Source organism: Panulirus ornatus, chromosome 37 (genome assembly GCF_036320965.1).
Source record: "Panulirus ornatus isolate Po-2019 chromosome 37, ASM3632096v1, whole genome shotgun sequence".
NCBI classification, from domain to species: domain Eukaryota; kingdom Metazoa; phylum Arthropoda; class Malacostraca; order Decapoda; family Palinuridae; genus Panulirus; species Panulirus ornatus.
Window position 1 is genome coordinate 15906669 of NC_092260.1, and position 72089 is coordinate 15978757.

The window sequence follows — 72089 nt, forward strand, 5'->3', positions numbered from 1 at the left end:
TGTCTGTCGCCACTATCATTGTGCAAGTTGGGGGCTGTGGGGATTGAAACCTTCTAGGATAAGTTATATGAAGTTTGTCTATAGTGTAATTGGGTCTAAAGCCATGTCGAGTGGGTGAGTGAAATATTTTACTTGATTCTGTTGATGATTTTCAATGAGTTTGGATGTTGACAAATTTGATGTAGGAGAGTAAGTGGAAGAGGTAGTCAATTGGTTTGGAGGGTCTTAGGGTTGGTACCCTGTGCTACACTGGCAAGGTTCCGTATGTTAGAGATTATTTTGTGAAGCAAGGAGTGGTTATCTAGTCCTTGTACTCCGTGACTTTGATATGCTCTCGGGGCTTGTTGTCAGAGAGCTGTTAACATTTTAATGGTATTGCTTATATAAGCAGAAGGGAAGGACAGGTAAGCAGTTGTTTCTGGTTAGATTTTGAGTGGGTATTTCATAACTTCTGTTTCGGGGTGTAGTTGGTTTGTGGCTGATTTTTGAGTAGTTTCTTGAACATTTTTGTGTGGTCCTTGGGAGAAGGGATGCCCTTGGGTTACAAGTGCTAAACATGTTAGTGCAAGAGGTATAGATCTCCAGTGTGAACCAGAGTTGGCTGCTGTAGGTTTTGTGGTTCAGTGAGTTGAGGATGGAGTTCTATATGTGTTCATGACTAGATTAGCAATAGTGTTTAGAGTCTGAATTTGTTCTTTGGTTTCTATTGATGATATTTGGTTAAGTTTAAGTTGGAACTTACATAAATATATACTGGTCATTAATCAGTTTATTCATATATCAATAATTGCCCAACCTCTTTCTGAGAGAGGGTTCTAGTATTACTCATGACCTTTTCTGAGGCTCCTGCAGTCCAAAACTGCACTACTTCAAGAAGCAGTGAAACGATGGACTTCTATGGAGTAAGAAGTTCTTTGATGAGAGTGTGATTCCAGTTATATAGCCTCACTAAAGATGACTTTACTCACAATGTAACGTTAAGTAGGCAGAGTCCGATAAAATTAGTATATATGGGTGAATGAGGGTCTTAGCGAGTGAGTATTATTGAATTATGTACTAATTGAAAAGCATAGTAAGGAAAGACTCTTGGTTTCAAATGTGCTGAGGACAGCTGGTGGCATGTCTGATTACTTTTTGGTGGAGATGAGGGTGAAAGTTTGTAGTCTATAGAAAATGAGGAAATGATATGGATGGAAAGAGGGTGGTGAAAGTCAGAGAAGGGATACCATGAGAGACTGGCAAAAGGTAACAATAAACAAAACTAGGAGAGTTTGTGAGGGATAAAAGGTATTTAGGGAAGCAGCGCTTACATGAGCAGAAGGGGTAGCACATAGGTGGGATGTGCTTACACGAGAAAGGGTAGCAAGTGGTAGGACGAAGAGGTTAAAGTTACTAGCGAAAGAGAAGGAAGCTGCAGGGCATCAAAATGAAGGTGCTTGGGCTGAAAAAGAGGGCAAATGAGAGATGAAAAATGATGGGGTATTGGCAAACTTTAGTGAGAACAAGAAAGTGATTTGGAAGGAAAATTGTGTGCGGAGAATAAGAGAACAAAATGAAGCAATAGTGTGAGGAACAGAAGTTGATGTGGTAACAAGCAGAGAAGAAATGGAGAGACGTAGTGAGTATTTTGAAGGACTATTGTATGTGTTAGGGATAGGGTGGAAGATGTAGAGTTTGAGATGTGGAGGTATGCAGTGCAAGAGTTTTTGTTTTGGTGAAAAGAGAAGAGGCAATGAAAGCCTTGTGTAATTCAAAGTGTGACAAAGCAGCTGAATAGTAATATAGTAGGTGCTTGTGACATACATAATTATAGATGAGAACATGTTGGCTTAACACCAATGAACTTGTAACAAACTGTAAGTACATGCTCTATAATTAGCTGGTAATTAGGATAAGATAAAGTGTGACAAAATAGCTAAAGAGTAATTTAGGTACTTGTGTAATTAGCTGGTAATTAGGATAAGATAAAGTGTGACAAAATAGCTAAAGAGTAATTTAGGTACTTGTGATGTACAAGATTACAGGTGAGAGAGTATTGGCTTGCAACAAACTTGGGTTACACTGTAAGTGTATGCTCTATGACTAATTGGCATATAGAATAAGAGATGTATTTAAGGCTATGACTGTCTGAAATGGAAACCACTGTGCTGTAAAGATAATCCTCATGGTAAGTATAGACAATACCCACGAGATCACATCCCACAAAGGTGGTGACAAGATGGAGTCCACTAGTTATGGCTTGACATTGATACTCTATGCCTCATCATCAGGGTAGTGCCACATTTTGTCCCTCATCTTCCACACCCTTATTGAAAATTTTAACACCATGGATAAAACAATCAAATTTAATACAAATTCAAAGCCTCTTCTCACTCATTCTCTATTACCAAACTATTTTAACACACCCTCCTCAGATCTCTCTTCTTATTTCCATACCTTTCTCTTACTCTATCCTTACTTACATGATCAACCCTTGTCACACCACATATTATCCTCAAATAGTGAATATGGAAATGGGGGAAAAACATACATGAAATATGTTCATTAAAAGTTACGAGTATTGGATGTGCATATTCCAACACGAAGTTGCTCACAAACATATGTGATACTGGTCCCAAGAAGATATGAAAACAAGAATAAGACAAATTTTAGATGCACGTGATACAGGATTTGACGAGAAGGTTGGTACAGGTTTCCTCTGATCACATGATAAACCATATGTAGATTAGCCTTTCATTTTTGATGTTTTATGGACACAACTAAATGACTGAGGGAAGGCAAGTGGTGATTGTTTAAGGAAGGAATAAATTCTATCTTTCCAGAGAAGTTAAAGATCAAGATACCAGTGCTAGAGTTGACCTCTGCCAGTGGCCTGTTAAGGTTGAGGCATGACACATTAAGAAGTGACACTGGAGTTCACTAGTTATATTGACTCTATTGCCATGGTCACCACCTTACCACCTTGAAGGACTTCCAGGTGGGAACAGGTATAAATATACAGATATAATAAATAGAAGTTAAAAACATATTAATGAAATAGTATTAAGAGAAGGTGAAATGATGTGGAGGGACTTCAGTAAAATCACTACAATGCTACACACTTGTGCAGGAGGGTAAAGGATGAAATTTTAGGAAAGATAATTTGTGTTGTATCATTAGAAAGAAATACAATGAAAACTCTTTCAATATGGTATTGTTATGTATGATGGATAGCAGCTGATAGCTTAGTGAGAGACCAATGGTGGTATGGTATAAGCTAAAAAAGAGTAGAGCATAAAATATATGGATAGATGGAGTGAATAAACTGTTCATTGCTAAAGATGTCATAGAAGAGATTGTCAGGAAAATGAATTTTTGATTACACGCACTTGGGTGTGTCACATGTGAGAATGGGCATGCGAGTAGAAGTCAATTTCACATAATATATCAACTTAGTGTTCAAAGAATCAACAAAGCACTTAATGTAGAAGCCCTTGTAAACTTTTGTACTCTGGACTTTGTTCGAGATGTGTTAGTAAACAGTTAGGCAAAAGCATTAGGTAGAAGTAGTCCGTATGAACATTAGGTAGAAGCCTCTGTAAACACTGCACAAGAGTTGCCCTCTGCTAATGGCCTATTAAGGGTGAGGAACTAAAGGCTAAGGAGTGGCACTGGAAGTCTCTATTTATGGAGGCTCTATTGCTGTGGCCACCCCCTTGAGGGAGTTCCAGGTGGAGCAAACATCAGATATATAGATAGTTAAGAGTGATTATAGATTTATACCTAGATCCAACTTGGGTATATATGAAATGGATTATAAACGAGACAGATAGTTTGCTATGTTCACAGCTGAGGCATCCTTTTCTGCAAATGTATGTTGTTATGATTTCAGATTCATCCTATATCTTACTTAAAAAAACCATATCCACTTCAAAGAACAAAATATTGAGAAAACCTAAAATTTTAAGTAACATGAAAAAATTTGATGCATTTCAACTTTCTGCACGAGTAACTTACTATTCCTGTCTGTTACCCTATCTATGGAGCTCCTGAATATCTACAATTAAACATACACACAACATCTATGGGTTAACCCTTTGGTGGTATGGGCATAAATTACACTTATGTAGCAGGGTGCTATTGGCATCAATCTACACAAATCACTTCCTGTTACATGGTGAATCCCATATACATTGTAGGCTCTGTTGGCTCGCTACAGATGGCAACTCAAACAAAGGATGAGTCATATGAGTTGCCTGGAGGCCTCATTTAGTAACTATATAAGACATTTGTGCACCTTCTCTTAGAACTTGCTGAGCTTGTGAGAACCACTGTATGGCCCCTTCTGCTTGTAAATGAGAATTAATGAATTCAGTAAGCAATCTGCTTTCGCAATTCATAGGAAAAAGTAACAAGTTTAATATTTGTTTGAGTACCTAAACATATACATAAAAAAGTATAAATATTTTGAGTGTATGTAGGATTGGTTATTCTGGTATATAATATTTTCCCACACCATGAATAGTTAAGTCTTCAGTCATTGAAAAAAAAAAAAAGATGGTTTTTTTTATATTCCTCAAGCATCTTTTCATAAATAAAGAAATCTATTCTGCAGTTTATGTACACTCAGCCACAGGATTTCTTGAGTATGTTCCTAATATGTTTATGTAAACTGAGTTAGTAATGCTGCATGTGGGAGGAGTAAGGGTATGTGGAACATGGTAGAGTGACATGAATGGTTAAATGTCCTCAGGTGCAAATGGTGGTTTGCACAAATATTATCAGGGTAAGCAATAATGACTTTTATTATCAGATTAGAGGAAATTACAATCATGTTAAGACAGTAATATCAATGACTAGAGAAGGGTGGATGAAAATGTTTGGGGATGTCAAGGAGAGTGGGAGGGGAGGAAGAGGGAGAAAGTGAATGTGTAGAGGTCACAAGACAAGTCTATTTGCCCATTCATGTTGCATGATCCTGTTTGACACAGTTGCTTTGTTTATACGTAACTACATGGTATACAGAGTCCTACATGGACTTTCACAGCAGACACTTGCTGATAAAGTGTCCTCTAACATAATTATTACGTGATGATTGACAGATGCAGTATGAAAACAGCACTTCTTAGCAACACCAGGAAACATAACATTCATAAACATTCATGGGAGTTTTTAAATGCCTAATCATTATCAGTTATACAAAACAAACAGACTTATCTGCAAGAACAATTTGACTGTTCTATTAGTGGCTGTCTATTTAACTGGTCATGTCACTTTACTGTGTTCCACATACCCTTACTCCTCCCTCCATACACTGTTACCAAATCAATTGACATAAATATACAAAGCACGTTGTAGAGAACTCCTGTGGCAGGGTGTACCATGGAGAGAGAAAATAAACTGCATACCAGATAGGTGTTATATCCTATGCTCCATAGTTTACATTTCTTGTATGCCCACTTTTGTAATGTATCATTTAATGATTCATTCATATAAAAAAATATCTTAACTGATGGAAATCATTATTCTTTAAAAAATATTTAAGATGGAGTATTCAAATATATGAGAATTACTTACATATATTATCCAAGCACATGGGAACACTCTATGGGCAAACTCTGTATGACCCATTTCTTGCTAAAAAAGCTCATACTAGATCTGAGGTCCACCTGCTGCTTAGATCATTATGCTGCTACAAACACTAGTGTATCTATGAACCTTTCCACTCCAAACCATTTGTGTAAAATTTCAAGTCTTACTATGTGAATGACTGCCACTACTATCTAATTCCTAAGTTAAGATTACAAGAGGGTTAGACTACTGTATCTAGCAATAAAATAAAATGAAAAAAGAATAATAAGTAGAAGGGGATGAAAGGAGCTACCTAGAAACTTCACCACGAGTAGAAAGCAAGACTGCAAAACATCCTAAAAGCCTATAGCACTAGTAGCCCCCTCAAAACACAGCTGCACAAACAATAATTACCTGATGGATCTAGGTCACAGATAAATCATCCTGATAGCACACTGCACTTTCAAAGATTTAAGATTTAGACTGCAAGACTGAGTATCTCATATTTTCCTCAGAGAGCTGAACCAACTAAATCCTGCATTAAAAGATATCATGATTAAAATCATTCAAGGTTCTTGTACTAAGATTCATATTTTTGAGATAAAGATGTTCATTAAATGTACACCCTGTTTAAATAATGCACCCTAAAAGTTAACAGATACAAGACAATATGCGTAAGATCTCCAAAACTGTGCCAAAGAACTCCCAAAACTCTTTTGCATCTTAGCCCTCATGTCGAGCCAGGAATGCTAAACAGAAATTAAACATATCAAAGGTGACAAGCCTGGACTTAACGTTGATATGCATGGTATGCATACTGACATACTGTTGTAATGGCAGTTTAAAATTTAGATGTTAAAGTTCATCTTCCTGTTTTTTGCTTTTTTTTTTTGTTTCAACTAACCAATTAAAGTCACCATGTTGGAGTCCCGTAAGAAGGCACAGTGGCAACTGCAAAATAACACTGAACTCACAGTGGCTTCATTCACAATATGAATTTGGTCATACTCTAACATGGATGAGCAGATGACAGCCATCAAACCCTTAAAACAAAGAATCCATTTCTTACAGTGAGAGTGCTGTACCTCAGCATCAATTAATACATAGATAAAATATATAAATATACTGCAATAAAGTCACAATGATGCATGTGATCTAATCATTTACTGATAAACATGCAAAAGAATGAAATATGATGTCCCAAGTGCACTTTTGTTTAAGATGTAAAACACAAAAGTGTGCTCAGGACTTATCATGTTTCATTTTTCCTTATAATTGTCAGCACTTTATACATTTATAAAATTATCAAGTAAACCTTTGACTCCCATATACTAACATGACAAAACTCACCGTAGAATAAATTAACTTTAACATAAATTTTGGTAAAAATTTCATAATTCACCTATCCCTGGAGTTCTTTGGTGTAGAGGAGACAATAAAATGCTATACATCCAAATAAAATGTACATTTATTCAGCAATGTTCAGTCATAAATAAAAATACTTCTCCCTGCGTGGCACTTGCCCCGGGATAGCGACAGATCGACAATTACTCGCCAACAGACACTTCTGGAGGAGACAGTTATGGATATTTACTCCTCTTCTTAAAATGTAAATATATCATTAATATAATTAATATTAAATTACTAACTAGAGAAGCAAATACACTGTACAAAAGTGAGCAGTCAATCTTATACCATACATGAGAGGATGGGTCTTTTAATACCATATACATTACAATATCAATAATAATCAGACAATATTACACATGGATATGCACTCTACTCTAGACATCTTCGGAACCTTCTCTGCATTACAATCTTTAGTTCATGAGGGATTTTTCAATCTTTGTCTCTTTGTGCATAATATATTTCTATCAAATACTGGTACCACAATCTTAAACAGTAAGAACAAAGATAAAAGAGGGATATACCTGACTTAATAATTAAGAGAGTGACAAGAGTTGGTAACTTTCTCCACTCCCATGAACAAGCCTAACACCACACATACATTTTTTTATATCAATAATTTTATAAATACTTTACTCATGGGGAAGTTATCAAGTCTATCAATAAGTTACCATAAAATTGAAGGACTTTCACAACAACGAACATTATCTTTATTATCAGACTGATTGTTATCAGGTGATTAGGGGAAAAGTAATGCATTTGCCAAAAAGAGCCTTGAACAGTTTCAATATATATCTTATTTTTTTCATAAATTATTAACAATATCTATGGCTCAAAATAGCAAATGGCATTACATGGATTTGAGGCTAACTTATCCTGCAAGAAAATAATACAAACCAACAGTAATGACTTTATGCACAACAAAATCTATTACTCTAATTTACAAAAGAAGTTAGGAAACTCCAAAAAATGGATACATGAAGAAAAAATGTGAATATTCAATAAAAGTAGTTTTGAATGTAAATTAACATGCATTAATGCTGTGACAACCAATTTACCAAAACTAATAATTGAGTTACAACAAACCATAAGGCAAAGCCCCCTGGTGCGGCTGAAACTTTTTTTTTTTGGCAGTGGGGCAAGCTCAGCACGCAAGTAATTAACCTCTTCTACAACACCACCAGGAAGGTTAGCCTTGGTTAGCTGTCTCCTACCAATCCTCTTAGGACATCACATCCAGATCTTGAAGTGTCTTGGTGGGTTTTAGCTTTCTAAGGCTTGGCTGACTACCAGAGCTTAGTATAGTTCTATTAAAACTTGTTTTCCTTTTCACAAGACAAGGACAAATTACTTTCACAGAACTATACTTCACTTTCTCTGATGAGGCTTATGAGGGTTGTAATGTATCTGTGGTGATGTCTCCTGAAAATATCCAATTATATCTACCTCCTACTTCATCACTAGGCAAGCATAACTCTCTAGTTAACCAATAAAATTATGTCTTAGAAGTTGGGAGTCCTTCTAAGTACTTAAATATGCAGAACAGTGGTCCCAATTCCAAATAGTTTTGCAAGATTTATTTCTTCTCATTTATACAAGGAAATTTTTCAAAGAAGGAAAGATATATTTCTCAAATATGTCTTAATATGGGGGATGATGACGTTTTCACAGCACAGGAGATAAACAGTCTGAGGAATGCATACAAGCATAGGCCATGCTAAAGGCTCACTGATGTTTTCTTTTCATCTTTCACCTTAATTGACTGAATCCATCATTAAGAGACCACTGAATGTTCATTAGGTAATCTCTCCTTAAAAAGTATTCATTAATGTTAATGTACAAATGTGAAGATGATAACACATCTTGCACCAACAGGGGTGCAATGACCCTACTGAAGAACTGCAATCCCCATTTCTTTTCAGTTTTCCTGAACTTCTAATGTCACTTGAGAATGAATATAACTAGACATGTTGACCAAGCCAAACCAAATAGTTGGCTATAACAGATCGACTCTAATAGATTAAGAACTTTTCATACAAATTCTCATGTATAGGATAGGTTTCACATGTGAATTAATCACACTCATATGTGCTATGAAGCTGATGTGAACATCTCAGCTTGGCTCATGAATGCTAAAAGTATATTTCTTAGTCATAACACAAACAAACACAATTACTACAATTCTGTACATACCATCAATGATAGATAATTAGGAATTTCTTGGAGTCTTTTTCTTTAATCATCAAAGTATCATAAAGAAAAAAAATGATACCATAACTTGGGCATATGGTGGGCATTGTTAATAACACCACATTTTTACTTGCAGAAATTTGTTTTACTCCTCTGATAAGTTCTTTGTAGCTAATGTAGATTTCTTCAAAGGTTCTATTCCCACAAAATTTTCAAATGCAATAGGCCCACTTCTTAACTAGCTATTAAAGCTTTAGACCTTCATGTCACCTGAAACTGATTACATCAATCATGGAGCAAGTGCATTAGAGGGACCAATTTAATATCCTCAAGTAATAGTCTAAATATAGTATAATGGCATTTCAATGTGCCAACTCCTGTTGTGTTACATTCACTGACTTTTGTGACAAATGACTAAGAATACAGACATGACTAGAAAGAATGACACTCACTGCTCTGAGCCACCAATATCAGTCTTATGACCATACTTCTATTCAAAACAATGTTAGGTTAGAACTGGCCTTACTAAGACCCAAAGGGCTATCTTCAACAAACCCTGTGCTCAGTAAATACCATGTGAATTCTGCTGATGTCAGGCTATCAGGTTATTAATGAAAAATGAGACAACAGATTTAAAACATGATGCTTTGGTCAGCCACAATGTATAGACAAAATTAAGATCTACATTAATTATGCTACTTTGCTTACTTGTGCCTGTGTATTTTGTGATTATACAATTAATTTTACATTTCAGTCAACCACTTCATAGCAAACAGCTTGAAGTGTAAGGCTTCATTTGGCAATAAAAATTATATGGTTGGAAATATACAAGAAAGGAGAGGATTCCTATAATTTTCACGTACCACTGACAGTTTTGTTGTTTTCACAATTTTGCAGTAACTGGTCATAAAACCCATAACAATCTCATCCTGCATTATTTTCAAATACTGTATCTTTAAATCACTTTGAATAGCATCACTGATTTTTTTTATGACTTAAAACCACACCATTAACAAGCCTGACTTGTCAGGTTGATCTCCAACTCTGCCAACAACCCAGTATGAGGGACAGAGGAGGTCGGTGGGTACGGTACAACTAGCAAGTTCTCCTGGTAAATGCCTTGCTAAGCAAGGCAAGAACATTTCCTGGAGCTGGGGGCTAGACCACGACTGTACCAAAATTTCCCTACATTGAACACATCTAGGTGGAGAGGCACAGCTTAATAGAGGCCACACCCACGAAGGTTGTTTGCTATAATCACATCCGTAACAGCATCAAATACAAACTGAATGTTGTTAGTGTCAGTAGCGCAAGTCATGTGGCAATATATCTCTTTGGAAGTTGATTTATTCTTAGCTTCAAACTGGGCTTGGATATAAGCAGCTGCTTCCCCATATTCTTGTGCTCCTGAAATGAGATAACAATAAGCATTTCTGGCTACAGTGATTCTATTCTAGGTACATTTTAACTTGTGTGTGTTACATAATATATACATACATACACAAAGTAAAAAAGTATCATACCACTTTTTGTGTGAAACAGTATGACACCATGGAGAATGAATTTTGTGAAATGCCCATTGCTCTGGCCTCAAATTGGTAGTTCTGCATTCATGATATTGTAACATACCAGCCGCTAATGATGTCTTCTAACATTTCCCTAAACAAATTGATTTCATTCTTCGATGAAGTTAATTATAAAGTGGGGCTGCTGTAATCATTTGAAAATTTGTCTCAAATTCTTGCTTAACAAGATAACATGAGTCATACAGAACACTACAAAATTCCTCAGACCCATAGAGAAACATACTTTATTTGCTGTGAGTATATAGATATCTATCAATCTTTCAGGGCCTGAACATGCAAGAGGGTGGAGGTGTGCAAGGAATAGAGTGTATTAGAATGATATAGTATACCAGGGTTGACATGCTGTCAATGGATTGAACCAGAGCATGTGAAATGTCTGGGGTAAACCTTGGAAATGTGTGGGGCCTGGATGTGGTTTCAGTGGGATCTGTTTCATTGCATGGTGATGACTGTTTGTGGTTGCTAGGGAGCTTGTAATTATGAGTGCACTATTTTGCACAGTTTACAACTTTGTTATATATGCTTCTGAGAAGATTAATGATGGATAAATTGTTTGTAAAAGATGTTAAGGGAATCATCCTAGAGAGGAGGGATTTCACTAGAATGGGTCAGGCATTTTTAATGAGTAGGAGGCTGGATTGGTGTGGTAAATCTGGATCATCTTTAACTTGTGACAGAGTTGGATGGTATGGGTCTTGTTCGCTGTGTTGAGGAAGGTGTATCAGCATTCAGTTTGTATTTCAGTAACTAGTGATTAGGTTAGTGATAGTCTTAATTAGAGTTTGGATTAGTTGTCTAATTTCTGTTGATGAATGGTCTTGTTCGAGGTGGTTTCTTTATCGATGGTATACATTTATGTGAAATCATGCTTGCAAAAAACAATTACTGTATCATACACTGGCTGCCCACTCCCCTAAACACAATCCATTCAAACCCCTACCACACGAATAGAGAATAAAGTATACCTCTTTTTGGAGCTTTTTTTTTTTTTTTTACCTATGGATAACATACACATTTTCTGGAAGGGAAAATTATCATTCTGATTTTTCCTTAATTTCTTCAGTAAAGGAGATAGTCCCTTGAAGGTTAAGGGATGGCTTCAATGAGTAACTTTTCCAAGACAGTAGCATTTGACCAGAAAAAATTTACAGGAAGGAAATAACACAGGAATTAAAAGATTTGAGGAAATAGCCAGTGCAAACAAAGAAAATATTCATAAATAAAAGAAACATGATCACAAAAACAGAATAAGTGAAGGACAAATGAGAAGTATTATTTATGACATGTATTAGAAGACTGAATGTTTGACAATGCAAAATACATCTTATGAAAAATACGATGCATTACCTGAATACTCTGGAAAACATATGGTGAGTGGACTTTTCTTGATCTTCTCCTCAAACAAATCCTTCTTATTAAGGAACAGAATAATAGAAGTGTCGGTGAACCATTTATTGTTGCAGATGGAGTCAAATAACTTTAGTGACTCTTGCATGCGATTCTGAAAATAGTAAAAGTACATAGATAGGTTATAAATAATTGCAAATATTCAAGGTCTTTAGTAAGAAAAACTCTCTCTCCAGGACAATGTCCCATGACGCTTTACAAAATTTCTAGAATCATCTGGAGTAAGCAGCCTTGTGTCTCCCTGCCTTTAGGTGAGGTAATTGTCTCTCAACCCTTGCCAACCACTATTCAACAACAATGGCCTATGGCTTGGCCCGAGTCTGCTCATCAACAAAAAGGCAAATTCAACTGAGAAATAGTGCTGTAGCTCCTGGCTATTGGTACCAACCTGCCTAAAAATTCTCAGAACATGAACATCAACCCAATGGTGGTCACTGGTGATTACAAGACAGGTTCTTGAAAGAGATGAAAAGAAACAAATAAATCAAGAAAACTACTTGCAAGACATCGCTCTGGAAAGTTTTCATAATTCAAAACTTAAATTTCTTGTTCAGTTTCTCCAGTGAACCTTGAGAGCATACAATATGGAGTACCTACCTATAATTCCTACTACTTAGGTTAAAGAGCCGAAGAAATAACTTAAAAGGAGATTAAAGTATGAGGAAAATAGTACTTTTAGGCCAGTCTGCCCTACCAGTGGCAACCCCAAGGTCATGTCAAGTCAATCCTCAATGTCTCCCCAAAGATAATGCTCCTCAAAAAGATCGAAAGTGGAGGTTATCTTCACAACATTATGGGCTCTGACTGCAAGTCAGACTAAGTCAACAAAACAACTCTCTGTCAAGGAAGATGTTCTGCTTAACAATGTCTGATAAACTATATCAGTTCTTTCAAAGATTTAAGAGGGCACGAGGTAAGAAGTTCTTCAGTTGTTGTCTTCCAACAAAAAATCAAAATAGGTGTATCTATTAAATCTACTCCCTTTAATGTTATCTATCTTTCGTCTAATAAGAAACAAAGGTTTTGGATTTATCTCAACCCTAGAACACATCATTATAAAACAGTGACTTGCTGACTAGACATTGCATATACCTCTAACTCTTTTCCCAGCACCAAAACCCAAGGAGAAAGTATGCGAGATTGGGAAAAAAATCTCTGATTCTAATAAGACTAGGAATTTTGAAAATTCCCACTTTGATTGCAGCAAGGATGTAACTAGACTCCTTAAGAAACAGACCGAAGATTCTTAAGTCAAGAGATGTTAATATCAAAACCCAACACAAGTGGTCTCTGTTGGGTACTCTTGAAGTATCTCTTGCTTTGTTTATACTAAGAAACAGACTAAAAGAAATCTAAACAAAGAGCTTCTTAAACCTCAGAAGGATAAGAATAAAAAAAGTGTAAAGGTTCCAGACTGACTGATTACATAATGTGAAAAGAAAATTGTGATCATCCATTTAACACTCCAAATCTCAAACTCTAAAACAGTATGAGAAAATCTATCAGTAAATTCCATAATCTATAGCTTCCATATTAGGCTTCTGGATCTAAGATTAGTGTCCTAGAAAACTTAGGTATCAGCTTAAGACAACTGGAAAACTGAAAAAGTTTCTTGCACCAAGGCTAACTCTTCCACTTTTGGGCTACAGCAATCACCAAACTCCATACAAAGGAGTTATTCCCAAAAGATTTACTAGGGGAACAAATGGATTTGGAGTTGCTAATTTCTGTCCATAATCAGAGAGTCAGATGCTTATTGCCCTTTGTGAAACACTGGAGAGACATACGTTAGCAACATGGCATTTACCTTTGTATCAGAGGGATCTAAGAAGTGCCCCAACCCTTCCAAAAAGATCCAGTTGAATACATCTCTCTGCATACATATTGTGTTAATTGGGCAGATGCCTCATCAAGATAAGGCATCTGCCCAAGAAATACAAACTCCTTGAACAAAGGATACCTTGAAAAACATTCTTTTTAACACTGTCAAGGATTTTTTTCTCGAAGAAAGAAGGGGATCTGCAGAAGTCTTGATCATTAGACACTAGACTGCCAGAACTGTCTAAGAGAATCAAAATCTCTTATCCCAGCATTTGGACATTCCAGATGTAGAATAAAGGAACCCACACCTCATTCATACTGATGTGCAAGAGCTTTTGTTCCTTCTGAAAACCTGAATTACATGACCTAAGAGATGGGAGCTACTCAACTGTACTTTCCCAAAAGGTCCTCTAGGTGGTTTTGAACTACCTTATACTGGGACCTAACTGTTATGGCAAAAATTTGTGAAATCCAAAGATTTTTCCCCAGGAAATAGAGAGAGAATGCATGCAAATGCACCAAACTAATTCAAGTCATGTAAAATTCTGACCTTTATTGATGTACTGGTAGAAAACTAACATGCTTCTTTTTGCAATATTGCTAATCAGAATCTCCATCCGTTCTGTGTTAACTATCAAATCATTAATTTTCTTCTACTTTATTTTGCCAGAAAAAAGTTTAAGTTCAATATGATCTATATGTTTTCCTTCACTTCATTCTGTCTGTCTGTATCCATTTCAAAACATATTTAGTACACACTTCAATCAAGTTATGATCAGACGTACTCATTTTAGTGACTTTGATGTCTGTAATTGGATCTATATTTCATTAGTAAATTCTAATCATGTTGTCACTTCTTGTTAGTTTGTTCATACCAGCAATTTATATTAAACTGGAAGCCTCACACAAACTTCTTAGTTTATCTAATTGTTCTCTTTCATTTGCAGAGGAACTGTACGTTTATTTGAAATCATAATTACCCTTACATCCATATTCTAATCCACCATTTTCCTCAGAAAAAAAAATCAAAATAATCCAACCAATGTTGTTTTTGGTTTGTCGATTCCTCAATTTCCATTAGTGTCTTGTGGAACTCTTCAACTGGTGTAGTCTGTAGTTCACTATATTGAGTGTTTTTATGGCTAGTAAGCTTACTGTTAATGACTCACATTTCTTGTGGGTTAACTTTCATTACCTGGATAACACAGGACTTGTTGCTTACATATACTGCTTTTTCATCTTGCTTACTCTATCATCTCTAATAACTTTCTAAATCTGCTTTATTCTTTATTTTTTCATTCATCTATGTTTCATACGATTAATGAGAAAAATGATTTTAATACTGGAATTGTCAGTTATCAAGCTTTGCCTATTAAGTTTTGCCTATTCATGCTACATATTTTCTACAGATTATTACTTACTGAACCACACATCTTCTAAGTACTTGTTTGTTTATCCTTGTCACTGTTTATAAGGGAGCTTCAAAATTACTGGCTTAGAAACTTTCTTCCTAATTCTTTTAGCTACTTGACTGTCAAGTGGTTTGTACTTGTGTCATTATTACTGTTCTTCATGTTTTTCATGGATTTTCTGTTGATCCTCCAATCATCTCTCATGTTACCTTTCCCTCTGTTCTCATCCTCTTCCCTCTGTAACTTTCTCTGCATCTACCTCAAATGTTTGCCTTTGTCAACTCTCATTCATTACTATTATTCTCTGACTATAACCTCATGTGTATAGTTCATGCCTAGTTCTGTTATCCTCAATAGATATAAAAAAAAATGCTACCTCATTCAATCTTTAAATTTTTCTAAATGCCTGCATATTATGGATGCATGAATACATAATTTTTTCACACAGCCTTTTAAACTACAGCTTTCATAGTAGTAATTTCTTTTACATAGTTTTGGGAGTGTGTTTTTGCATCTATTTGGGTATGTGTTTTTGCATATATTATCAAATTTGCACTTTCCCCTACGGTAATGGTTACATGTTATTCAGATCTCCACTTTGTATTACTCTCATATCTTGCACTTTCCTTCTTACAATTCTTTCACTAATAGCATCTACATCAGCCTTGCCTTTTGATAATAATGCCTTAGAGTATTTCACATTACCTCATTTCTTCTTTACGTGCATGTGCTATGATAACTGTCTTGAAATTCTACTTTCTTATTGCCTGTGGTATGGTCCTACTGTCTTTAATTTTACCATTACCATTAACAAATAATTTTTTTTTTTTTTTTTTTTTTTTTTTTTTTTTTTTATACTTTGTCGCTGTCTCCCGCGTTTGCGAGGTAGCGCAAGGAAACAGACGAAAGAAATGGCCCCCCCCCCCCATACACATGTACATACACACGTCCAGACACGCAAATATACATACCTACACAGCTTTCCATGGTTTACCCCAGACGCTTCACATGCCTTGCTTCAATCCACTGACAGCACGTCAACCCCTGTATACCACATGACTCCAATTCACTCTATTTCTTGCCCTCCTTTCACCCTCCTGCATGTTCAGGCCCCGATCACACAAAATCTTTTTCACTCCATCTTTCCACCTCCAATTTGGTCTCCCTCTTCTCCTCGTTCCCTCCACCTCCGACACATATATCCTCTTGGTCAATCTCTCCTCACTCATTCTCTCCATGTGCCCAAACCATTTCAAAACACCCTCTTCTGCTCTCTCGACCACGCTCTTTTTATTTCCACACATCTCTCTTACCCTTACGTTACTTACTCGATCAAACCACCTCACACCACACATTGTCCTCAAACATCTCATTTCCAGCACATCCATCCTCCTGCGCACATCTCTATCCATAGCCCACGCCTCGCAACCATACAGCATTGTTGGAACCACTATTCCCTCAAACATACCCATTTTTGCTTTCCGAGATAATGTTCTCGACTTCCACACATTTTTCAAGGCTCCCAAAATTTTCGCCCCCTCCCCCACCCTATGATCCACTTCCGCTTCCATGGTTCCATCCGCTGACAGATCCACTCCCAGATATCTAAAACACTTCACTTCCTCCAGTTTTTCTCCATTCAAACTCACCTCCCAATTGACTTGACCCTCACCCCTACTGTACCTAATAACCTTGCTCTTATTCACATTTACTCTCAACTTTCTTCTTCCACACACTTTACCAAACTCAGTCACCAGCTTCTGCAGTTTCTCACATGAATCAGCCACCAGCGCTGTATCATCAGCGAACAACAATTGACTCACTTCCCAAGCTCTCTCATCCCCAACAGACTTCATACTTGCCCCTCTTTCCAGGACTCTTGCATTTACCTCCTTTACAACCCCATCCATAAACAAATTAAACAACCATGGAGACATCACACACCCCTGCCGCAAACCTACATTCACTGAGAACCAATCACTTTCCTCTCTTCCTACACGTACACATGCCTTACATCCTCGATAAAAACTTTTCACTGCTTCTAACAACTTGCCTCCCACACCATATATTCTTAATACCTTCCACAGAGCATCTCTATCAACTCTATCATATGCCTTCTCCAGATCCATAAATGCTACATACAAATCCATTTGCTTTTCTAAGTATTTCTCACATACATTCTTCAAAGCAAACACCTGATCCACACATCCTCTACCACTTCTGAAACCGCACTGCTCTTCCCCAATCTGATGCTCTGTACATGCCTTCACCCTCTCAATCAATACCCTCCCATATAATTTACCAGGAATACTCAACAAACTTATACCTCTGTAATTTGAGCACTCACTCTTATCCCCTTTGCCTTTGTACAATGGCACTATGCACGCATTCCGCCAATCCTCAGGCACCTCACCATGAGTCATACATACATTAAATAACCTTACCAACCAGTCAACAATACAGTCACCCCCTTTCTTAATAAATTCCACTGCAATACCATCCAAACCTGCTGCCTTGCCGGCTTTCATCTTCCGCAAAGCTTTTACTACCTCTTCTCTGTTTATCAAATCATTTTCCCTAACCCTCTCACTTTGCACACCACCTCGACCAAAACACCCTATATCTGCCACTCTGTCATCAGACACATTCAACAAACCTTCAAAATACTCATTCCATCTCCTTCTCACATCACCGCTACTTGTTATCACCTCCCCATTTACGCCCTTCACTGAAGTTCCCATTTGCTCCCTTGTCTTACGCAGCCTATTCACCTCCTTCCAGAACATCTTTTTATTCTCCCTAAAATTTACTGATAGTCTCTCACCCCAACTCTCATTTGCCCTTTTTTTCACCTCTTGCACCTTTCTCTTGACCTCCTGTCTCTTTCTTTTATACTTCTCCCACTCAATTGCATTTTTTCCCTGCAAAAATCGTCCAAATGCCTCTCTCTTCTCTTTCACTAATACTCTTACTTCTTCATCCCACCACTCACAAATAATAACTACATAAATTCTTTCTTCTTTTCCTTCTTCACACATAAGTTACTTAATCCCTGTGTTTCCCAACTATGATTTTTGGACATGGTTACCAGAAAGAATATGTGCAGATGTGACATCAAAATCTGAGTGTCAGTATAGAAAAAAGTAATAAAAGCACTGGAGATAGATAACTTAATGACTCCAGTATAGCAGGATAGATAGGTGAAGAATGATTTGGAGATATATAGAGAGAATGAATAATGTTAAATGCATACAGATGGAAGTCTTCTATGATGACAAGTACAGAAGAGATAGGCGTGTCAACAAGGTGCATAACAGCAGAGTATAAGACAAAAGAAAAAATGTAAGATGTGAAAGACACAGATGGAAGTAAGGAAACTTGCTTTGGCTTGAGATATCATGAATAAAAATACCAGAGGAGTCATCTATCATATGTAATGAAACAGTTTCGTCTATGACAGTGGCATGAATGGAGATTCTGGTCATAATAACTCAAAATGATATATATGGTGAAAAAATCACAAATTTATGTTTGTATGGACATTCAATTTATACTTTAACACACTAGATATGAATTGAGGACGTGCATGTGTGAACTGAGAGCCTGTATGCACCTGATCCACCCCTTTCACCCCTTGTATTAGGAAATAGAGTCAATGATAACAGACGAATAGTTCAACAAAAAAGAGTCAAAGACCGTGGCAAGATTATGCTATAATACAGTCAATACATGTAATGCAAACAATTCAATTTACACTATCTGTACAACTCGATGCATAGTCATCACGAAAACTGAAGGCAAAATTCACTAGCTTAGAACATGGTCATTCTTCACTTGAACCTAGTTAGTAATAACTTACTGGCTGAAAAATTCATCCAGACTATTTCTGACTGAGTCTACTGTTCTGGCATTTATGACATAAACAAACAACTCACTCCAACTGCATAAAACAAGAATGAGTACTATGAGTATCACACATCATCAATTACATATTGGCACCATACTCCGAAGTCAAATTCTTCAAAACTGCAGGTATCCATAATAATCACCTTTAAGCATTTTCAAGTGTCACAGCAAGCTAATAAAATAGTACTGTAGTGGTTACATGTAAAAATTAGAAATCACTAATCTATATCAGAGATAAAATACTGATGAACTGCATAACTTCAAATCAACTAATACTGAACACACTAAAACAAACATGTCCTGATGCTTTTAAAGGACATCTATTGATTCTATTTTTAATCAAACTTCTGAAATTGCTCACCGTGGTTTCATCTTCATGAAGCACCTGATCATATTCTGACATGGCCACACAGAAGATGATAGCTGTTACATCTTCAAAACAATGTATCCATTTCTTACGTTCTGACCTTTGCCCACCCACATCAAACAACCTGAAATCAATTTTCAAATTTAATCAAATTATACAAAAATACTTTTAATTTGGCATAAAGTAGTTTAATTCCAAGTCAAAGTTTATTTCATATCCAATGCATAAAAGACAAAGTCATATCCAATGCATAATAGACAAAGTCAATACCTGTTCTGTGTAACATATAGCTTAGAATGTAGGTTTTGAAGGCTATAGAACCTTTTGTCCTTGAGGTGGTATCCCATGAGCATGAGACATTCTATATGTTCTCTCGGAAAAACAGGGTTAGGACCTTCCAAACCTCAAGTGTTTCTGGTAAGGATGCTCTGGCTCTACTCATTCTTTGCTAACCATCCAACAATGGCAGTAACAGCTTGCTCATTTCACAACTGCGTTAAGCCAATCAGAGACCTACTCACTCCTAGCTAAAATTTGCAGTTTGTAGGATTCAAACCATAAGTAGTCCCAGCTGGTCCAGAGAAAGGTTTTTGAGAAAAGGTAAGAGAAGGCAAAGCAGGGTAAGAAACCCAGGGGAAAATGCTCTATGGACAACATCTCAGAGAGAAAAGATTTTTCAATGTTCAAACTCAAACTGGAATCAGTGGTACTGTCTAGCAAAAAAGGTGTACGAATGGCAAAGACTCCATTTATTTGTTTCCTCTAACAAGAGGTTTCTGGAGAAGGATTAGGTAAAGGCTACTGTCCTCACACTATGCGGTCTAGGTTAAAGCCCATAATGAGACAATGTGTTTCTTAATCCACAGATATATTCCTTGTAAAATGGGGTTCCTAGGTACTTGAAGTCCCTAAATATAAGAGTTCAAGTTACTAAGATCCTGTAATGTAAGTATAACCATTTTTTTAAGTTGAGACAGCACGGCCAACTGAATGCCCTCAATGAAGGCCATCTCAATAATGCCTTATATACAGATGACCCCTGACTTATTTACGTTCCGATAAACCTATTGTAAGTTGAAAATATCGTAAGTCAAAAATTCATTTAATATGGTTGTGTACAACTGTGATCACACAGCTGACTGGAAGCTGGGGCTCACTGCTACTGAGCAGTATCACGAAAGAGTATCGTACCGCACATCCCTAGCCCAGGAAAAGATCAAATTTCAAAATTCAAAGTATGGTTTTTACTGAATGCCTATTGCTATCATACCAGATTAGAAAGAGCAGTGAGTGATGGATGAAGTAAAGCTGATAGTAAAAGAGAAGTGTCTGGGCAATGCTTACAGGGAAGGAGTGCAAACGATTAAATGTGTATAAGAAAGTTGCAGGAGGTCAAGAGGAAGGTGCAGGGGTTGAAAAAGAGGGCAAATAAGAGTTGGGGTGAGAGTATCATTAAACTTTAAGGAGAATAAAAAGATGATTTGGATGGAGGTTAATAAGTAATGAAAAGTATTTGCAACTTAGGAGGAAGTGAAAAACCTGTCTTTAAAATATGTCATGCCATAGTAATTATTAGTTCCAAAGCTTCGAGGGGTAGGGAAAGAAATTGTTACCAAAACGGCTTATGCTCGAGTTGCCAGCGGCCGCAAAGTAATCATGTGATGCAGTAGCTTGCCGAGTACTACGTGGTCTAGCTACTGGCAGGGGAACACAAGCAGCCAGCTCTTGGGAGCAAAAACCAAAGTTATACATATAGAACAGGGAAAGTGAACCAACACTGGAGTGGCAAACGGGTCAAGTTTAGCATACAAACTAAAGACCCACCGCCCCTAAAGTTCTAAGGGCAGTCTTTCTAGTTTGACTGTCACAAGATGCAGACACAAGCTTACATTCCTGGGAGCTTTTTCTTTTATTTAAATATTCCTTGACCCTACTACTGGTTGACTGAAAAATATGTAATCTCTGGCATTAATAAGTTGATAACGTCTAAACAGTAGCTCATGAAACATGCAGTCCCTTACTCGCTGGCGAAAGAAAAGGGACCCCAAAATTAAGTTGACCTCTAAATCGACAAGCCCTCAAAAAAATAGCTCGGACGAATCTCTGAATGACTGGCTCATTCATTCAAAACCTCGATCCTTCATATGCCTCTCGTCGCTGCCATCTTTTTAAACGCACACTGACGGAGTATGAGGGATATCAACATGTCGTCTGAACACGTACTTGAAGTTGAGATTCTTAAAGGAGAAATGGACCTCTACGATGCCGGTGGTCTTGACACGAGTTCGGAGGATGTCCTGCTCGGTCGGCTGGTATTCCTTGGCTCCCAACCGGTCCAAGTCGTCAAGGAAACTGAAACGGAAAAAGAAACATTGTAATAAAATCACACAATCTCAAAATGGTGTACTATTTTTTGTGAAAAGGAGTGTATATGTACAGACATGAAGTGTGGATTCATAAAGTTGGTACAAGCAGAACATGTGTGTGAAGGAAAGAGATCATCTTCATATCGGTGCTCAGTGGCAGGTGGAAAAACTAGAATTGTTATCGAAAGTGGCATGAAAAACAGCTCTAGAAATAAACGAATAAATAAATGCGACGACAACAGGTTGGAAGGAGGCGACCAACGGTCAATACAACCTGAACATGACTCACGCTGAGGTGGAAGAGGCCGGTTCTCGCCTAGGACACATATGTCCCGGGCGGAACCTGCTGAACATTGTCACAGTATCCTACTTTCTTCTACTACCAGGTATGGGTAGGTAGAGTGTGAGAGTCGAGCATAATGATCGTGACAGAGGGGTAAGGCTGGGAAAACGGTGCAGTCACAATAGGAGAGAACATGAAGAGAGAAGGAAACAACATATGGAAGAAATGTATCAACTGTGAAGATAACTGGGATACGGGGAGAGAGAGAGAGAGAGAGAGAGAGAGAGAGAGAGAGAGAGAGAGAGAGAGAGAGAGAGAGAGAGAGAGAGAGAGAGGGTAGTGGTAGGCGGGAAAAACACAAGGTGTGGTAGGGGTTTAAAAGCAGCGGGAGGCGCTCGATAAAATGACTGCATGGCAACATCAACCCCACTGCACCGGCTGTATGACAACATCAGCTACACCACACAGGCTTTACGACAACAGCCAAACTAAGCACGATGCAAGACAAGATTCTATAGCTTCTTAAGCAATTCTGAGGTAACCATTAGCCAAGCTCACATAAAAAGAGCTCCTTTTCATAATTACAAACTACCATGCTTCCATAACTTTTTTTTTTATTTTCTAATGAACTTCGCGGAACTCATGAAGGATGCTCGCGAAATCTTTAGGTTACGGGTAACCCCGACTGGGAAACTGGTCAACGGGAGCGATACCTACCTAGTCTGGTGTACCTCCGAAAGGCAAGAGTGGGTGCTGGTGAGAAGGACCGGGCCGTCTCTACGCCCGTTCACATGCATTATACATGTTGCATGCGTGGATGATATTACCATGTGGAGTGAGCCTTAAACACACACACACACACACACACACTCACATCTCGGTCAACATAACGCACAATGAGCTTCAATCGATAAAAGAAATACGCAACACAGCTCACCACTATACACACAGCACCACCTTAGTCGATACCAACCACAGGTGTTCAGGCCAACGGCTCCCTGGGTGTCTCCTGAGTAACAGGCTGAGTCAGTCTGTTTCTCGAGGAGCGCTGCCAGGCTCAACCCTTCCCAACCCCACTACTAAAAATAAACCCAAGCCCACGGTCCAACTCTCCCTCAAGCTGGAGAACCACGGTCCATTATCCTTCAAGGTGGAGAACAGAAGGGCCGTGGTCCACTGTCCCTCAAGTTGAAAACCCGAGACCCACGTTCCACTATACCTCAACTTGGAGACCTGAAGGACCGCGGTCCACTATACTACGACCCGATAGAGAAAATACTTTAATCCCATCTGTTTTTGCGGAGCAGGTTAACAAAGGCCTTTCCTCCTCCCTATACCCAAAGTGTGCCGACGACACCCTTCGCGGCCAGCTCCCTTGTGTTATATCAAGTTAAGGTCAGCAGGCCAAGGTCAGCCAGACACGCCGTCTACCGACCAGATTCCAAGGTAATCAGGAAACTAAGGCCAATGATTTGTTGTAGGGGCCTCCTGCTGCCCGGGGTTTGTGCTGGCTGACCTTCACCTACCAGGGGAAGCTGCATTACCAGAGGGATTAAGGGGAAGACAGGGAGGAGGTAGCACCGTGTAATGAGAGAGGAAAAGCTACGGGCAGACTGGTGGACGGACCTCCAAAAGGTCAGGTGAACACCCCCTTCTCCTTGGAGGCCTCCAGACTAAGCCATAATAAGAGTAAACCCGCACTGTCCTCACATTATCACTGGCTCAAGGTGGGCAAGCGAGACGTTAACGGGCACAGACGGATGGGTACAAGGATCAGGCTCTGGTAGAATGGAAGGCATTCAGCGGCTCCACGATGAGGCTGGGGGGAATGGTAATGGGGGAGGGTTGAAGACCAATCATCACGAGGGCCGTCGGGAAGGGGATTAACCAAGAATGCTGGCAGAACATGGCAGCAACATGTGTATGAGAGTAAAGGGAACTTGAAGGCACAAGGCAGAGTAACACGAGGAAGGAAGAGATGGGAGGAGAGAAAATTTCGTTGCGAGAGATGGGAAGTCAACGGCACGAAGATGGGATGAGGGCACGGGATGGAGAAGGGGAGGGAGGAGTTGGAGTCACATGGGCAAAGGATGGCGGTTGGACCAAGACACAGGAGGACAAGGAGAAGGGCAGGGGAGCCTGGAGACGTGGGAACAAGGTGAGGAGCAGAACCTGGAGAAACGGGGTGAAAGTCGAGGGCAGGTGAGCCAGTACACACAACCATGTCATTTACACCTTCAACAATGCGTGGGGAATCATAAGAAAAGTATCTCCGCAAGAAGCATGTAGATAACTGCTGGCGTGAGGGACGGACGCACGCTCGTACCAACAGATAAACACAATCAAATGTTCCAGTAAACAAATCTCCAATTTGGAAATGGTACCGAGAGTAACATGACATAACACAAGAATGTGTAACGAACACGGGAGAATGAGTGATACTAAAGAATTTATGATGATACTGTATAGAGCGGTAACACAAAATGCACCATGACAAATGGAGAATATGCGATAACGAAGACTTGATAACACAGGAGCAAGAACGACATCACATGGGAAAGGACGATAATAGTAAATGTATGATAACACTAGAACCTATAATATCAAAGTATAAACGACTAGACTACATTTGACCAAAACTGTCGCGTGCCCTAAGAGGCGGCATCACACGTACCCAGTACACAATCCAACACCGTCACGCTCTTACCTACTCACTGTTGACTTCGCGCACTACACCATCACAGATTACTCCAGCCCTAAACTTAACTCCATTTATGTTCTTAGCGTACGTCAACCTCCGCATGAGTCAATGAAGCTCTTTACTTGAGACAATTGCATAAAATAATACGATGAACGCTGAAGTCGTGAGCGTCTGCGGCTTTTGGCAACTAAAATGAGAGGGAACGGGAAAACAATTGAGTAGGATACGATTTTTTTTTTCATCAGTGGCTACTGATGCAAAACCTGATCTTCATCATGTTTATAGTAAAATAAATCAATCATTTCTACAAAAAGTTTCCTATTTCATATAAAAAAAAATATGATACCTTCAAGATGGGCTGAAACTTCAAACCCGACCCAATCCCCACAAGACAGTGGTATGTGGCAACCAGGAGAAAATCCAGCATTTTATGGTGGTGGTGGTAGGGGGTCGCTGTAATGGTACAATCTTCGTAAGCCTCATTACCTCTATATCTAGAAAATACCAAATACTGATTAAAAAAATGGCTCATAATTCTCTCTCTCTCTCTCTCTCTCTCTCTACATACATACATACATACACATATTCCGCCAGCTGAAAATTACGAGTAAGAAATCACTTTGGCGAGGCTGATCATCGCCAGCTGGCGAAACACAACACAGTCTCATCAAAGAACTTCTCGCTTCAAAGAAGCCCATCCTGTCCCTGATACCGAGGTCACACACACACACACACACACACACACACACACCCACGGGTCTCTGTAGTGTCGTCGTTAGCGTTACTGATCGAGTCAGCATGGGCTACAATCTTCGGCACGGCAGTCGGTCCACACACTCTACCTAGGTGTTCATCCTCCCCTCACGGTTGGTCGATCAATGGGTACCTGGCTTAAGTGGGGGATTGTATATATACACACACACGAGGAAAGATATGGTTCATATATGCAAGGTTAAGAGACACAGCAAAACAAGTGGAAAACTCTCCCTGCAGTATACATATAGGAATCGCACACTACGAAGATAATGTTAAAATAACCTGGGGTGTTGACATTCATTCTAAATTGTATACAGAACCAACAGCTTGCGTAATTCTCTACAGAAACCGACAGCTTGCGTAATTCTACGCTAAGTAGCAAGAGTGGGACCTAGTCGACACTAGACAAAATAATCACTTCGAGCCACGCAGGAAAAACCAGTCAGACGATGCAGGGAAAAGGCCAACAGGGAAGGGCTGGCAGAGGGCTGTGACCTGGGTCAGGATGTAACGTGCCAGCGGCAGGAGCCGAACAAAAAATATTGACTGACTAGCGCGGTCGCCGGACCTGAGGGGAATACGGAACGCTCGGCTCTCGCTGATGGAATACGACCCGGGATATTTTGGGCCACAGCTGCTGCCAAAAGCAGCCAACCTCGGGGTGAAATTTCGGCAAGTGTATTGACAGACGCTTTCTTTACTGATCTCCAACAGAGACCCAAGGGGAAAAAATATCCAGTTGGATGCTTCCCAGGCTGATCTTTCTTTGATACAAGGCCCGTCATGGCCGGAGCAAACCTGTGGCGGTGATCGTAACCACAGCTGCAGGTTCCCTTGTGGTAGGGCCCTCTTGCACCAGCCACAGAGAAATGTTCTTTCACAAGAACAAACCATTTTAAATACGTTCATAAAATAACGCGACCAAACTTACCCCAGCCTGAGTTAAGGGAACGCCTTGAGCACGACGTTATGAACCTTAAGCATGACGGTACGACCCTTGAGCAGGACGGTTCGGACTCTCGGGTATGGTGGCCTGGTGGACTCCGACCTGCCACCTTAAAGGTCAGGTCAAAGGCCAGGCCACTGTACAAAATGACCTGACGATCGTGCTCAGGGGGTGAGTGTGGGGTAATGAGGGTAGAGTCTCAGCAGGTCCGTGTTACATGCCACCTGCAGAACTCGGATGCTGGTGGATGCTGCCTCCCTGCCTCACCTGTGGCTCGTATATCACTATGGTGCACAGGGTCAGACATGGGCCAATGGGGGTCTTCTAAGGAGGGTCAACCCCCACAGGCATTTCCTCATATAGCCGGCAATCTACCGGGATACTCCAATGTTTATATATATATATATATATATATATATATATATATATATATATATATATATATATATATATATATATATATATATATCAAACTGCTTCTGCTAATGAGGGAAAGCAGGAACAAACTACAAAGACCTCAAAAGGTGTCATTTTTACTCAAGCCTCTAACTATTCCATGGATTACCTTGACTGCTCTATATGTCTTGCTCCAACAAGCATATGGCTACCCATATAGAAAACTGATCCAATTCATTCTATTCCTATGTACACCTTTCACTCCCCTGAATGTTCAGACTAGCGTATCCATAAGCCTCCTTCCTTCCATCTCCTTTTCAGTCTCCCTCCTCCTTTGTTCCTTTGTTCCTTATATTCGTGACAAGAGATCCACTGAGTCAGCCTTTCTTCACTCATCCTCTCCATATGTTCCAAACATCTCAGCACGGCCCCCTGGCCAGGTCTCTCAATCAACCTTAACACCTTAGTTCTCCCTTTCAGTGTCTTCCCTTGCAAGATCAACCCCTCTCACACCATGTACCGTCCTCAGGCAATCTTGTTTCTAACACATCCACCCTCTTTCTGCCTTTCGCCTTTAAGGCCAAGATACAAATCCATACAACACTGCTGGGATTACTGTACCCTCAACACAGCCATATGCGCCCCTCACGGACACTAACTTATCCTTACGCACGCTCCCTGACGCACCGAAGCTCCCTCAGGCACCCTGTGGTTCACTTCAGCCCCCATGGGTCCAACCACAGCCTCGTCCTACCCTAGGTACCTAAAGCACTTCCAAGTCCAGACCATGTGTCATAAAACTAATGTGTGTGTGTGTGTGTGTGTGTGTGTGTGTGTGTGTGTGTGTGTGTGTGTGTGTGTGTGTGTGTGTGCGCGCGTGCGTGCGTGTGTTATGAAGGTATACAGTACTTCAGAGGTACGTGCGTATGCACATGTAATACAACTCCCTCCAACCTCTCGATGCAACCCTCCCTGCCCTCCACAAGTGGAGCAAAGCTTCCTACACTCCTGAAGTAAGTTCACAGGTTCCTCAGCCCTGCTAGTGGAGCAAACGTACCCCTCTTAAGGTGGAACACCTCTCCCTCAGTGGAACAAGTCTCCTCCCCTTCTTAAAGTGGAACGTCTATCCTCGCTTTCCAACTGGAGAGAGAGAGAGAGAGAGAGAGAGAGAGAGAGAGAGAGAGAGAGAGAGAGAGAGAGAGAGAGAGAGAGAGAGAGAGAGAGAGAGAGAGGAGAGAGAATACGATGAGATTTTACGTGAAGCAAGGCTAAGGCTATAAGGCTAGGGCTAGCGTCCATCGCGTATCAGCCTCGACTCACAATACTCTCAAGTCTTAAGCGGCCTCACATTCTCCACAGCCATCGAACCTGGGGCTGACCTGCATGGAACTTCCCTCAGCCACACATCCAGTCCTGCCACAGACATTTCGCTCTTCAACTTTTGAACTTCTCATTTCATTAGGCTGAACACTGAAGGACAGCCTCTCCACCACTCCTGCTGGGGGTCTCAAATATCCTTTGGTCAAGTGCCTCTTCTATTTCTATCTTGCCAGGAGCACTCTAGGATCTAATTAGTCTGTTTCTCCCAATTGTAGGAGAAGCTTCTAATTTTCATATATTTTCTAACAGGCCTTCGATTTGTTGTCACGTGTATGTTATCACACAACATTCTCTTCTTCCTAGACTATTGCACAGTTCATGTTATTTCAATCTTAAGATGATGATGATGATGATAGAGAGAGAGAGAGAGAGAGAGAGAGAGAGAGAGAGAGAGAGAGGAGCAGTCATCTCTCATGAACGCTTCAACATCAACACACCTTTAAGTTAGCCGGGACGAGAGCCGGCGAGAGAGCCAGGGAGTGAGAAAGAGAGAACAGGTGGAGGGAAGACACCCCCCCCCCCAAGGAATGGAAGAGAGGACTGGGAAGGGGAAGGCATTACGTAGGGGGAAGGTACGGGATAGGTCAGGCCCCTGGTGAAGTGAAGAGTGAGGGGGCTAGGTGAAGGAGGGAACACAAAGGATCACCAGCAACTGAAGGAAGACCGTTATCTTTATCATCATCATCATCACAATCACCGGCATCATCATCATCATCATCATTCATCTTATCAGTATTACTAACAACGTGGACAGTATCATTGTACTGTAAAGATGATGCTTATCTGGGTTGTCTGGCGGGTGGTAGACATCGGGTCGTAGAGAGAGACAGAAAGATATAGATAGATAGATAGGTAGAGACAGAGATAGAGATAGATAGATAGATAGATAGATAGAGAGAGAGAGAGAGAGAGAGAGAGAGAGAGAGAGAGAGAGTTAAAGTGGGGGCGCGGGGTGGAGGGAAGTTCTGGTCGGGAGGGACGGGCGTGTAGGAAAGTCAGGTGGGACTAGAGCGACTCCCTCGAGGCCCCAAGTCTCCCCCTCCCACACACACATAACCTCCATCCCCACGTCTCATTCCCTCCTCGCCCCCTCCCACCACAATCCCTTCCACCCACGTCTCCTTCAACCCCCCTCCACAACCTCCCACCACAACCTCCACACTCCCACCTCTCCTTTCCTACATACCTCAAAGCGAACGAGTCTTCCATCCCCTCCAACCCATCCCCACACGTCAAAATAATTTTCAGCGACCATACCACATGTAGCACTGTTCGGTCAAATTAATTCTCACTAGAGAGAGGATCGAGAGTATGGGCGTGGTCCACCGACAGACAGAAAACGAGAAGTGGGTGGTACCAAACAGACGGATCCCACTCGGTCAGCGGTACAAGCGGAGTTCCATAACGCTCTTTTAACAATCTACGCCCACGACCAGGAGAAAGGCTCGGCGGTAAAAGTCTGAACCTAACCTTACGAAAAAGAGGAAAGACCTTGGAGTGGTAATCAGATGTGACCTGAAATAGAATATGTTTTACAGTAAGAAATAATAAAGTATAAAAATCAAGACACAACACTTTACAACGCCACAAAACGATCAAAGACAAAAAAAAAAAACCCACTAAAACAAATTCAGATAACAGCAACAAAGCTAATTCCAACACCTGATAATACACGTCATGGATAAAGGCCCAAAGATTTCAGATCTTTCTCTTTACTGAATGCAGCCACTCCCGATATCTGATGGAAGTTCTCAAAACACTCAACTTATAAAAAGAACTTACAATAACTTCTCTACGTTAGAGGTACAATGACCAGAGGTTACAGCTGAAGGTTAAGAAGTTGTAATACGAACGTAGGCAAACATTTCATAGAGTCATACATACGTGGACACAGTTACAGAACCCTGGTATAAACTGCCACATATTGTGGCAGCGCAGACTGAGATCAATACACTCACATCACGGCGGCTCGACAAGTACTTTAATAACATTAATAATGACTGAATAAATTTGTTCAGAAATGACAATACGCTACACAATCACTCGAACTCTTTTGTTTCTTTACAGAGAAGCGGCTAATGTCCTTCACCACAGAGCATCTGCTAGTTGTAATGGCATCAGAAATTGTTTTACGCTCATCCTTTCCATCAATAATAATAATAATAATAATAATAATAATAATAATAATAACAATAATAATAATAATAATAATAATAATAATAATAATAAAAATAATAAATACATGACTAATGTTCTCTCTTGGTCACACTATGTCCTTTAATTGACAATATCCTTAAGCTAACAACATACAGAGTTTGGAATATAGGCTACTATTGCTCTCTTCCAGCAGATAATCTCGTTACACAACATAAGCTCTTGTGGTATCTGGTCTTCCCATTACTCTCCCTCCTGTGTCTCCCATGTGTATGTCCTGCGCCTCACAGCTGCAGCTTACGACCACGCTGGTCCCAGACACATCATTTCCCAGCCTTCCGACGCGTCCCGCCACGGTACACACACTCTTCATACTTTTCGACCTGTCCGTTAACATCTGTCGGAGTTTTTCTTCCTCCCCCAACCTTCCAGGAACCAGAGGGACTTCATTTTCTTAACCCTGCTACATTTAGCATAAGATCCGTACAACAAAGTTATACATTGATGGAAAGGTTAGCATACAAACGACCGCTTAAACAAACACACGAATCAATCAATCCATCTACCACCATAATATCATACAAGAACCATTGATATATGGAGCTCCATTATACAGGATTAGTAGACACCTTTGGCGCTGGTGTCGCCTGACTCAAGCCTGGGCTATGGTACTCAAAGGAGTTTGTCCCTCCTGTTGCTGACTACGAACAGACCAAATCTAAACTCGATCAGGGACGCTACTCCCACACCCCGCAACATGCTGTACGTGACTGTTGTATAAAATCAGTGAGTTGTCCATCAGAGATGATTCTCACCGAACAAAAAGGGATATAGGTATATGAACATTTCCCTCATCACAAATGTTCGACCTCGCTTGTTATGTATCTTGATACGTGATCCAGTCATTGTTGTTCGACTGCTGTGAACTTTTACCTGCCATGTAAAGTGCGGAATAACTTTTTTTCACTGCCGTCCAAACCTGGTCAGCCATTTTTCTCTGTAACCTCTAATGCAATTCAATCACTGAGGCCCCAGTCCCAGGGCCTTTTGTGAACTCTGTATCCTCTTTCGCGCCACCGCCCACTGGATGGGTAGGAGCGCTCAATAAATCAGCCGCTCTTGCGAGAAAGAAAGAAAAAAAAAAATCAACCAATTCACTTACAACCACAACACCTTAAGAGCAAAACAACCACAAACAAGCTATGCTATAACAAGGGCACTACCACAAGTACCACCACCAGCTAAAACCTTGGGCAAGACATCCTCACAACTCCCATCACAACCAGTAACTCTCACAACACAACCATCATCACCCTGGGCATGGCAGTACGACTTTCGGGCACCAATGGTCAGGCCTCGGACTTAACAGAGACCAGGCCATCATACCCAAAGGGTCGTACCGTCGGGTCAAGGGTCGTTACAGTCGTGCTCAGGGGTGGTACCGCTGCGCCGAAGGGTTTAATAATAAATTACATACAGGCTAGCAAATCAAAATGGCTGGCCAGCACACACACACACACACACACACAACATTCTCCCACAGGGGTCATGACTCCAAAACATTCCCCCGCAGGGGTCATGACTCACCATCATGCACTATCTCTTTTGTTGCTGTTGTTCATGGGAAAACTCCCCCTCAACTGCACACTCACCCGAAAAAGCATAATTTCAGAAGGGGGGAGGAAAAAAAAAACTCGAAAAGAATTGCATGTTTGGCGTTCATTATCTTGCACTCACGCAAAAATATGCAAAACTAATTACGCTGATAATTACAGTAAAATGCTTTCAAACCTTTTTTTTTTTTGTACCATTCGAATAATGATTCTAACATGAACTACGCTGTTAACTAACAAACACTTCATCACGAACAAAACGACAAACTTCCATCAAAAAAATTCCATTCACATTTTTGTATCACAATTATTACTGCCAGCCGTTCTCCACTACCCCACTCTCCCTCCCACCTTTATTTAACAGGATGGTTAGAGGAGGGGAAGAAGAGGTGGGGAAAGGGAAAGGAATACTTCGAGCTGGGAGACGAGTCTGGTGTGTGTGTGTACAGGTGGATGGCGTAGTGTTCTTTTTCGGTGCATGTGAGTGATTATCTGGAAGTGTGTTTCTGGTGCCTTCTTCATGTACCGCCGAGAGACCGGGGGTTTGCACGTATTAGTGTTGTATCATTATCATTTTTTTTTGAGGAAGATTCACTAACCTGAGCTGAATATTGTTCGCTGTACACATCGCTGCATGACTGGAGCCTCCGTGTATGCTTTGTGGCTGGGGGGGAAGCAAGGGTGTTCCTTTGTACGTAATTACTGCCTCTATCTCCCACCAAAAACACCCCTAGTGTCACCAAAACCTCATCCCTGCTAAACCCGATTCTCAACCCCTCCTCCACCCATGAGATCCCCCATCACCCCAGTACTCCTCAGGCGCCAGCAACTTGAGCAGGCAAGAGAGGGTCGAGGGTTGGGTGGGTGGGGGTTGACAGCCACCCACCCCCCTCTTGAACAGACGCCCCCCGTCCCACCTCCACCACCTCTCAACCATCCACCCTCACCCTTCCCCAGCCCCCAAGCGCCACCCCCTCCCACCTGGACTGAGGGAGGGAACACGCTACCTGACACCCGGCAGGTCGTTACATGTTGTTTACCCGGGGCAGGCCAATTACCAGGCCCACTCGCTTGGGCTCCAGGGCACACGCACCTACCATCCTGACCATCACACTACATCCGCAACCGTATTACACCTACATCACCACATTTAAGTTTACTCCTAAGTGTTACACTCTCACTCGAACCAAGTCCCACAAGTGCATTCTCCTCACTCAGACGACCACAAGTGTTCCTCACAATGATACTAACGCAAGTCCCAACATTACGTTATACGTGGGTCTGAACTGTTTCAGGATGAATATATGTACGAGGTAGAGTTAGCTCCCTAATGAAGAGGAACAGTAAGGTTACTCCCCACTGTGACGCCAGCAGCCAGCGTGTAAACCTGCGAGTCCACAAAACTCCCTTTGGTCCAGACACAAGTGTAAATTCCCGTGTTTTTCTAACAACTCTGTTAATCCTAACGTTACGGTACTCGACCAACTTCTGTCCTACTTCCTTTCCTTGGCTTTTCCGTCCTGGCGATAATCTAACTGTGGCTCCCCCCTGAGAAAACAACTCTTTCTGTTTCACTTTTCCAACTCCATCATGGTCGACTGACTTTCCTTCGTCCCCTGATGATCCTCCCAATAATCACTTTTCGTACATTCCAAGCAGCCAGGCGTATTGGGCATCTAATCTCGTGTTTTGAGGGAGTGTGAACTTGCACCTGTGCTTGCTCGTCCGTTCCGCTTCTGTTTAAAAACAACAAAAAAATTGCCTTCTTCATTCCAACATGCATTGGGACAGCCTGTCCCTAAGACGGGGAAGACTTTTTCCATCTTTTCCTATACACATCGGTGTCCCCTCAGGGTTCTGTCCTGTCTCTTACACACCTTCATACCTCTCATGAAAAAATTTTCCTTCAGGAGGCAGCCGGATGCACTCCCGCTCTCACGACCCACAGTGGAGGCCACCACTTCCCTCAACACCCTTCCATATCCTCTCTCGCTCGGTCTTGCGTCTCGTCTTGTCCTTACTTTATCAATAAACTCCACGATGGACGGGGCTTCCCAGCGGACCAGACGTAACCTGGTTAAGTTTAAAGCCTCTAAAATTCCGGTCTGGGGCTCGAACCTGGGCCCGCTACATTCGTATAGTGACACAAACCACCAACAAGGAAATCCTGGAGGAGAGGTAACTCCTGTGTGATGCAACTGATGATGGGAACTCACTGGAGTGACGATAATGGTAACGCCACTCCTCAGAGAATAACAACTGAAGTCCGTAATACCGTAAAGGTAACTAACTAATGTAACGCTACACTCTATGGTAACCCAAATGTAACGCCATACTAAGGTAACTCCTCCCTTGTGTAACAGCACACAGTGTAGTAACTCACCACCCTAACGTCACAAAGTATGATCATTTCCCTGTGTAACGCCTCACAGTATGGTAACTCCCCAGTCCCAAGCCACACAGTACGATACCTAACAAGTGTAACGCTACAGTATTGTAACGTGAAACGTCGCGGTAAAAAAAAAAACCCGTGTAACGCTACGCGGTAAGGTAACTCACCATCATAAGGCCATACAGCATGACAATTCACCATAGTCACGCGACACAATACGGTAACTCAATATTCGATTGAAGCATAACACTGGCCACTACGCTACCAAGTGTCTCAAGATATGTAACCCCAGCAGATGTTCCGCACAAAAAAGTCTTGACAACCATGTTTAAGCGTCACGTCCCGTGACGTAAGTTCTCCCGTCACTGTGGCCATCCGTTACAACGGTTCTCCCGTCACAGTAGCACTTCAAGTCACAAGGGCCCTCCTGTTAAAGTGGTCCTCCAATCACAGACGCCTCCAGTCCGACCGGTCCTCCAATCACAGACGTCTCCAGTCCGACCGGTCCTCCAATCACAGACGTCTCCAGTCCGACCGGTCCTCCAATCACAGACGTCTCCAGTCCGACCGGTCCTCCAATCACAGAAGCCTCCACTCCGCCCGATCATGTAGCCAGAGACGTCTCCAGTCCGCCCGGTCCTCCAGTCACAGAGGCCTCCAGTCCGCCCGGTGCACCAGTCACAGACGCCTCCAGTTCGCCCAGTCGTCCAGCCACAGTTGAGGAAGGAAGGTGAATAACGAGAGGCAAGAAACACCACGAAAGCAGAGGACAGAAGGATAACATACGAAAATAAAAGAGGGAGATAATGAGACGTGTGAAGTGAGGCGGAGGACAGATGATGATGATGATGATGATGATCATGATGATGATGATGATGATGATGATGATGAGGAGGAGGAGGATGAGAGAACCTTCCAGAGCAGGAAGGAGTGGCCGCCAGGTCGGGGAAGGTGAGGCAGGGGACAAGGTGAAGGGGCTCATTAGACGTCGCGTCGCTTCCCCTGGGGCCCTCTGACCTCCACATTAATTAGCGCCTCCACCTGCTCCGCCCCAAGTCCTGCTGTACAATAAAACGTTACGGAAGGTACTCCTTGCCTTCTTAAATAAATAAGTAAATAATTAAATATATATATATATATATATATATATATATATATATATATATATATATATATATATATATATATATATAATCTATTCTTACCTTGTGTTCCTACACTTCCTCATTATCCCCAAACCCACACACAGATGCACGTACACGCACACAAGGAAAAGGTACAGCAGGAAAAGAAGAGAGAAAAACTTTCAAGAGAATATTGTGAACACGGCAGAAGAAAATGGAAAACTTTCCCATTACGTCGTCAGCTACGGAGCAGCTAATCAGGCTGAGGGATTTAGTGAAAAGAATTGTAGTGGGGGAATGCAGAAGATAAGTGAGGAACTGAATAACAAGTACAGAAGTGTTTTCACAGAGGAGGACACGACAGCTTCTAAACCAGTGCGATGGACGAGGGAGGAAGTTTAAGAATTTACAGAGATATCAAGAAAAGATATCAACAGAATACAGAAAGGTCCTGACTGTTGAAACCTCACCGTATGTGCTGTAAATGTGAGCAGATACACCACACAAACCTCAAGAAGCTACTGGAGAGAGGCAAAGTGCCAAGGGGATGCAAAAGGAGACCAGGAAGAGGCGCTATGCTACAGACCGGTCTCAAATAACGAGTTAACGTCGTGTCTAACTTTCTGGAGACGATTCACAGGATGGACGTGGATGACTTCCTACCGATGAGAAATTACCTCAGCGAGAGAGACAGCATGATTTTAGGGAGAACAGGTCCTGTGTAATAACCCTCTTAGAATTCTACGAGAGGGTGAGCTCTGTCTTAAACAAAAGGGAAGGCTGGGCGGAGTGTTTGTACCTGGACTGTCTGGAAGCATTTGCCACTGTACCGCATGGAAGGCTGATTAATAATCTGAATCACCCTGAAGGAATAAAGGGGAAACTCCTTCGGTGGATAGAGGATCATCTCAGTAAGAGGGAACAGACGACGCAGGTTTGAGGAACCTTTTCCCAAATGGATTGGTGACCAGCGGAGTACCACAGGGTCCTCTTCTGGGACCTTCACTCTTGATCAATGTGAATGACTGACCTAGGCCACCAAAGACTCCCTCACCTGAACCAACACAGTTGGCCTGCAGTGGACACACGAGGCACGACTCTACCACACCACACCAGGCCGTCGCCCCTCACGCCGGGGCAAACTAAACTGTTCATCCAAACTTTAGTCATTAATATAATTTCCAGAAATGATCAAGTTAGGGGAACTTGACACTGCCCGTCACTACACCTGGCCTACTGACACAGCCCTTTCACCTGCAGTCCTGACACATCTGACCATCCCAGGCCTGCAGGCCCTCATACACATCTGACACGGCCACACAACCACGAGTCTCTTGAGGGAGTAGTGCCAGGCAGTGGCAGCAGCAGGAACAGAAGAGGGGAAGCAGACAGGAACACTAGACAGGGGAAGGTGAAAGACATATGAGTATAGAGAAAACCGAAGCACCGGGACCCAGGCCACATGGCCCTACACGATAGCCAGCTGGGCAACACTAGCAGTACCAGTAGGTGGCGGGAGGTCGTGGATGAAGAGGCTAGAGACTCAGTCGTGTGGGGTCATCAGAACGAGCAGCTGTGGGCCGGCCAGCCTCCCACACCATCAGTTGTGGGCCAGCCGGCCTTCCACACCAGCATCTCCGACAGTGGCCAGCCTTCCACGTCAGCAGCTGTGGGCCGGCAAGCCTTCCACACCAACAGCTGTGGGCCGGCGAGCCTCCCACCACACCCATGAACCTTTCAACATCCAAGTGATCATCCCTCAAGCACGTCTCTCCTGAGACCTTCCTCCCTCGCGACTCATCATTTCTCCTTTCTTTTCCCTTCACTTTTCCCGGGTCACAAATTTCTAATATCTCTCACTCTGCCTCCCTGCCCGTCTATTTCCCTAATCCCACAAGCACGAGACACGGGCCAGCAGTGGCACCTGACGACCACATACACTGTCTAACCCTTCCCTCAGCACATTGCGGTCGCCTCTCACCCAATATACCTACCACTCGGACCACATTCACAGACCAGATGGTACTACCATCCCAGACCGAATATGATAACAACATCTGTGTACAGCTTTTGTGGCGCAGGGGGCCACTACTATCATGACACACCTACAGTTTTCATGGTGCAAGGCATTAAGGAGTAGAGTGGGGGGGGGGGGGGTTGTGGAGGGTAATATAGTGAGGATAATCTTCGTCACGTCGACAGGTGATTAATGGACGAAAACAAGGTCGATAATCATGTTTTAGAACATAAAGAAAAGGATGGTTGTGCACGTTCTGGACACGATTAACGACCTTACTGGTATGGTTCATACGGCTTGTCTGTCTCCGTCGCGTTATCCTGCGTCACATCACGGTCACGGCCAGAGTCACACACGTCCCTCCCTACCCCTATACTCTCAAACGCCAACACCCACCCATTTACCCATGAACACAGTAACACTAAAACCAAACCCACAACAATATCAAATGGACAGATGGAGGACGGTACAGCAAAAGGATACTGATCGTCCACTACCCCCTTTCCACCTAGCAGCCGTCCACATGCTAAGGACGAATTCCAAACACCCGAGATATTCTCACCACAGTCGAGGCCGTGGAAGGGCGCGTGGGGGGAGGAGGAGGCAGGAGGAACCGGCTCATTACATCCCAGAATAACAAGGGTAATCAAAATGAGTCCTGGCAGACCCAGAACAGCGGACGAATCAGCAAGGCCAAACAGGCTAATCAAGATTGGGATTGGCTGGCTCCTCTCATTTCAGGGAAGCAGCGAACCAATTACAATCAGAAACACGGAGCTAATGAGCCAGCCACTGGCGAGGGGCGTCCGTCGCAACTCGAGCACTGCCACCATGACGGCGGCCCCGTTCCTGCCACTCCAGCGCTTCATCATCCACAGCAGAAAACGAAACCACCAGCAACAACAACAACAGGTAGTCACGAAAGCCATTAAAAACAAAGCCGATGCTTAATGGGCCATTCCCATCCTTGTTATGGTCGCGTGTCTACATTACTGACGACCAATGTGCTTTCTTAAAAGCCGCTGTTAAACGCGGCCAAACGAAGACAGCGAATTATATTTACAGTTTTCAAGTTGATGTATGACCACTTGGTGAACGATGCTTCCTCCAGACAAAGCACCCAGGTGAGCCGTCTGTATTACCAACGACGTGCAAGTGGCACAACAGATGTGCCAGCGGGAGGGTTGTAACTGGTGCGTTGATCCGAGCAACTATAGCAGGTGTGGCCAGGCCAGCGCCTCTGGCACACTCAGCCAAGATTAACACACCAATATGTTAATGGACGAGTGTCATGTGCAGGGGGAACCAGGCCACCTGACTAGTACGGTAGAGGGGACGATTTTGGTTGGGAGTTATGCGAATAGTGGTGATCGTATGAAGTGGTATAGCAGTTGTAGTATAGTGGTGGCAGCGGTAGGTAATGGTGCGAGAAGTGGTGACAGGATGGGAAGTGGTACTGGAGTGGTAGTGGTAATTAGTGGTGACAGCAGAAGTGGTGGTGACGTGAAGTGCTAGCTGTGGTGGCAGGAGGCAGGTTGTGTTTTGGTGATAGGCGACGAGGCCAGAGTGATAGTAGCGGGTCATAACGGTGATCGTGAAAGGACTGGTGGTGGTGGTGGCTGATGGTTGTGACGGCACTGGAGAGTGATAATGGTAACTGGGATGGTAATACTGATGGATGAAATAATGCTGGTGGGGTAGGTCGGGGGTGCCGTAGTCCTGGTGCGTGATGGGAGAGGGCGCAAGGCTGCACAACATGGGTTATAAGAGGTGGTGGCTGTCGGGGGATGAGGGTTGTGGGAGACGTGCGAGCGGTTATGGTGGTGGTGGTGAGATTCGAAGGCAGTGCTAGTGTTGGAGAAGGTGCGGTGATCAACGGAGGTGGTGGTGGCGGTGGTGATGATGGTGGTCAACGGAGGTGGTGGTGATGATCAGGGTGTTGGTGGTGGTGGTGGTAAGTTAAACCCTAAGAGCGATCACCGTAGACTTTCAGGTGGCTTTCGGGGTCTCCACACCTGTAGTGTGGTTACCTCCTCTAACCACACCCACTCACAATCCTCATCCATACCACTCTCTATATGTATCTATCTATCGATCTATCTACACACACACACACACACACACACACACACACACACACACACACACATACACACACATATATATATATATATATATATATATATATATATATATATATATATATATATATATATATATATATATATATATAACGATTCATAGAGAGCGAGGGGGTGAAGGTTCTGGGAACAGTGAAGGATGCGAGGAACGACAGATTGTTGTCTGGGACATGCAAGAAGGTGAAGGGCGTGCACGGGACACAGTGAACTGAAGCGATGTGGTATACAGGGGTCAATGGAATGAAGCAGGGAATGTGAAGTAGCCAGGGTAAACCATGCAAAGGTGTTTGGCTCCTGGTTTCGGTGCAATACGTATGACAGGTAGCGAATGATTATGAGCGAATGCGGCCTCTCTTCGTCTATTCCGGGCGATCACACACACACACACACACACACACACACACACACACACACACACACACACATATATCCTCAGACATACAGTGCCAATTGGTCGAAGTTCAGTCACGCCCAAGTAAATCACAAAGTATTAAGGAGGCTTCCAGTAAACATAAGCGAGACTGAATATACATCAATAATGACAAATGATTACAAAATAAACAATTACAGCCCCCGAGACACGCACACTCCTACTTGCACTAATAAATACAAGCGATCTTAGTTATGTAATCGATAGAAGAGTGATTTACATGCACCTCTGTGATGCCAAACCCGCGCCGGAATACTTGTCTTGTTGAGCAACAGCGTACCCGGCACGGCGGCCGACCTTATCAACCCCGCCACACACACATGCATAAGCACACAACGCAGAAAACAGTACAGCTCTAACACCTGTGAGTATATAGAGTGAGGAGTTCCTGCACAACAACGAATATCTAAACAGCGATAAAACAGAAACACTTGACAAGACCACTTGATACGCTGTTCACGACATCGCTTGGGAAAAGCTCAAAGTACCAAAATAGTGAAAGAGGAGGAGGAGGAGGAGGTTATATGTCACATCAATCTTTAAGAAAGGACTCTTGGAGGGTGTACTTGCGCTGAACTATATATCAGTCTCCCCCGCGAGTGTGTGTTGTAAAAAATATTCAGAAAGCAAATGGATGGCACCGTGCAGAGAAGAAACTACATACTCCATAGACAACGAAGGTTCATGATAAGGAGGCCATGTGCCATCAAACTTTCTCAAGTTCTACGAGAGAGTGAGTTCTATTTTGCATGAAAGAGGAGGCTGGGTGGTTTGTTGCATCTGGACAAGAAGAAAGCATCTGACACTGTACCATCGAGGGAGAAAGGGAACGACTTCTTCAATGGACCAAAAAAATTACCTCAGAGAAAGGAACGAGACAAAGGGCGCATATCAGAAAAGACTTCTCCAAACTGGTTGGAGTCACCAGTGGCGTATCACAGGGTTCAGTCCTGGGGCCAATGTTCTTCTCGATCGATGCCAATGATTGCCTGAAGGACTGGGCTCGTATCTGAATACGTTTGCAGATGATGCCAATTTCAATACGGGGAATTCAGACTGAGGAAGATTACATCAACTTAAAAAAAAAAAAAGAGGACCGACACAAAACTCTAAGAGTTGGTGTGATCCTCGGATGGTGAAATCTAATCCGAGCAGATGCAGAGTGATGAGGATGGGAGACGGTGAAAGAAGGCTCGATTGCTATATTATGCAGCCAGAAATAAGCTTCTCTACGACTCCATGTGTAAGGGAGACCACGAGTCGACACAGTACATAGCCAGCAGCCAGAGTCTCACATTTGGAGAATTTACAATAACAAACTGACTGTTGGGAAATCCTAGAACTGTGCTCAATTAAATGGAAAAGCAAAATGGCCAGGAAACTGTTCACATATTAAATTGCTCCAAAACTATTCTTCTCATTTTTGGTCATCGCACTTATAGAAACGTAACCAACCAACTTGGGAAGGTCCAGAGGAAGGCGTCAAAGATTGCATCAGAATACAGACGGCTGAAAAAGGGTTCTGACATGTTTTCTTTTTTTCAAAACATTTATTTTTAAAAAAGAAAAAGATGTTCGTTAGCCTCATTTTCTAGCTTCGAATCCCCAACAAGGGTCATCAACTCTGGAGGCAAAAATATACACACACATATTACACTTATCTTTACAACCCGTCAACAATGGCCATGACAGGTGACACACATCATTCAAATTACTGACTTGGAACATGTAAGTCAATCAGGCTACTGACCCCCTGCTCCATCACGGCAATATACCCATGAACCAGGCGAAGGGTCCGCCAAAGTTCGAATCCCTGGATGAGGCCCCGGGTGGGCCCACTATCGAGGCAGGTCCTTGTCTTGCCTTAAGCGGACACCGTAAATAATAATGATATACTGCCGATATATCTAAAGCGAATCCAAGATGGCCATGATAGGGATGTACAATTATCCGCGCCACTAGGTCCCAAAATAATATAATAATAACAACATTAATAATAATAATAATAATAATAATAATAATAATAATAATAATAATAATATTAAAAATAATAATAATAATAATAATAATAATAATAATAATAATAATAATAATAATAATAATAATAATAATAATAATATTAATACGACACATCAGGTCAGTGACACCCAACACTACGTAATGGTCGGTGACCCCTGCATAAAATAAATGGTCAAGGAGATTTCCCCCCACCAACCCACCTGACACATCAAAATGGCCATGGGATAAATGTCGTGAAAAAGGCCGCGAATCCGACACCACAAGCGTCAGGTGTCACGGTGCGGTCAGTGCCCTTCCTTACCTTCCCAGGCGACGACCTCCACCTCCTGGATCCATACATGACGATCAGCATTATTATACAATACACACTGAACTAAACACGACGGCGTAGCATTACACGTAATGTATGGTTATTTGATGGTGACCCTTGGATGAAAATGGTCGCCTTGCACCAACACAGCGTACCTGGTGCCTCCCGACACACGTCTCTCTTGCCCAGTCATAAGACTATATATATATATATATATATATATATATATATATATATGGGTCTGGCACTCAGTTGAGCACGACAAGTGTGCAGTATATACCTTCAGCAGTTTACGTGTTGCCCTCCATCATGTCTCTGGGATAATCCGTTCAAGGTGCTAGTCTTCCAAGGGATCAAAAATGCAAAAATCTTCTGCTGATCTTCCAGATGTGCTTCTAGGTAATGTCTGATGGCTACCGCCTCACTGCCTTAAGGTTGGGGGTTACTTCCTCTGGACGCACGCAAACCGTGGTGGCACGGTTCACTACTAGATTTCCAGAACTTCAGTTCAAGCAACGAGTTCAAAGAAGCGGCAAAGGGTAGGTGTTGACGAATGGCAAGGATTCCGGATGAACGACCTCCAAACTGGCTGAACGACCTTCACGTTCTGATTGAACGACCCCTAGATTCTTGTTGAACGACTTTCATGTTTTGGTTGGACGACCCTTCAGGTTCTGGTCAAACGAAATTCAGATTCTGGCTGAACGACCTTCATGTTCTGGCTGAACGACCTTCAAGACTCTGGTTGGACGACCTTCAGATTCTGACTGAACGACCTTCAGGTTCTGGTTGAGCGACCTTAGGGTTCTGGCTGAACATCCTTCAGGTCCAGCTAACCATCAGATCCACCAATAAACAGTACACGTACAAATAAGATGACGTCTTCTACACCACTGGTGGTTACTATAGTAGCGACACCAATAGTCTCAGCTCCAGACACCCCATCAGACACAATACGTATATAATCAGCTCATTATACATAAAAAAAGGAAGCACACTGAATAATGTATGGGCTATAATTGGCCCAATTAACTTGCGCATTTTATAATTTCTGCTGGGGAGCATGACGAAGCGTGTCTGGACCCATATAGGCACAAACAAACACACATCCCCTCCTCCCAATCTGCATCATTCCTTCTGCCCTCAATTCATCACAACCGCCCCCATCACCACCACCCCACGCCACCAACCTCCTCAGCCGATCAAAACACCACACGGGCGTCTCCCTCGTCCTCTAGCCAGAGTTTATGAACCGTCAACACAAAACAAGCCGCTCCTCTGAGACTCAACCATCTGGAAAAAAAAAAAAGGGAAAAAATATATTCGCATCAAAAGAGAAATGTGTGACGACGACGTCCGAGCGTACTCCTCCGTCGTGGGGAAAAAACACGTCGCCTCCAGCCGCCACGCGACGACGCCTGGAGACAAGCAAAGCCGACAACACCAACGGCAAACGACCCTCCTACGATGCTCTGGTCTCTCACCTGACCCCTAAGGGGCAAAGGCAGGTGAAAGGTCAGACCAAAGGTGGCTTTAAAGAATGAATTCGCTTGGGTAGTTTTGTCAAAATAAACTATGGAAACACCTCGTTGTTGAGAGCTTTATATAAGTATCCCGGGATGCTCAGACCGTTACATTTTCTTTATCCTTCCCGCCAGTGGGCAGGCGTGCGTGATCCTTACCGAACATTCCCGTTAAAATGATTTCATCACTCCCAGCGATGAATGCAACACAGAAACAATGGGTTACTGTTCAGCGGAAACAGATCACAAACGGGGGAAAACGACAGCATACAGCACAGTGAATCTGTTCGGGTTTGGTCACGACCACGACTCGAAAGAAATAAAAAAACGACACTCACTACTTGGCGGAGTCGTTGAGCTGGTACTCGTTGGAGCGGCCGAAGCACTCCTGGACCCCCGTGTCGGCCCACAGGCGCTTCATCGCTGAGAGCAGCTCCTCTGAGAAGGGCTCCGTATCCTCCATCCGAGAGATCACGTCAAATACCATCTTGGCGTCAGGCTGCAGAGAAAAGACACACATGAGTTGATAAATATTGTCGTCACATACTGTTTATCACATCAAAAAAGTTAAATTCTAGTCCTGACTTCAAGTTCCTACCTATCTATATGGATGAGAATCTTGTATACCCTAGCCTACGCCAGGTACCTGATTCTTTGACCAGCTCCTAGTAGGGGAGGATGAACGGCTGGCTGACTGTGGACTGACCACCGCGACCAAGATTCGGAGGTTTTGCGCTCGACCGTGGACGGCCCGTGAGGAATCCCAAGGACAGAAGACATAGAAATACATAGGGACACCTTCAGTGTGACAGTTAACAACTTCACTGTGGTGGTCAAGACTGTTCAGTTGTGAAGGTTATGTTCACTGTGAAGATTCAGACGTTTAGGGTGAAGGTCAGGACCTGTTCAGTGTGAGTGCCTCACGAACAAACGTAAACAGTGGAGTAGTGTCTGACTAAACCTGAAAAACAAGTTGCTGAGGTAAGTGCATAATTATGAATAATTTCCTGGAAGATTATCTTCGTTACGAAAATGTACCCTAAGACGCCGGAGGAAAATATCGTCCCCTGATATCCCCTCAACGAGTGAAAACAGCCAGTTTCTCATCATTACCCCTCACGTCCCATCATGGTTCATGGCAGTCTCAGGCACAGCATGTGACGGCCATACAAATGTCTGGGGGTTTTACCTTCCGTAAGTGTGTTGAATCATGCCGGGCTCTCATCTGCACCTGAGTAGCCTGTGTGCACGGCGGGCGGCGGTGCACACGCCCTTACATTATATATCAAAGAGATAAAACCCAATGAATATGGCAGGACGATCCTTGAACACGAAGATACGACCACTCGGCCCATCGGTGTGATCATGCGCAATGGTCGTACCATCGCACTTAAAGAAGGTTAATAATGGTTCTGTAAGGTTAAGTACCAGAGTTGTCGACAAGTCTGTCACAGAAGTTGGATTGTTATTATTTTCTTTTAAGGCCTACGGGCGAGACGACGTCCGACTGAACATGGTGAGCCAGTTAAACTGGCAGGCCTAATAGCAACAAGTGGTCAGGTTAGGTTATGTCAGGAGGGCGGGAGTAATTTAGGTTAAGTCAGGTTAGATAAGGTTCGACTGGCGCCGTGAGAGGCTATACTGAATCTAATTGGGTTGATGATAGAATGTGACAGTCCGGTGCACCACAACACCACCACTACATACATGATCTTAAGGTCGAAGACCAGGTGATGATGTGTATAATATCGTACCTACTGTATTCCAACACCGTTACCACATTCCTGACACCCATCACCACCAGGATCACAATCTTGTTGCCACCGCCATCAGAGCCTGCCAGCATCACACTCCTGACACCAATACTACTAAGGCCTGCCACCACCAACACCCGCACTCATACCACTACCACTAGGTCCTGCCACCAGCACAGTACCACCACTCGGAGGGAGCCAGCAACATGGATGGTGGTGGTGGTAGTGGTGACCGAGTGACGATGGGATGTAGGGTCAGCTGCACAAGAAACCACACCCTCCTGTGGCTGTAATGAAAGACATGAGAACTACCACTCCAACATTACCAGCATTCCAACACTTGCATCACCAACACTCCACTACCAATACCACTCCAACACTACCACCACCACCACTCCTACATCACAACCACCACAGCACCAAACCAAACAAAGCCGCCAATAATCACAACCGGCTGGCCGCGTCGGCCCAATGGAAGTTCTGTAACAAACTTAGGATTACTTCCCCTTAATTATTCTTGCCAAGAACTTTAGTTAACTCGCGCGGTCAACTCTCCCTCGTACGAGAGAGAGAAGAGAGAGAGAGAGAGAGAGAGAGAGAGAGAGAGAGAGAGAGAGAGAGAGAGAGAGAGAGAGAGATTCATAATTACCTATTCGAACTGTACGGTGAGGGGATTTGTACATTTGAGGGACCCCCGTCTCTCTCTCTCCTCTAACTTTCTTTTACTATCACACAACTTCCTTAACTTCCAGATGCTCTCATCATTCACAGCGTCATCACCCACCGTTACCTCCATTCATCCACAACTCTCTTACTATAGAAGTACTTCTTGAGTCTCTTCTGATAAACTCCTTGCTTGGCTTCTTGTTGCGGCCGCCGAATTATCCTACCTTTGCGTCACTCGAACAATTCACGGTCGATACTCTTAATCTGGTTCAGATACTCTTAATCTGGTTCAAATGTAATGATCCAGTCGCTCTATATTCTTCCCTCTTCCGTCATGGGCAAGCTTATGGCCTCTATACCACCACTGTAATTCAGCTCTCTTAATTCAGATAACATCGCTGCTGCCCTCCTTCGGGCCTACCCTCTTAGTTCTCTGTGTTTCTTTAAGAGCGGTGTCCAAACCTGAGAGGCACAGTCTAGTTTTGGCCTTATATACGATGGTAACACTATTGAAAATTTCCTCCCCCGTGCATTTAAAAGCGATTCCAATCCTTGCCAGCTGACAGTTTCTCGTATTTACAGTTCTCGTAAGGTTGGAGCACTGGCGAAAAGTCAGGTACAATGTCGCCTACCTAGTCCTTCTCATGCATATATTCCAGGAGCTTATTTCCATCTAAATAATATTCCACTGAGCCATTCTTTCACAGAGTCCAATCCTCATTAATCTGCATCTACTTGGGTTCAATATCATTTTCCATGCATCGATAAACTTTAGTTCCTCAAGGTCGCCTTATACGCCGATGTAATCCTCTTTACTGAACCATCATTACCTTTACAAACGTATCCAGGTAGTTGTCCAGGCCTTCTGACAAGTCATTTACGCATATCAAGAAATATGGTTCCAGGACAGAGCCCTGAGGTACGCCATTAATGATCCCAGACTCTTTCAGGAAGGCTCCTCTGACATGTGTGCTTTGTTGTCTTCCACCATGGTAGCTTTGTGGACATAAGAGGAATCTGCCTCTCATTCCTGGCTGAAGATCCAGTTTCTCTACAAACCTCCTATGTGGAACAGTGTCAAATGCTTTCTGGCAGTCCAGATGCCCACAATCCACTCATCCTACTCTTTTGTTTACAACGAAGCTCACTCTCTCATAGACGTCTAAAACACTGGTTACACGTGACCTCTATTGCTACAGCCTTGTTCTGTTTCGTTTGCAAAGTCATGTTCGCAGTCTCGACCCCAACTGCGCCCATGGTGACTCATGATCAGTAACACTCACCACTACACCACGGAGGCCCGTGTTTGCGTGCGTATGTGTGTATTTACCTAAGTGTACTGTGCGGGGAATGAGTTCTAATATATAGATCAGTCGAATTCACAGGTAACGGCGTCCACCACACCATCCTGAGGTGGTAAAAACAAGTGCAGTACCACCAGCGAGGTGACGTATTAATCCGGTTCCCTCCTGCAGCTACACCAGTCTGTGTACTGGGGCGGGAGGGTCTCCAGCCAACCATCCGTCACGGCCAGCTGTCTCATGATACAAACAAAACACTATCACCATCTATCTTCACTATCATCTCTACCACACCTGTTCTCCTCGACCATCATCATCATCATAATTCCACACAGAGTCATCACAAGCGGTATATACCCTGCCACAAGCCTGGGTGTACAACTGCGATCAGACGGAATCTTTGGTACTGGGGGTCAGATGATCCACTCCTCCCACCACACACACACTCCTCTCCTTTTCATCCTCCTCCACACAATATACCACACAGTAGCAACACCTTGAGATTAAACGGCAGCTATGTAACTAAGGTCAAACACCTTGACAGGAGGAAGTGCAGCTCCGTAACTTAAGATCTAAGTGTTTATAAATAGCTTTGGGAGGAAGGAACCTGGAGGCTCAAGCTGGGAGGAGGGAATGGATAGTGTCGGGTTATTACCCAGTTGTTATCCTAGTCTCGAATGCCATTTCATTTGTGCCACCACCACCACAACACAGTGGCATCACTATCAATGCCCCGAGCATTACTAAGACCACATCTCGTCATGACACCCAGCCACACAACACCTCACCATCAACTATCACCATCTATACCACCTCCCCATCGCCAACAATCACCCACCCACCCTCAATCACCAACCCACCCTCAATCACCAACCCACCCACAATCACCACCCATCATTCGCTACTACTATAGCTGTATTGCCTCTCCCACACACGCATCACCACCAGTCAAAGGTTTAATTACCTCACCAACTCCACGTAACAGTCACCTACATAGCTAATCGATAATCAATACTGAGCAACACACACACACAAAAAAAAAAAAAAAAAAAAAAAAAAAACCGGCGGCTGGCATTCGGAACACCTGCCGTATCAGACGACGGTGATTGGCCGGCCCGCCTGTGACGTCAGGCCCGCAGGTGTGGTGCTGGGCCAGTGATGTGGCCGATTTAGCTTGCTAACACTCCTTACTAATTATTAAGTTGCCAAAATCGATAACAGGTAAGTCACCGGTGGAAGGTAACTTCAAGCAAACACCGAAGCGACAATCCTGGCTCATCAAAGGGAAGAATGAGCAAACAGTACACAATCACTTTCAAAACAATGCAAACTCCACAAAATACGGGACATCATTGTAACTATTGTAGCAACATGACAAAAAAAATCGCTGAATACGCCAAAAGTTTCGCTGCATTGAAGGAAAAAGAAATAGGGCCCCAATCACGGGCCCTGGTGCATCCATCAAGGTCGGATCAGACGAAGGAAAAGTGGAAAACGTGTGTACGACACAGTTCATGTGATGACTGACCTGCTCCCGGTGCCCACTTGCACGAGTAAGGGTAAACATGACGGGATGAAAGAGTTGCCGAGTCTTCGTACGAACGAGAGAGGCGGAACTGATTCATGTAAAATCAGTCCAAGAAATGTTGAAGATATAAAGCCAGACCTTCCCTTCTTCCTGGTTGTAAACCTTGGTACACCTCATCTCTAAGAGGACACCACTCTAACCCCTCCGACTATCGACCCATTGTTTTCGCTTCTGCCGTTTCTATAATCTTGAAACTCTCACTAACTTTCATTTTTTACCAATATTTAGAATTCCATTCCATTCTTTTCTTTCTAACTTCCCTTACTCTACGCCTCCACTCTGTGCCTCAATGTTCCGAAACGCATAGTTTCATCTCTGGCGATTCTACTGCAGTCAAGTCATTCACGGAGCGAGTTCCTCACTCCTATCTCAACAGTGGCGTTCCTCAGGGATTTGTGTCCTGTCGTCTACATACTATAATAAATGATCTCCTTTCTACTTCGAACCCTAGTTACTATTACGTTGACGCTCCCACTTTCCAGACATCAAGCCACTTTCCCACCCATCCTCACTCTCTGTCAGGATATATTTCCCCTCTCAATTTGACCTTAACAGCATCTAAGGTGGTTCTTCCTTAAACTCTCTAAGAACCACCAGAAGTGAATCAAAAGCCTTTCGTCTCATGCCATTCTGTTCACCGATATACTGCTGCGCTGTCTTCTATATATTAGTTTGATCAATGTACTCGTGAGCTGTGTGCGTCTGCACTCGCGCCCCCAAGGATTAGACGCGAGGCACGCCTTTGGCTGCTGCATCCCACAGTTTGTGTGAAATCGGCCACTCGAGAATTGACCGTTATTATATTCCTTCCTTCAAACAGCTAAGCTGTGGAATTCTCTTGATCCTTTAATGTCCTTCCACTGTCCCTCAACCTTCCGTCTGCACTATCTCTCCTTTCCCACTTATCGCTACATACCCCTTCCATTTCTCTGCAATTCACCCTTCCATATGTCTTCACTCGTTCTTCTGTCTCCCACAACATTTCCTTTCCCTTACTTCAATTTCACCTTTGAGGTCTGCCCCCGCTGCTCAGCCTGGTCTCGTAGGCTGTATGTTGCTGCAGGCCTCTCTCTCTCCACGTGTTGTGTAACCTGGCCGCTCCGCCACACCTCACAGGAAGCTGCCAGCTGTTTTCTTATGAGTCCAGAGGTTTTATCAAGACGTTCCTGGTATCTACTGGAGGCAAGACGAACAGTAGTGGGATCCTGACATTTACACCATCTTATTTCATGCCTTTTACACCACCTCTGCTTTCCAGAGAAATCAATTCGAGGATTCTGCTCAGGGGGAGCAGGAGCGAAAAAAGTTAAGGCAAAATCCGTCCAGTAGTGATGAACTGGTCGACGACTCTCCAGATACAAATATTACAAGACAACACTCGGACGTGACCTGAGGGTTTCCGGGTATCTTCGCGAGTCTAGGAAACATCATGCGAGCGCTTTGCTTCAGGAGCGGGTTTCCGGGAGGACCTGGCACGGTGTAGGAGAGAGTACTTTATAACCTCAGACGGTATAGGGTTTTGCTGGCCGACGCCGGGATCTTCTATCTACGACAGAGCGACGACCACGTACTACCTCATCCCTCCGGCGCACTCACTCCATCACTTGACTCACGATCCCGTCAGTCCCTACCTCGGGCAAGTCCCCCGGGACACTCACCAGGATAGGAGAGCCAAGCCAAACAAACCCGGCCATCGACACGGGTAAGCAAGACAGTAACCGGGGTCCCAGTAGCCCCTAACACCAGGCCCGGCAGCTCTTCCTCCTCTTGTCTGCATCATCAGGGAGTTCCTCAAGACGGGCAACCATGACAGCCACTGAATACTCCCTTACGCACCAAATTAATCACTTACGACACAGGCCAGATGGTCGAGTGGCAGGGACTTATGGCTGGGACTCGCAAACCTCTGGAATTCCCTGTAATCCATCGCGAGTCATCATTATGACAGTTCTACACACAATCGGAGGGGAAAAAAAGAATTCTTGCACCGGTTGAATAGTGAATCGTGCGAGGAGAGACAATGAATGACTTAGGAGCTATAATGGCAAGGGTTATTATTCAAATTCGGAGTTACAGGACCACATTCATCACTTGCCACCGTGACAGATGTCTCCCTGCTGGACAGTACGTTACCGTCAGAAGGACGGGGCGACCCTGGACTACCATGGTACAAGTCCTTGGACGTGACCTCTGATCTCATACTCTCCATCTACAACCACCAACCACCACTACTACTAGCAAAACTACCACCACCACTACCACTACTACATACTCGTGTCTGGTATCACGTGTTATAAAACTAACCACTATCGTCATCATCATCATAAACCCGACTATCATACACGAGCTGGGGCCATTACCAGGTCAGCCACCAGCACCACAACCCTCACCAGGTAAATATTTACTTTAGGTGGGCCAGAGGGGGAGTTCCTGAGTGTGGCGTTACACCAGAGATAGTGCCGGCCCCTGCTACATCTACTGGCCTCCTGCTACACCTATTGGGCCCCCTGCTACACCTACTAGCCTCCTAGTTGAAGTGGTGCGCGAGTGTTTCCCTGAATGTAACAGAACAAGTTGTAGGTGTTGCGGGAGTATACAGGCGGTAACATAACGAAACAGGGTGCCAGTGTTAAAGGAGTATATATATATATATATATATATATATATATATATATATATATATATATATATATATATATATATATATATATATATGGTAACGTCACAACACAGGGTAACAGTGTTACGGGAGTATATTGGTGTTAACGTCACAACAAAGGGTACCAGTGTTACGGGGGTATATTGATGTTAACGTCACAACACAGGGTACCAGTGTTACGGGAGTATACTGGTGTTAACGTCACAAAAAGCGTACCAGTGTTACGGGAGAATGTTGATGGTAACATAACAACACAGGGTGCCAGTGTTACGGGAGTATCAGATGGAAACGTGACAACACAGCGTATCAGTGTTACGAATGCATACCACAAGGGGCCATTGTCTGGGAGGGCAAGGCATACCTTCCCTCCCGGCACAATCACTACTCCTGGATATGATGGGCCGCCCCTCTCTCTCTCTCTCTGGGGAGGTCAGGATGCGTCCACTCCAGCCACCACGACCCGAACCGTGAGATCTCCGGAACCGTCCACTACTGTGCCCGGTCAGCAGAAGTCCACAACTGTGCATCATGACCACTTCTGTGAGAGGTCAGAAAACGTCCAGTATGGTGCATCAAGACCAGCCAGTACTGTGAGAGGCCAGGAAGTGTCCAGTGCTGTGCATCACGACATGTCCTATATGAAAGTCCAGGAAGCGTCCACTACTGTGCATCGGGAAGGTCCTGCAAGCCCACAATGAGCGTGAGCCGAGCACAGCCCCACAGGTCATCACGGCTCAACCTCATGTGCTTTGTCTCGCCTCCAGCCACAATGGTCTGGAGCAGCGGCACCCGTCTGGCTGCCGCTTCCCATAGTTTCTATGTGTCGACAGGCCACTTTAGGACTGACCGTTATGATATCTCTTTTTTTCTTACCTAGACAGCGTAGGTGCTTCCTGCTTTCGCCTCACCATAACCATTCTACCTTAGAGTGTCAGGTCTACAAGCACCTGAAGGACTCGGATTCATTTCCTCACTCCTCTCCTCACGCTCCATTTTCTCATCACGCGAGGCAGCCATGGCTGGGGCGTGGTTCGCAGGTACCATGTTGTCCTGCAGCCTCCTGCCTCAGCCGAGCCCACCTCAGCAGACAAAAATGTCGCGAAATTACGAACGAAGGAGTGAATTTGCACGAGACAAAATCACTCCGTGAAGAGGAGGAATTTTCTCCTCTCTTCAAAAAGATGAAATTAAACATCAATAACTTAATAATCACAACATCCGCCTGACAGTTACTGTTGTTAAGACAACCTGACAGTGCTGGTTGTGAGGTGTTACCCACACTGTCCCCATCCACAACCCTCGCCACACACAGACTACAACCACATGCATCAACTGTATTCCCATACATCACCACCACCTCATCACTTGACCCAACCAACCCTGGCTTCCCTCCCCGTCACCATGACAACCCACATGCTGTCATGGCAACCCAGGGTGTCAAGCGTGTGTGTGTGTGGGGGGGGGGGGGAGGGGGGGGGGGTCCAAGTGAACCCACACCTTACTGTATGACCACCACTCCACTGTATCACCATCCCCCATACACTGTATGACCACCACTCCTTTATATATATATATATATATATATATATATATATATATATATATATATATATATATATATATAATATGAATGTGTGTCCTTCATGTGTCAATATAGAACTGAGAAAAGTATTTCTACGAAACGCATAACTACTGGAAAAAAAAAAATTATCTGGCGACTCTTAACATCACCTGCACACCTCCAACACGTTGGCCACACATGTGCAGAGCTTGACTCGAGTTCACTGGTCGTGAGATGTGGTGAATTACCGGGGCTGCACATCCTCATCGGGACGGACACACGGACGGACGGACGGACGGGTGAAAAGCACCGCCAACACTTGCCTTGCAGTGTTACCAGACAACTGATCACCTGACTTACATTTCAAGAGAGTATATATATATATATATATATATATATATATTTTTTTTTTTTTTTTTTTTTTTTTTTTTTTTATACTTTGTCGCTGTCTCCCGCGTTTGCGAGGTAGCGCAAGGAAACAGACGAAAGAAATGGCCCAACCCCCCCCCATACACATGTATATACATACGTCCACACACGCAAATATACATACCTACACAGCTTTCCATGGTTTACCCCAGACGCTTCACATGCCTTGATTCAATCCACTGACAGCACGTCAACCCCGGTATACCACATCGCTCCAATTCACTCTATTCCTTGCCCTCCTTTCACCCTCCTGCATGTTCAGGCCCCGATCACACAAAATCTTTTTCACTCCATCTTTCCACCTCCAATTTGGTCTCCCTCTTCTCCTCGTTCCCTCCACCTCCGACACATATATCCTCTTGGTCAATCTTTCCTCACTCATCCTCTCCATGTGCCCAAACCACTTCAAAACACCCTCTTCTGCTCTCTCAACCACGCTCTTTTTATTTCCACACATCTCTCTTACCCTTACGTTACTCACTCGATCAAACCACCTCACACCACACATTGTCCTCAAACATCTCATTTCCAGCACATCCATCCTCCTGCGCAAAACTCTATCCATAGCCCACGCCTCGCAACCATACAACATTGTTGGAACCACTATTCCTTCAAACATACCCATTTTTGCTTTCCGAGATAATGTTCTCGACTTCCACACATTCTTCAAGGCCCCCAGAATTTTCGCCCCCTCCCCCACCCTATGATCCACTTCCGCTTCCATGGTTCCATCCGCTGCCATATCCACTCCCAGATATCTAAAACACTTCACTTCCTCCAGTTTTTCTCCATTCAAACTCACCTCCCAATTGACTTGACCCTCAACCCTACTGTACCTAATAACCTTGCTCTTATTCACATTTACTCTTAACTTTCTTCTTCCACACACTTTACCAAACTCAGTCACCAGCTTCTGCAGTTTCTCACATGAATCAGCCACCAGCGCTGTATCATCAGCGAACAACAACTGACTCACTTCCCAAGCTCTCTCATCCCCAACAGACTTCATACTTGCCCCTCTTTCCAAAACTCTTGCATTTACCTCCCTAACAACCCCATCCATAAACAAATTAAACAACCATGGAGACATCACACACCCCTGCCGCAAACCTACATTCACTGAGAACCAATCACTTTCCTCTCTTCCTACACGTACACATGCCTTACATCCTCGATAAAAACTTTTCACTGCTTCTAATAACTTTCCTCCCACACCATATATTCTTAATACCTTCCACAGAGCATCTCTATCAACTCTATCATATGCCTTCTCCAGATCCATAAATGCTACATACAAATCCATTTGCTTTTCTAAGTATTTCTCACATACATTCTTCAAAGCAAACACCTGATCCACACATCCTCTACCACTTCTGAAACCACACTGCTCTTCCCCAATCTGATGCTCTGTACATGCCTTCACCCTCTCAATCAATACCCTCCCATATAATTTACCAGGAATACTCAACAAACTTATACCTCTGTAATTTGAGCACTCACTCTTATCCCCTTTGCCTTTGTACAATGGCACTATGCACGCATTCCGCCAATCCTCAGGCACCTCACCATGAGTCATACATACATTAAATAATATATATTAAATATATTAATATATATATTAAATAATATATATATATATATATATATATATATATATATATATATTATCCCTGGGGATAGGGGAGAAAGAATACTTTCCACGTATTCCCTGCGTGTCGTAGAAGGCGACTAAAAGGGGAGGGAGCGGGTGGCTGGAAATCCTCCCATCTCATATTTTTTTTTTTTTTTCAATTTTCCAAAAGAGAGAACAGAGAAGGCGGCCAGGTGAGGATATTCCCTCAAAGGCAGTCCTCTGTTTTTAACGCTACCTCGCTGACGCGGGAAATGGCGACAAAGAATTGAAACTCGGTTGATTCTTCGTTAATAACGAGTCAGTAACTCAGCATTTCTCTCGCAACTGGCGGTCTGGATTGAAACATCCTACGGACACAGTTAGAAAGGTGCCCTATCACCAGATCCTGCTCACAGGATGTAACATATTTCTCAAGTCTCCCACATCAAAATCACCAGAAAACGTAAAAAGTATAGTTTACCATAACTGGAACTAAAGGTACCTGTGCCCCGTGGCAATAAGGTGCCCGAGATATTAATACAATACAATAAACAAACACAGCAAAATACAACAAACACAGCAAAATACAATATACACAGAAAAACACAATACACACAACAAAGCTAAGAATAACCAGAACCAATAGAAATCGGAATCCATCGGGATCTCAACAATGGGAACATAAAGCAATCAAAACAAACCACCGACTTCTAAACGAAACATATGAGCGTTGAATCACATGTGGACTGAACCCCTAGGCCAGCTGAACCAGACAAGACCACGCTCACGAGACCATACCATGCGAGGCTGAAGTCAAACGAGTCGAACAAGACAGAAAGGCACGAGCAAGTGAGACATCAAATTTCAGAAAACGAGAATAAATGAAACTCCGTCGTTATGAAATGCCCAGAAATAACCAAACTCAACATATACTCGTATATTATCACGTAACTTCCAGCCTGCTTAACAGACGCGCACGGCCGTCTCAACCTCCCTCATCCGAGGGTTCGTAACCCCTTTATGAAGCACGACGGTACGATCCTTGAGCAAGACGGTACGGCTCTGGGTTATCGTGACCTGGCCACTACTGAGGATTAGGGCAAAGGCCAAGCCATCGTATCCAAGGGTGTCGTGCCGTCGTCCTCATGTGTCGTCTTGCTCAATATGTCTTGTCATGCTTAAGAGATTAAACTTGAGATTGAATGTGCCGAGCCTCGACTCCAAACTTTCCCTCCCTCACTCCTACATGTCACATTACTAGGATGAGGCGCATCATGGCTAGCCGCGAAAAACCATACCTTTCAAAAACACTTATCGTGAGCGTCTACCACCGTCTACACCACTGTGACGACCCCCCCTACTGAAAGTACTGCTATGACAGATGCGCAGGTTGCAAACGCAGATGCGCCCAATCTGAAAGCACAACATAATTCATAGGAAAAACAGTCAATCTTGCCCTAAAGTCAATTCCACGAACAAACACGCCACATACAAACGCGTAACACAGAAAAACCAGCCACACAGACACATATGCATAAACATGCACACACACATGTGTACGTGTCAGATCTCTTTTGCTGTGGCTACATGGCGTGGGAAAAGACACTTTCAGCCAGGCCGTATCATCGTCTGTTGTCGTACAGGGTTGTAGGAGAAATTCTAAATAATTTCCCTGCAACTGTAAGGAACGCAGCCTTGAAGCTGTAGGGACTCCTGGGGTAAAGGGGTCTTGGGGGGCAATTATGAATAAATAATAAATCAAACGCTCGGGCAGAGGTGGGTAGCTACGTAAGCTGTGGTGCTGCCGAGTGACAAGACAGGTATTTGTTCTGCTGCTGCTGCTGCTGCTGCTGGTGGCGTCCACAATACTATTAGCCGGCGTGTCTGGCGGGGCACTGGGCTCACGAGGAGGCGACCACTTCCCCAGCAGCAGCTGTGCCGCCTCCCTCACTCCCACTGCCCCATACCCGAGCACAGCTGTTGCCTGAAGCGGCAGGGAGGTCAACGCGTCATAGTGAGGCGAAAGAACGATATTGGACGTGCTCCCTGCAGCCCTCCAGGGTGACGCATGTAGGATTTGGGAGGAGGAGGAGGAGGAGGAGGATGGGAGGGGGGAGGGGAAAGAAGGATAGAAGACGGAGATAAAGGAAGGCGGCAAGACAGCATAAGGAAGCAGGGCACAGTGATATACAGGACACGGAGGAGGAAAGGCAAGGAATCTAGGGCAAGGAGCAGGAGGGCAAGACATGATACTGGACAGAAGACAGAAGAAAGGGGATGAAAAAAAGGAAGAAGTCTGCAAAAGATGATAAAAAAGGGCCAAGGAAGGGTCGAAAAACGAGAATAGAAAGAAAAGAAGAGGTCGGGAAAAGGTGTAAAACAAAACAAACAAACAAACAAACAAAAAGACCAGGAGGTTTAGAAAAACGAAGAGGAAAGAGAGGAGAACGAGACGAAAATGGGTAAAAGAGGGGAGGGCAGACGGAGGCCGGGGTGAGGGAGGGCGAGAGGGTGGCGGGTGAGCGTGCCAGAAGCCTCGCCAGGACCAGTGTTGTCTCTGCTTATGAGAGTCAATATTTACAATGCTTCTGTGGCAATGTCAATGTTGTTCCTTCAAGTGTTCTTGGCTGACACGGAGCCCCTTGCCCTGGCTCACCTCGCAAGTCACCTGGTTCTGGTAACCTGAAGACTCTGGAAGGACTTGTGTGTGTTCCTTCAAGTTCAGCCGAGTCCCAGCTCAAGGGTTCGCACTTTCCCTGGAACAATGACATGTACAGAAATGTATCCGAATGACACGAATACCTTGATCTGGGAGCGCGAATACCCCTGGAGACACGCCTCGCGAAGACGTTAACACAGCCTCAGAATCATCTATATTCAAATTACATTCAACAAGGAGTCTTTGTAGAACGTATTATACACAGACGGTTAGACACAGACTGGGATGGTAATGACGACAAAACATACGAAACGTAATTGGGTCATCAAGATATACTCTCTCGGGTAATCATCCTAAAGCTGAGTGAGGTTGTGAGACCTGGCTCGTCCATCCAGCAAGAGAGAACAGGTCAGCAAGCAACACCTGACCCACTGGCTGAGTACAGTCCGTAGTGACCGTTGTGCATGTTATTAGATCTACTGGCTACTTTCTGCCACATGGTCATTCACCAAAGCGTCAGGTATACCAGTGGAATCTGGCTGGTGCGGTACACGATGGAGCAAGGCATCTAAATGTTTCTTGATGAGGTCCAGGGATCCTCCTCCTTGCCATGGTGTTTCTTAAAGAGGCCCAGGGATCTTCCTCCTTGCAATGGCGTTTCTTAAAGAGGTCCAGGGATCTTCCTCCTTGTCACGGTGTTTCCAGAAGGAGTCCAGGAACCTTCCTTAGTATGGGGTCTCTTGCATTTGCTCGTTGTGAGTTGAACTAAAACTTCCACCGTTCTTTTAGACTTCTTTCCCTGGAGGTTCCAGTAGCCTCCTTAGTTTATTTGTACCTTATGATGGTTTCAAGGTATCTTCTTACAGCTTGGTGTCATCAAACTGGTGTTGCTCCTTTACTCAGGCTTGTGCGCCTGCGTATCCAGCACATCCCAGTTGGTCTGGTACGAAGGTCCTTGTCATGGCTTTCTGCATTGTGCAGTTGATGTATGTAACAGATGTCGACAATGTATTAAAAGCTTTTTCGGTTTAGGATGTTTACTGTTTCTTCTCTTGTTGTACATACCGTCCCTTCCGTTCCCGGTGCGAATATTTTCCAGGGTCGTCCCTACCAGTATTCTTTACCAGAGCCGACTGAGAAACACGTCTCCCAGGACCGTCCACATGCAAATCATATTTGTCCTGTCTGGGACTATGAGAACATGGCCTCAGTACTTTCAGTCTTACTAGAATTAAGTCCTTTACCCTGTGACCAGTAGTTCTGATCCCTTGCCAAATCGACTTTTGGATGTTTTCTAACACAACAATTTATCAAGCTTTTTCTTTTTTTTTGTAATGTTAGCGCACTGCAGTATTCCTAATGGATGAGAACTGTCATGGAAGAGTGGCGCCACTGGACATGATTCTCAAAATTCTTAATACTTCACCTGTCATCATGGCAAGATTCCACAGTTTAATCTGACGCGATCATCAATGAGAGGTGACGTGCCAGAACATCATCTCAGAGGAGTTCAACTTGTGTTACGATCAGTCCAGCTTCCGATTTCAACACGGTGTGGGACGATTTCTTCCTTGAATATTTCCAAATGACCTTACAATACCTGTCGGAAGGTTCTCAGCCCACAGCCTGTCAGGGTGCTATCCATATAAGGTGATCCAAGATTCAGTTGTTATCATTGCGAAATAAAGTGTAAAGATACAAGTCATCGAGGGTCAAACTGGCGACTGACATAGTTCGCGAGTCATTATCTCTATGTGGAGAGACAAGATGAATCTAATGAGTGTCTAGGGGAAGGGAGATACAACACGGTGAAGCCCTGAAGTCAGGTAGGTGGGGCCTTGGAAGAGGTCAGCTGTAAGGAATGGTCAGGGTTGACGACGGACCGACTACCTAGTGTTTCCGATCAGGGCCTTCATGAGTCTAGACTGACTCTCGCCGCTGATGACGACGACCAGCGCCGCCACACGCCATGGGCCCTGCAACACCAATAAACACCCAACACGTTACAAAACCTGGCGGAGGCGACATCCCTGCTGGGCAGGGCTTCGCCACAACTGCGCCACACAGTCTCTCCCTTGCAGGGTGTCTCCTCAGCTCCAGGAATTCCTATCCAACCTCTGATTGGGTGGGCGATGGGGGGCTTCGGCGGAGCTTGGATCTCGACCACGGTGGGGCTTCAGCCGAGGATAAGACGGGTCGAGAACTGGGAGGACAACAGCTGATCCAGTTGTGTGCCGACAGACCAGGTCTGACGAGAGACTCGCCGCAGAACACTGCCAAGGTCAGGGCAATGAACTTCGATGCTCATAATCAACCATGTCTTGAAAGCAGACCATTTAACCAATGATGGACTCGGTATTACGGCCTGCAGGAGGGGGGTGGAGTCTGCCACCTCCGCCCCAGGTGTTCCGTTTCTGTGTTCACCTCGGTCCTCCCCACTGCCGGGACACGATCAATATTTCCTATACGTCTGTCAGCGTTACCCCGTGTCCCGGTGCTCACATGAATTATAAAATTCTTCTATGTGAAGATTCCACAGCTGGAGAGCAACGTGGTAGTGATGTAGCTGTGGAGTGTGGCCGGCCGGGTGCCAGAGATCGACCCTGCACCACAGATCCTCGATTTCCTGGAATCTTTCCCTGGGTGGCGTCCCGCGCTCCAGCCGACCAGTGAGGGCAGCCAACACATGACCAGCACCAGGTGTGGCAGCCGATGACAGGGGCCGCCACCAGGTGATGTGCTTAAATTAGTTCTCCTCGCTACCTGTCACCAGACATGTTGTTAACACATCCCCGTCCTCCTGACACCATCCTAACCTCCTGCTCTACCCCTCCTGGCCTCCTGGCCTCCTTGCCCTCGACCTCCAGTTCAGACAATCCAGACCTCTTAACTGCAATTCCTACTGCCATCAACATAACGTAAGTCCACTCCTTCCTGAGCGTCAGGCCCTAATTCCTTCCACATGTAAAATAGCGTCAGTGTATGTATGTATATATGTACTTATGTAAGTAGGTAGGTAGGTAGGTAGGTCGATGGGGTAGGTAGGTAGGTAGGTTGGCAGGCAGGTGCAATCCCCTTCGACAGGACTTCCGGACACGCCCGGCTGGGGGGTGGCGTGCCTCACTCCGCCACAAACTGGTTCCCGTATGTCAACGGACGCCCTACGACGGCCGACCCTCACCTCACCTGCACATGACCACCTCGCGCCACCTCAGGACTCAAATGTCAGGAAATATTCGTTTGGTCGGACATTTCAATCTCGTACAGCACCTTTTTCTCCTAGGATATTTATGCACGCGAGACTTCCTGCCTGACATACACAATACTGGGTGTCGGAACTCGCGTGTTCTGACACAGGCATAATACGTAACTCGAAGTCCGACTTTCCTCAGCAGCAAGAACTGCCCGAAAAATTGGTCTTGCCATGTTCTTACTTTACACTCCCTTTACGAATGACTTACGTTTACCTTACATTTACAGTAAGCTTGCCTTACGCTTACGTCGTACTCATGGGTCGTACTGTCGTGCTCAAGGGCCTAATGCAACAAAAAACATCTAATCTATGGACCGAAGGTTCGTCCATGTCTTCGTTCGGAGGTACATACTGCAGCCCAAGTACATAAACAATAAGAAAACAATCTTTCCACTGCACAATCCTGGGCAATGGTGGGTGGAAATAGAAAGTAACTGCACAGCAAAAGATACAGGACACGTGTCCTGCCCTCGCGTGCTGGCACAGGTGTCCATACGCCCGATACACACATGTGGAACGCGACAGGAGTCACATGGTGCACCGCCTGGTCTCACAGCCACAGCTCTCGCTGCCACCGGCCACATGTGATACAACACTGACACCAAGAGTAAATCTGAAGTGTGAACCACAGTAAGAATAGTAGTAGTAATGTAGTAGTAGTAGTAGTAGTAGTAGTAGTAGTAGTAGTAGTAGTAGTAGTAGTAGTAGTAGCAGCAGCAGCAGCAGCAGCAGTAATAATAATAATAATAATAATAATAATAATAATAATAATAATAATAATAACGATAATAATAATAATAATAATAATAATAATAATAATAATAATAATAATGATTATAATAATAAACCACATGGGGCTTGGTTGTGGATAGGGAGCTGTGGCTGGCGTAGTACCACACACATGACAGCGAGAAAATGGATAAGAGCGAATACGGCCTTTCTTTGGTCTATTCCTGGCGCTACCTCGCTAACGCAGGAAACGAAACAGAAGTACAGAAGAGGAAAAAGAGCAGAGCATGGCGCAAGGCACGTAGGACTTACGGAACGGAGATGAGTGGGTCACGGTGTTTGGGAGGGGATGAGGTGTGGGGGGGAGGATATGCAGGACAGGGACTGGAAGGAGTTGCATGGGGGGAGGAGGTACGTGACTCCCCCCTCCACCAGCTCAGTTACCGAACTTTTAATGAAATTTTCAAACTCGTATTAACTAATACAGGATGGTTGACGATGAATGAGGGGAAAAAATTTTTGGGGAGTATCGCCATACGTCACTAACACAAAATTAAGAAGACGGCGCCCAAGAGGCGTGCGCCGGTGATTACGGCCCATCATAAATCTATTTCACACAGGACCTGGGGCAGCCAAGGTCCGGCCTGGACACCTCACAACGACACGCACCGTCTCGCCTCTCACGGGTCTTTCCTGCCTCTCTCTCTCTCTCTCTCTCTCTCTCTCTCTCTCTCTCTCTCACACACACACGGATTTAAGAGGATAGCCTTGCTGACCATGATTCCAGCACAGGCCGCCTGGATTTGAATCCTGAACGCGGCAGCCGGCCCACAATCAGCCCAACTGTTCATCCTTCCCTCGGGGTTGATCGATAAATTGGAACCTGGCTTAGACTCTGTGTGTGTGTGTGTGTGTGTGTGTGTGTGTGTGTGTGTGTGTGTGTGTGTGTGTGTGTGTGTGTGTGTGTGTGTGTGTGCGTGTGTGTGTGCATCAGAATACATAACTGGTAGATAAATACAAGATACGTGGCAAGCGCAAAATCCTCTCCCAATATCAGACAAACGGTAATCACATACACTGTCACGTACTTTGAATATCACCAGGAGACTAAACACTTGCGATCAAGGAGAAAATTCAGCGGGGGAAGGCTCGAGGCAACACAGCCCGAGGCAAAAAATTACAGAGGCAACACATCGGACACACAGGAGGAGGCTGGAGGGCAGAACAACCACGACACCACTGCAGGGAGGCCAGGAATGGTGGAGGATGATGCTATATGGGGGTGTATGGGATGCTATACGGGGGTGTATGAGATGCTATATGGGGGTGTATGGGATGCTATATGGGGGTGTATGGGATACTATATGGGGGTGTATGAGATGCTATATGGGGGTGTATGGGATGCTATATGGGGGTGTATGAGATGCTATATGGGGGTGTATGGGAGGCTATATGAGGGTATATGAAATGCTATATGGGGTTGTATGGAACAGTAAGCGGAACAGTGCTGGAGGTTGAGGACAGGACTGAGGAAAAGAAACCTAACATTATTGGAGTCGTGGAGACCACCAGACTTACGAAAGAGATGAGATGTGACCTAACGTGTCTGCTGTGATGCAGGGCAGCGAGGAGGAGGCGGGAGAGAGAGAGAGAGAGAGAGAGAGAGAGAGAGAGAGAGAGAGAGAGAGAGAGAAGCTGGAGCGATGGACATAAACAACATAAAATTTTCAGGAAACACTGACGGATGATCTACTAAATCAACATATAGTGGGAAAGATCTGCGCCGTGGTGTTTATCATCTAGAACCCCTTAAAGAATCAAATGAACCAAAACAAATGATCATAACACTAAAGGAACAACCAGGATGGTGCAGGAAGCAGTTCTTGGATATAGTACAGTCCTCATGATGGACGGCTTCCATTACAAAGCGAGAAGAATAAGGGGTGACTTAATCAACGCCCCTTTACGTCTCTTAACCAGTGTGATGTCGACTGCGACAAGGGTATAAGGCGAGGGATGGATGGTATGATGGGGAGTATGTGTAAGTGAGGGAGGAAGGGAAGGCATAAACGAGAGAGGGAGGATGACTGGGTGTCAGTAAGGAGGAAGGACGGATGGACAAGAGGAGGGAGAGGGATGGATGGTCAGAGGGAAAGGAGGAGGAGGAGGAGGAGGAGGGGATTACGGATGGACACAAGGAACTAGAGTGATGATGGACACGCGACGGACGAGAGGTGAGGCTCTCTGGGAAGAGGCGGCGTCTCGGTGACGTCACTCGTGTGGGCGGCTGCCTGGCGCCTGCTGACGTCACGGGCAAGCCTCCCCATTCACGGCGGGACATCTCACCTCCCCCTCCTCCTCCAGGGTTGGCCTGCCAGCCACCCTTGCCTGACCCACCAACCCTGCCTGACGCAATTCGCCTCATCATGGTCAAAGATAAAGCTTATATAACAACCTCCTTCTTGATCATCATCCGGGTGATTATAGATACGGAGGGACACTGTCTTCCCTCGTTGGTGAATACTGAAGTGAGCCAAGTACACATCCTCACCATCTTTAAAGAGATCTCTTCGACCAAAGCTGTGGTTAGAGCACTCGTGTTCTGAGGCCTCTGGGTCAGAGAACCTGGGGAGTCACGCTGGGAGAGGCACGTCCTCCCCTCCACGCTCATCCACCTTTCATCTCCGCTCGAAATCGCAGCAGATCTGTTGTTACTCGTGTGGCCAAAACATATCTATCCCCTCGCCAGAATGATTCCGTCTGGTCTCTGGGCCCAAAGAAATGTCTCAAAACAACTTCCGTCGACCTCCCATTCTTTCTGCCGCACTGTCGATATCACAGACGTGCCTCTGGTTGATAAAACCAATCAGTTCGGTCCTCCCACAATCTCCAAATCCACTCCAGATGATTTCGAAATTCTATTACGTTCCGATTTATTTCCTATTTATCCTACGTCGTTTCCTTTACTGAATTTACGCTCGGTCCTTTAAGCATCCCTTTCTTTGAACACAAGCAAGGTGTACTGCCTCATACACGGTGAATCTGGCAAAGTCTTCAGGGGTCTTCACCTCCCACAGCCCAGACTGAACCTACGCTGGTGGCTTGGGTCGCTGGTCGATTAAGCTTCGGTGATCGTGTGTATACCTTCTGCCTTTCATGAAAGTCACACTTTCCCCCTAATCTTGATACTACACACAGGTACAACCTACTCCAGTGACGGTGACAATGCTAATCCTCCCAGTTAGCGTCCTAACGCTCACACTTGTACTGTCTCCCACGTCTGGTCTTCTCAAATCTCATTTCCATATCATCTCTTCTTTTTTCTCTCTCCTTACCGGAACGGTTTCGTAAAGGCGGCATCAACCGATGATAGCCATCTTCTGCAATGCAACTTTCTGGCCAACATCTATGAAATATCTAGGAAATCGTACGTTGTCCACCTTGATGTTACTAAAGCTGTTGATAAGGTCTGCCATGGCGACTTTTTACCATCCACTTCCCAAATTTTCCGTTTTTCTCCATTACGATTGTCGACGAAATGCTGCACTACCTTTCTCTCTGGACTAGTGATTTCCAGGATGGATGGTCGATACCAAACGATGCATCAGTCTCTCCTTCCCTCTCTATTCAAAACGGTGTTTCTCAAGGTTCTGTCCTGTTGCCTATTCTCTTTCTTTTCTATTAACGTGTTTCTTCTTACAAAAAAGAAATTATTCACAGGGATGACTTAACTCTGCAGTCTTCTAATTCTTTAGAATCTTGGCCATTCTTCTCCTGCTCACCGAAATATAAATAACCCTGGCATTAGTGTATCATAAACATGTCTAAAAGAAAAAAAAAATGGGAACCTTGTTTAGATTGAAGATTCTTCTCTCCTGAGGAGTTACCCGAACCAGACAAGGATTCGTCCTTGTGTGGAGTGCTACTCCATATCTGACGAGGTTCTGGTTCCACGTATTTACCTATCACCTCTCCTGGTAGGACTTCAGATCTTGACCCACTTTCCCTGTGCTCCCGAGGGCTGGCTACTCCGTGCGCCTCCACTCCCAGCCACCCCACTCGGCAGTACTCGGCACGCCACTGCCTCACATGATTATTGTGCGGCCGGTGGAAACTCAAGGGTGAGCCATTCTGACGTTTCTTTCTTTCGCTCCACCGCAAGGCTATAACCCACTTAACCTCTCGTGCCTGCCTTGAGAAATACGACCTGTCCCTTATTTTCCCGAAGGTTAAGCTTCCTACCTCCTCAAAAACCCTTCATTACATTCTCTCCCTTATTTCTCCTCTCTTCTGGCCCCCTGACCCATCTTCGTACCTAAGACTTGCCATGGATCAGGATCTCCGTCTGTGACTTGGGAGTTACCTTGGGGTTGTCTTCTGGGGCCTATCATCCGGGCTGGGCCCAGTGCTGGGTTGAGGAGTTGGTCGACCAAGCTGTTGGCAGCCGCGGCCCGCAGCCTGGCTGGTCTGGTCCACTTTGTAAATACTAAAGCCTTTGCGACACGTACAAAATAGCGGCACCATCTTCACCTGCCGCTCCCCGGATCAATATTAAGGCCATTTAAGATGAGCAAGTTGATCATCTTCCCAGAGGAGTAGCGTTACTGGGTCGAGGACTGGGGTGGTTCCAACCAGTGTGGATGTTTAGGGAGGGTAGCCCAGTGTGTGTTTGAGGGAGGGTGTCCAAGTTGTATCCCAGTGTGGGTGTTGAGGGAGGGTGTCCAAGTCTGAGTGTTGAGGGAGGGTGTCCCAGTGTGGGTGTTGAGGGAGGGTGTCCCAGTGTGGGTGTTGAGGGAAGGTGTCCCAGTGTGGGTGTTGAGGGAGGGGGTCCCAGTGTGAGTGTAGAGGGAGGGTGTCCTAGAGCAGGGAGTGAGTGTCTGCCATGACTGGTGCTCCCTGTAGCCACCGGGAGCAGCGCTGCCAGGCACAGGACGCTCATCTCCAACCTAAACTCCCTCAGGGAGAATAATTTCAACCCTCCCTAACCACAAAGCCATTGTTTACAGACTAGAGCCACACAATGCAACACCGACACTAGACCTTACACCAACACAAACCATTAATGTTATTACAAAACTCCATTTCCTTCCACCAAAAATCAGGGTCTACATTATCGACGATATACCAGGACCTCCAATACAAAATTCTGCCCTTCCGCTGGTATAAGAAACAGTACATCAACAATGGATTAAAACAACAGCTTTAAGAACACTGAGCAGAGGTACATGGAAGCAGAATCGTGAGTGTGGAGCCTTACAGGCTGGTGAGTGAGTGTATACAGCACTTATAGAAGGAGGAGGATTTGGAGGGGACGGCCCCGTCCATGGATATAAGATATACCAAGTGTCAGAAAGGTGGAGGTGATGGGCAGTGTGGGAGGAGGATGCTAGTGACCCATCCCTCCCAGGCCGGCTCCTGCCACGGGTTACAGATGCCACAAGCCACCATGATCGTCACATACACTACACTACCACACTGTCTATGATCACAGGGCAATGTTGCCACACCACTCAGAGTACCACCACTATAATACACATACAATGCAATGATGCCAAAGTAACCATAATCCCAACAGACTCGCGAGCCAGCTGGACCTACGTACATTCTGGCTTATAAAATGACACCAATTACTGCATAAACAGCAAGAAAAAAAAAAAGAATCTATATCTAAAAATTACGATAATTCCCGTCCGATGTGTTCAAAAGTAACTACACCATACGGCCATCAACAGCCAAGATTTTACGGCGGAGAACCTTGAGCCTACAGCTGCTGATGGATAATGAACCAAAAACTGTCCTCACAAACCTTATCCATAGATGCGTTTGGCGTACCATTACACCTGTGTACCTCTCAGTCCGCCATACACTGCGATGTAATTCTTTAGATATACGGAGCATCGTCTCCTTAATTACGACGGTACGACCCTTAAGTACGACGTCATGAGCCATGGGTATGATGATTTCCCTTCCTCGCCCTAGGAGTTCACCGGAGTATTCTAGTGGTCTAGAACCCATGGTGGGTTGGCGGTCAACCAAGCCGATGGAAGCCGCGGTCCGCAGAGCCACATTAACCACCACAGCCTGGCTGGTCTGCTGCACTTAGTAAATACTCACCCCAGACCCTCTCTAAGTCCTCTCACAGCGTTTCCAATGGTGGCAGGTCAAAGGCCAGATTATATAATACGAGTCATACCGTCGTGTTCAAGGGTCGTACCGTCATATACAAAGCTTAAGGGTCATGTTCAAGGACCGCGCCGTTATGTTCAAGCTCAAGGGTCGTACTGGTGTGTTCTGAGGTCACCGCCGTTCACCAAGTCGACTGACTGTGAATGACCTGTGCTCAACCATCCCCGTCCAGAGGTCACCAGCCACCCCACCACCTCCGCGGCAGCAGAGTTCTCTCCACCGGAGGCAAGAAACTTTTAAAGACGAAGGAGCAGGAGAGACACGGCAGAATGAGAAAGACGTCCATTCATTATTCAGCTTAACCAAACGATCGTAAAAAGTTGGACATACAAGGTGAGAGCAGCAGCAGGAGCAGCAGCGGAAGTAGCAGGAACAACTGAGGCGACAGTAGTAGTAGGAGGAGGAGGAGCAGCAGCTACAGCAGGAGGGGTCGTCGTCCTCGTCGACAGTGGGTCGGTCCGTGGGCGGAGGTGCTTCTCGTTTGAAGGTGGCGGTGGCCTCCCCGACCTCACGCCTCTCCCAAGCCTCGCGTCACCACACACACACACACACTACTCTTGTATCTTCATCAATAGTTTTCTTCCAGATACATCAAGTCTGCTGATGTAAACCAAGGACTTTTATATTTACCTTCTCGATTCTTTCCTTTGGGACACACAAGATTCATCTCCCTGCCCGTTCGTTCTCGACACTACACCCAAATATTGCATCCAAGTCTCGTAAAACTGCTGATTTTTCAACAGTTCCAGTCTCCTCAACTGATTCTATCATCAACGTTGGCCACAAAAAGATCCACCGCGAGTCTGGCATCTCTCTTATAGGGTAGACAGAAGGGCCGGAACTTTGTCCATTACACCTGTCCACCAGGCCACACGCCAGGGACGGGCCCGCCTCCCGGCCAACCTCTGTCGTGTCACCTCCATTCTCGAGGGTCGTAGTTCTTTGTGTACGGGAGGAAGGGAGGGAGAAGGCTTCAGGTCGTAACGCTTTTACCGCCCTGAAAATGGAAAGTCATATCTTGTAGCGTCGAAAATAAAATGGTACCGGTAAATGCCACCTCGAATCTTACCAATTCAGTTAAATTATGTTCTTATTACTCTCATATCGCAAATAGCGATGTTCAGATCAACACACACACAGGCACAGATCACTGGCACTGGTGTGTTGCATCGGGTCGAGGTGCTTCATCAGTGTCGAGGTTCTTGAACAAAATGAGAAAGAAATATGGTACCACATGATGGTACGGTCTATCGGTTCGTGAGATCTATATAGGACTACCTTCATATGTATGATGCTCGTAGCACACGTTGAGTGTATACATCATGCTCTTGTGGAGTAGTAGGTACACGTGACTCTCATGGATCTGCTACTTGCTGCCTCTCTCTCTGTGTGTGGAGAGCATCGTCCTCGGGGAGGAGGGAATTGTACAGTTTTTTTCCCACTGTATGTGTGTGTGTGTGTGTGTGTGTGTGTGTGTGTGTGTGTGTGTGTGTGTGTGGTGCATGTCTTTGAGAGCCACTTGCGTCAACCTCTCTGGCGCTTCAGCCAAACTTGCGTGTGGAGAGTGACTTGCTGTATATTTCTTCCCCTTGTATAAGTTTATTGTTTAATCTAAATCTACTCATGTATTTTTTCTGTGGTTGTCCGTGGCACAGTGGCGGTTCTGGCTTCCATGTTTATCTGTGCGCCAGCTGGGTTATGATGGAAGTCAAGGTAGCCAAGGATACGGTCTGTCCGTGTCATAATGGCAAACACAAAAATATAGAAAATAGGTTGATGTTGTGGGTATCATCCCTTCTTGGATGGCTGTGTCACCTGCAGGACCACGACCACCTGGTCATGCCGTTTAAAATGACCACTTTTTACGTGTATACTTTTCGTCTGTTCTTCCAAAGGAGATTCTCTGGTATACCACGAAGGTGTCTGGCAACACCTGTCCTCCTCCAACACTAACACCATCCTCCCCAACACTAACATCATCCTCCCCAACACTAACACCATCATCCCCAACACTGACACCATCCTCCCCAAACACTAACATCATCCTCCCCAACACTGACATCATCCTCCCCAACACTAACACCATCTCCAACACTAACATCATCATCATCCCCAACACTAACACCATCCTCCCCAACACTAACATCATCCTCCCCAACACTAACACCATCCTCCCCAACACTAACACCATCCTCCCCAACACTAACACCACCATCCCCAACACTAACACCATCCTCCCCAACACTAGCCCCATCCTCCCCAACACTAACACCACCTTCTCCAACACTAACACTATCCTCTCCAACACTAACATCATTATCATCCCCAACACTAACACCATCATCCCCAACACTAACACCAGACTCCTCCTCCACGCAGACCCCGGACCACATAACCTGTGTGTCTACACGTGGTCTTCCCACCTGGACTCTACCAGGCTTCATTATGCTGGGTAATACACACAAACCCCCAAGCGGGAAATCTCATTACCATCGGCCCGCCTCACATTAAACACCTTCCCCCTTCCCTCCCTAACTATGCAGACTCCCACAACACCACCTCCTTCCTCTCCCTAAAACCTCATTAAGGCTTCGGGTGTGGTGAGACGCGCCAATATACCCGCGGGGTAGTGAGAATAAGGTATACATAACCTTTGAGGGTATTTGCATACATACATTTTCTCATCACTGGCTTCAAAAACAAAAAAAAGAGGAAGAACAATGTAAGCATAGCCCTTGGCACACACAGCTGGGTCAAATCATGAACGGGTCTGCATATCATTACACGCCCTCACCTGAACAAACCCAATAATTACCTACTTATACAACTCCATAAATCGACCACTAAATTTCCCTTTGATCCTCACAATGACGTGAAAAAAAAAAAATCTTGAAGTCCAAGGCCCACATCACAAACAATCTACTTACCCCTGATTCACGAAACCCACACCACAAACAATCTACTCACCCTTGATTCACGAAACTCATACCACAAACAATCTACTCACCCCTGATTCACGAAACTCATACCACAAACAATCTACTCACCCCTGATCCACGAAACCCACACCACAAACAATCTACTCACCCGATTCACGAAACCCATACCACAAACAATCTACTCACCCCTGATTAACGAAACCCACACCACAAACAATCTACTTACCCCTGAAGCTCAAGACCTACACCACAAACAATCTACTCACCCCTGATTCACGAAACCCATACCACAAACAATCTACTCACCCCTGATTCACGAAACCCACAACACAAACAATCTACTTACCCCTGATTCACGAAACCCACACCACAAACAATCTACTCACCCCTGATTCACGAAACCCATACCACAAACAATCTACTCACCCCTGATTCACGAAACCCATACCACAAACGATCTACTCACCCCTGATTCACGAAACCCACAACACAAACAATCTACTCACCCCTGATTCACGAAACCCACAACACAAACAATCTACTCACCCCTGATTCA

At 44.3% G+C, this 72089-nt stretch overlaps 1 protein-coding gene across 1 annotated transcript; it reads right to left on the reverse strand.

Moving 5' to 3' along the window:
• Positions 1-7000: 7000 nt before the first annotated feature.
• Galphao (G protein alpha o subunit) lies at positions 7001-44738 on the reverse strand. The gene is made up of 5 exons (XM_071683850.1): positions 44536-44738; positions 21870-21998; positions 19641-19770; positions 12081-12234; positions 7001-10554 (listed from the first exon to the last, which is right to left on the reverse strand). The coding sequence occupies exons 1-5, from the start codon at positions 44715-44717 to the stop codon at positions 10367-10369; spliced, it is 783 nt and encodes a 260-aa protein (XP_071539951.1). The 5' UTR covers positions 44718-44738; the 3' UTR covers positions 7001-10366.
• Positions 44739-72089: the final 27351 nt, after the last annotated feature.

What these genes read in the sequence shown, in the direction of transcription:
- Galphao (XM_071683850.1), bottom strand. Translation starts at nt 44,717, where the DNA reads ATGTGTGTCTTTTCTCTGCAGCCTGACGCCAAGATGGTATTTGACGTG. An exon ending in TTTAAGAATCTCAACTTCAA is followed by an intron (nt 19,771 to 21,869) that starts GTACGTGTTCAG and finishes AATTGATTTCAG; the next exon opens with GTTGTTTGATGTGGGTGGGC. An exon ending in TTCATGAAGATGAAACCACG is followed by an intron (nt 12,235 to 19,640) that starts GTGAGCAATTTC and finishes TACTATTTTCAG; the next exon opens with AATCGCATGCAAGAGTCACT.